This window comes from Vicia villosa, unplaced genomic scaffold (assembly GCF_029867415.1).
Source record: "Vicia villosa cultivar HV-30 ecotype Madison, WI unplaced genomic scaffold, Vvil1.0 ctg.001319F_1_1, whole genome shotgun sequence".
Classification (NCBI taxonomy): domain Eukaryota; kingdom Viridiplantae; phylum Streptophyta; class Magnoliopsida; order Fabales; family Fabaceae; genus Vicia; species Vicia villosa.
This window is the reverse complement of record NW_026705573.1, coordinates 381,380-453,468: the sequence shown is the minus strand read 5'-3', so window position 1 is coordinate 453,468 and position 72,089 is coordinate 381,380. Positions and strand designations below refer to the sequence as shown.

Genomic DNA, 72,089 nt, shown 5'->3' with positions numbered 1-72,089 from the left:
TGCACCATACCTAACATATGCAAAAATATACTAAATCTGTTATAACTGTTTTTTATTTCTGCAAGGGCTTATTTCGGAAGTACATTTCTGAAATTTGTTAGGTGATTTATTTCGGAAATGTACTTCCGAACTAACGTAGTTTTCAGTCTACTAAATCATCAACAATGTAGTGTAATAGGAGATAAAATGAATGATGTTTACCTCAAATTACAGCTTTCTATGCTCCCTTTAGTATGATCAATTGTTTGAAACTTGATTTTGAGACGAAAATTGATTGAGAATGATGGAGGTTTTGGAGAGGGTTTGTGATGAAAATGATGAAATAGTGAAGGAGGGAAAACTGTATATGAACAGATTATTTCGGATATACATCTCCGAAACAATAGCTGATACTTAAATCCAACGTTTTTTTTTAATTTTCGGAGCTTTCGGAAATGCATCTCCAAAAACACCCCCCATTTGATGTTTTTGGAGATGCATTTCCGAATTCTAGGAAAATCTGAAGAAAAAAATTACTTCGAAAATGCATTTCCGAAATAGGGGTATTTTGAGTTTCCCGCAGGAGTTCTCCTCATTGGGGGGTCTACAAAGAAATTCTCTTTTTAAAAATAGTAAAATGATATATTTAATAAAAAAGTTTAAATAAATTAATGACTTTTTAAAAGATGGAGTATTATCTAGTTAAGAAAACTCTGATACGGTGAATTTATAACTTTTACCATAATTTTAAAAATAGAAAAATGATAAAATTAGGGAATAAAATAAATTTGAATATTATATATAGGCAAAATAATTTAATGGTAAAATGAAAGATAGTAATATTGTTTTAATTTTTATATTGGATTCTTTCAATTATCGGAAATTTTTAATACTTTTTTTTATTGAAAAAAAAATACATCAGTTTAAATACTTTTAAAGTTATATATTCTTCAATTAAATAAAAATGAAGATAGAAAAATCAGTTTAAAGGGAGGTATGTTCAACGCATATAATAAATACATCAAAGGAAATTACGGAAAGTGCATTGAACCTACGAGTTGTTGTTTGAAAAGGTTTATGATTGTGTGTTTTGGGATTTTCTTAGGTTCTTGCTTCGGAAAATGGGGTTTGATGAGCGATAGAGGAGATGGATTGAAGCCCCTGTGTTTAATAGTTCCATGTCGATTCTTGTGAATGGTAGTTCAACGGGGGATTTCGAGGTGTCGAGGGGGTTAAGGCAAGGGGATTTGTTATCTCCGTTCCTTTTTTTATTAGTGATGGAAGGGCTTGCGTCTTTGGGGAGTTTAAGGGTTTTCCTTTGGATTCTCATTCTACTTTGGAGATTCTCCAATTTGCGGATGACACCGAGCTTATCGGAGAGGATTTGTGGGATAATCTTTGGGCTTTCAAGGCTATTCTTAGAGGATTTGAACTTGTTTCCGATTTAAAAGTTAATTTATCTAAGAGTAGGCTTTTTGGGGTTAATCTTAACCGGACTTTATCCAAGCGGCTTCGTCCTTTCTTTGTTGTGATATTAGTTCCTCTTTGTTTGTTTTTCTTGATATTTTGGTGGGGATTAATCCGAAGAGGTGTGCGGTTTAGAGACCTATTGTTGATAAATTAAAAAGAAGACTTGGAGGATGGCATCACAAACACCTTTCTATTGGAGAGATAGTTGTTCTTTTGAATTCTATTCTATCTAGTATTCTGATATACATGTTTTCTTTCTATAAGGCTACAGTTACTTAGTACATAATAATAAAGAATAACACTATTTTTAATTTAATAAAATTATTTAATAATTCATCCTCAATACAAATACTAAAATATAAAAACAATTCTAATTATTATGAATTAAAAAACATATTTACAAAAAAAGCTTAAAAAATATTATTTTTTATTAAATTAAAAGTATTTTAAAAAAAATTAAACCACTAATATTTTTTTAATAAGCAATGGAATTGATAAGGAGAATAAGGGATACCCCGACCGAAAAAACAACACAGAAAACTTCTACTTCTCGAAAAAAAAAGAGAGGAAGAATATTCCAAACATGAAAGTTACAAGAGTCCGCTAGATTGTAATAAGAACATAGCCACTTCCAAGAGTTAAACATAATCTCTGAAATACATTCGAAAAAACTAAACGAAGCATTCCTAAAAATGATCGCATTGCGCCTATTCCAAATGCATCGCGCAGTTGATAACCAAATGACCACTAACATAAATTTTTTGGCTAATATCTTCACCTTCTCAATGGAAAAAAAGAACTCCTTGAACTCTTCCAAAGTTAAAACCGCACCGTAGGGGTGTTCATTGGTTCGGGTAAACCGAACCAAACCAGAATCCGAACCAAATCATAGTGTTTGGGTTGGATATTTTTTCAGTTCGGGCAAGAACCGAACCAAACCAATGAAATTCAATGACAATCGGTTCGGGCATCGGATTTTCAACTTTCTACCCGCAAGCCCAACCCAAACCAACCATAATTAATTATCATGAAAATTACTACAAAGCATTCAACTTCAATAAGAAAAAAATAAAATGTTGTGTGTGGACAAGTTATGCTATTTTAATTTATTATTAGAAAATTGATAGTGTAATATGATAAATGAACATAAAGTTATGAAACACATTCATTATTATATTAATTGAAGTGACTAGTTATAGATTCAAAAGTCTTAATCTTAGAGATTAATTTTGTGAGATATTTTTGAATCTATTAGAGAAAATTTTGTAGTATAATATTTAAATTTGAACACTATTAATATTATATTTTTTATAATATTATGAAAAATTAATTTTTGTAAATAAGTTATTTTTTAAAAATATTTTTGCAATTTTTATCTACCCGATCAATCCAACCCAAACCAATCCGTTGTTTCTCGGATCGGTTCGGTTTGGGCTTTATCGCAAAAATTTATAAACCCAATCCAAACCAATCCATTTAATTTTAATTGGTTTGGGTATCGGATTCTCTCAAAACCGAACCAAACCGGCCCGCGAACACCCCTACCGCACCGCAATCAATTTACTCGAACACCTTCTTCCAAAAAAATTTCACGACCACACAACCCCCTAAAAGATGCGATAGACATTCTTCCTCTGACAAATAAAAAACACACTTAAGATCTCCACTAACCTCCGTCACACCCCTCTTATGTAATTAATCTTTGGTTGATAGTCTATTGTGTATAATCCTCCAACCGATAAAAAGAATTTTAGACGGAGCTGTTACCTTCCATAAGTGATTGGAAGCTTTGACAATGCGAGGATTAATATTAGAAATAAGTCATCCTCATTTAATGGATTCTTCTTGATTCATAGGGATTCATGAACATTATAATTATCTTCGAGGTGGATTACTATGAAGTTGTTATGGTAATGCTAAAAACGGTTTACGTAGTTAATTACCGTGAAATTTAGTAAATAACTTGTAGTCTTCTAAATACTAATAATAATTTGGTTGGTTGCAGGATCAACTAGATTAATCCTAAAATATATGTGCCTAAGTTTTTAAAGTTTGTCGTAAATTATGTTTAAAGATGGAGATTTTAATATGAGAACAAATTCTTCAAAGTAATGTAGAAATTATTTGTATTAATGAAGAGGAATGTAAAAAGGAATTTAACAAAACAGTAAAGTGCATTGAATAACTTAATAAAATTTATTTTGCATTGAATAAAAGGAAATAGTGTTTCATACCTACATTTCACTTAGTGATGACTCTTTTCTCAACATACTAGATACTTTGGGTAATATGAGTTTGTAAATAATTGAACACACCGAATCCTGATGCTAGAACCCCTATTTATACTAAATCAAAATAACTGTCTTAAACGGTCTTTTCTTTTTTTTTCAAAAATTGAGTTATTTCCTATTTGCATGGATCATGTCTTCAATTTGCTTCCACGTGTCTTTCGCCAATAGATAACGCCAAAAAATAATTATTACAATGCTTCTTTTGATTTTTCATTATTAGTCTTTTTTTCACGGCATAATAACAAATGTAAGTCCTAACAATGATATTTTCAAATTTATATAATTTGATTCTCCTTTTTCGAATAGCAACTAAAAGCCTCATTTCCAACTACAAACAATCCTTTGTTGAGCAAGTTATGTGCTACTATAGATTTTTCAAAGTCAATTGTCTTACTGATTTTAATTATAGTTGTCTTAATTTGTTTTTTGTTGTTCACTTATTATGGATGGGTAAGGCAATGGTAGTTCCTTGGAAAAAAACGTATTTTCGAAGCATGCCGTCAAATTATGAATATTTCCAAAAAGGGGTGCAAAGTTGTTAAATTTGATCTCACCTGATAGTCTATTTTTTGTCATAATATCTGACGTTTTTATTTTGATGTTCTTATGAATAAATATAGTGTATATAATAGTAATATATCCCTTCTAACTTGTGTTCTTATCACTTCAATAGAAGATACAAATTACTTTATGTAGCATGACAATAACTTGTTGGCCTGCATTTTTGCACAACCAGCATTTTCTTTATAGTTTCCTTCTAAATAGTTTTCATCTAAGATACATCTTACATTGGAATATATCTCATTTAACTACAACATGTATGACCAATATAAGATACATTGATTTTAGAAGCAATGTGATAGATTTGATGTAGATCATACATGCACTTATATGAGATAAATTCACAAAGTAATACATATCTCATTTATATATTTATTGATTTATTGATAGACATAAGCAAATGTCAAAATAATAGATCAAAATTCATGAAAAAATGAGAGTGAATGGTCATCCAAGATACAGTTTAACACCTTAGCACCACCCTCAGAAAAATGTTTCTTACTAGACTATGCTTAAAAACACATTTCTTTGCAAAGGAACTACCATTTGTTTTTGCTTCCACATTTTATGAATAACACCAAAATAAATTAACATTTTTGTACTAGTGAAAACACATGATTTTGAAAATTCAAGATTACAACATAACCTACTCAACAAAAGATTTTCAATGGTTGGCTGGTGCACTTTAACTCAATACATTCAATGGATATTAAAAGCATGTATTTTTTTAAATTTTTCTTAGTCAGGACATTTATTTGTTTCCTTGTAAGATAGAAAAACTCGTTTGATAAGAAATTAGATACAAATATCTTAAAATAAAAATACTTAACGTATTTTTTTTTTTTTTGTGTTAACCGACCGGTATCCGCGGGGGAAAGGGCCCCACGTGACTAATCCGGATCCGGGCTCGAAGGCGACGGCACCGTGGCCCCAGGGCATTTTTGACTCCAACCGGGCTCGAACCCGGGTACTAGCCGGTTCCGTCCCTTTTCGGAGAAAGCTCATTTGCCAAATGAGCCAACCCTTTGAGGTTTAACATATCTTATTTTTATCACCTCAATTCACTACATGAAAGAACGGATTAAATGTTTGACTTATGTATCCCAATACTTTAAAAAAAAATATAAAATTAATATGTAAATAATAATTAAACAATTTAACATCAATAAGTCATATTAGATATGGTTAGACATTTATATAAGATGGAGTAAAAGAAAATTACCAATTTTGTCTTTTAATTTGAAAACATAATTACAATATCTAACACTTGAATAGTTCAAAAGAATATCCCTATAAGTTTTGGTCAAAAGATAATATATATTGTTCAAACTCATTTCAATTTCAATTTATTATTTTCCTTTCTTGGAGATAGTTATCTAGTGGATATTCTAAGTTTAGATCCAATTATTATGAATGATTTAAACTTCCTTTATCCGACTCAATCATTCTCTAGTGTTCTCTGTTTGTAAGGGTTACACCCCTAGTACGAGCTTTATCAATCAATTGCCTATTAAAAAATAAATAAATGCACTGAGACCAAATAAATATTATATATATATATATATTATCAGTCAATATCCCGGTTGTTGTATTCTGCTCCAGATACCTGTTAGAGGGAATCTCCTCTTTAGGTGCAGAAGGATGGTGTCTCACATCTCAAGTTCAGACAGGAGGTCTGGAAATTGTGTCGTGCAGGTTACTGATAAGTGCAAATTGTAGTTATTATAGTATATACATTTTGTGACACTTATCGGTTTATTGTTTGTAATATTGTGTAATAATCCTCGTTTTTGTTGTAAATACCGTTTATTGCGTTTTGTGTACATATTGTACCGGTTGATTTATTTTCCATTCTTTTTGTAGGTGTTTGAGCATGTTTGAAGCATTAGGTAATAAAGCTTCAAGGGTGAGCAATTTTGGATCAATAAAAGAAAAGGCAAATTGAATAAAAGAAGAGAATAGTGCAGACTGGTGTGAGTCGCCCGACAGAGCAATTGGCTCGCCGGGCGAGCGAAAAAAATAAATTGTCAAGTTTCTGCCTTGGGGTCGCCTCATGGTTGTCGGCCGGAAGAATAAGGATTCGTCGGGCTAAGCATTTCGTTCGCCGGGCGAAAGAAGATATTTTGCCCACTTGATGACATGGCGCAGGCTGTGTGGCCAGGAATAAAGGTTTCGCCAGGTGGAGCAATTGGCTCGCTGGGCGAAAGTCGCGTAGCAGATTGTGTATATAGTTTCTTTTCATTTCATTTTTAGGGTTATGGTTTTAGGAGGCCAATTTAGGGTTCTCTCAACTCCATCACATCATTTCTTGGTAGATTAAGAGTGGATAACAACATTGGATCTTGCAATTGGTGGATTGGGAGTGTATTCTTCATCAATTGGTATTGACAAACCAAGACATGTTTGCTTTCTCTTTCTCTCTTCTCTTTGTAATTTCCATTGTTGGGTTGTTTGCATGTATCTCCTTTGAACTCATTTATATTTGTTGATCATTATGTTGTGTAAAGCTTGCTTTCATATCTTTGTGGATTATTATCTTGGATTTTTGCTTTGTTGCTAATGTGTTTGAGTCGCTATGGAGACGTAAGGCTCTAATGCTTATCTAGGATAATTATCTATTAACATAATTGCAGAGATGGATTAGGTTGATAATCACTTAGTGTCAGTGCTTAATGCTTCTGAATGGTCGTGTTTGTCTGAGAGATCGGCATCTACGGGAAGCTCGGATATCTCATGTGTTGTTTAGGTGGTTGAGAGATCGTCACTTAGATAATATTGTGGGTAGTATTGTTGACATGTGATAATATTGATAGGTTACAAGTTGAGTATGTTCGGTCAATAAGTTTAAGTCTGTGAGAACTAGATCATATTCCAGCTTGACAATTCTATTCTATTAAGGAATGAGTAGTTTTCTTGTTGATACATTTACTTTCTTGTACATTTATAAAACCTAACTCAAGAACGAATTAATCGATCGAATGGTACACATCTCTGTGGACTACGATACGATATAACTATATCACCCGGGAATAATATCTCATTACTTTTGTTGCTTGCCGCTTTACCGATTCAATAGTTACTGCCTATTTCTATAGTCTGACCGTGGAGGTTGACTAGCTGTTGTTAAGTACTCTTGTGTTTCTTTCAAAAGAAATGCCTATATCATTATGGATGTTATCTCCAAAACCATTGAAAATGGCCAAATCCATGTGATTTAGACTGATGTATGAGCTGATGTTGGAACATCATTTTAGTTCCTTACTCCCTCGGCTAAGGTAGTCTGTTTTTCTCAGGGTGAAGACAAGTCACTAGCCTAATATGGCATAGGGCGTGTGGTGTGCACATCTATCATGACTATTTGTTATGACGAAGAATCAACTTGTGCTCTACTATGTGTAAGAAGGTAGTTTTATAAGCTGACTGTATCTCTAGAGAATCTATGAAGATTGAAATGTAAAGAAATGGTCCTCTAATAAGGTTATGCATATGACTGATGACATATATCCCGACGGGAGCTGTGTGTTAGTCTGACGAGTTGATGCAAGTCTGCAATCTAAACATTATGGTTCAGAAAGTATTTGAGAGTTTGTTTATCTCTATGATATCTAGGAGTGTGTCAACCTGAAGGAGATGAATTGGGTGTGTTCTATTGGGAGCTTAGTCAAGAAATTCTCTGTAAACGATGAGTCCTTTGGATGGTGGATCAAGAACCAAAGTCATTTGATTCTAAAGCTAATATTGGAATATCATGATTGTTGGTGGTTTTTCTTTGAAGGATGCTCAAGCATCATTGTCAAAAGAGGAATTTCTGACTATATGGATTAGAATGTGGAGATTATAATCTTGTCTACAGTAGTATGATTGACCATTGCATTACTACTTTGTTGAAGATTCCACTAGTATCAGCAACAGCTAGTGGATATAAGGGCAGAGAAATACTGTCATACTACGTGATATGATCAGTATTTTTTTGGAGGTGTTTTTTTTCTTCTTTTGGTGCAAATAACTCTAGAAGTATTTTTGAAGAAGAGGTTTCTTGAGAAGCATGGAAATTAAGGGTTGAGAAGACGCTTGTAAATAAAGTCAAACCAATAGTGGATGACATATAAACCACCCAAAGAGTTATGACAACTTGTGTGGAGTTGTAAGGATGCTTATCATATGTGTCCTTGCGTTAATAAAGAAGCCATGTGTTCTCTAATTGTGTTGTTATCTTTCTCAAATAACCTTCTCATTGACCAAGATCGTTATTCCCTAAGAAAACTACTGGGCTATTTAAAAGAGGTCATTCCTTCAAAAAAAATGAGGTGGTTACTCCTTCTTTCCAATTATGGCCATTGTCCGAGTGTGGGTGAGTACACTTTGGGTATGGTCATTTGAGGATTTTGGTTGTCAATTTTTGGCCAAAAGGGGGGAGAGAATGATTGTTTTGTTCATGTTACAGATGGGATTTATAAATTGGATTTACAAAGATGTCCAAGAAGGTGTTTGGTCTTCCTCCCTTCGTTTTGTGTCTTGTTATCTGAGTTATGAACACAATTGCGTCTTGTGTTCTAAGTTACCTAGAATTGAAGTCTGCACCCCTGAGTTTTTCTCTAGAGACTTCGGGTTGGTGTTTGGCCACCTCTTAAAGATTCTCCTATACCCCCTGTGAGGAAGGTTTCTGGATTAAGGGGAGTTTCTTCCGCCTATGAGGAATGGTTCTGGAATTAATGTCCTAACATCATCCTGAGGTGGAAGAGCATGCTGGTCGTAATGGATTTGTTCGGTTGAAGATGCAATTGAGTTGTGTGAAGAAGATGTCAAATATGATGTCCTAACGTCATTATGTAGAGTACCAATAATTGACAATGTTGATAACCCAGCAACTTTTTTGTTGATGTGTTTGAAAAAGCAAATATACCCAACCTCTATGGTAGAGTCAAGATGTGCTTCTATGAAATTGGTATAGTTGAGTGGATTCCATTGAACTCTATTTTGATTTTAAAAAATGATGTCATTTCACAAGTTAAAGAATCTAAATCTCATTAGTGATCCAAACACATACTTAGGCATTATCACCTCATTCAAGAAAGAAATTTAAAAAAATGTAGAGTATTAATAAAAATGAGGAATTTAAAGAAATGTAGAGTACTAATAATTGACAACGTTGATAGCCCACTCATTAAGCCCCTTACTCAACAAAAACATAACTGTCACATTAGATATGTGAGTATTAGCTCTAGTGCTAGTTAAAAATTGTTGGTGTAAGTCCTGGAGCCTAATGATTTTAAGCCTGGACTTAGAACTTCTATTATGATAACTTATTTATAATAAAAGGTTTTTCTTTACTATGTTTTTTTCAAAGTTATAACATATTAAAAATAGTTAATCTGATTAATGGAACATTTAGGTTAATTTAAATGTGAGACATCAATAAATATAATAATATAATAATGTCATTCTTCAGCAATTTGTAATCAAGTTTTAATGTCACGTAAATATAAATATTAAAAATAATATTTATCCTGAATTTACACATCATGATAATACAATATAGTGCGTATCATAAGTTATTTTTCATAGTGACAGTGATATATGTCACACTTTGACTTGATTTGCCCCAAGATATTTAATGAAATTGTGACATACATAGTTGAATCTGATGAACAAGTAAATAACTATCTTTTCTATGATCTAGTGTGACTTATATCTCTCACTAGTTAAAAATGAAATGTCCAACTCAAACATTGCTTAAAGTCATGTTACACTCATTTCATTATGACCTCAAAGGTATCTCATACAACTAGAGGAAGAAAAAAAAAAGTTTGAAGATTTAACATATATTTTACAGATCTTGAAAATAAGTTATAAATATAACTAATTATATGTAACTTTATGTACAAGAATAAATGAATTCTAGATATTTGTAGGCAAAATGATTAGAATAATTTATATTAAGATTTGAAATTTTATTGCAATGCAACTCCCATGGCCTCTTAAAATTGTTGCACTTGTGCATAGTAACATCTTTTAGAAACAAAAGAGAAAAATAAAATCATGTTCTTTGCTCATTATATCTTCTTTCAGCAGCTATAGCCGCCGCAACTGATGGCGGAAAGTCTCTCAGGTTTGTATTTGTATTAGGATTTTCATCGGTTTCCGGAGCCATTAGAGGTGCTCTAGCCACCAAGGATTCCACATCCTTAAGGGTCCAAACAGGCTGATCTTTATTTTTTGTGTTGCCACTGATGAATGAATGATTCCTTCTGCTTCTGTTCAACTTATATATGCTCTCTTCGACTGTGTCTTTTACCTAACAGATGCAAAAACAAAGAAGTAAGAACAATTTTTAATGAATGAATTGAGACAAAACTTAGATGAGAGGCAAGAAAGTGTAGAGTAACATTAATTCATGCTCTTTTCTTTCATTCATTGAAATAAATCTTGATAAATCCAAAACATCTACAAAAGTATAAAGGAGGCTATTGGAAATTCCACCTTCTTTTGAGTCAGCCCCTAGTCATCTAATAGTGACATTGGGCTTTCCTTCATTGGAGCCTCCAACTCCAACACCTTCATTGTGTTGGATTTGAAGGGGGTGGGTTTAGTCTCACATTACTTAAAGATATGGCTTGTGTAGTGTTTATAAAGTTTGGGCAGCCCTCATCTTACAAATCGGAATTAGACCCAACCCAAATTCTAAGAACCAATTTTGTATGGATGAATTAGACTCGACCCGAAAATTCTTAGATGGTATAAGAGTCTATCCTAGATTTGTCGTTGGGTTTCCCACATCATCCACACTTGAGGCTCATTGAGACTTGAGTGTGAAGTGAGTTGGAAATCCCGCCTTCATTGTGGTGTCCCTAATCGCCTAATTGTGGTATTTAACTTGCTTTCATTGCAACCTCACATTGCTTAAAGATATCGCATGTTTTTATAAAACTTGGACAGCCCTTACCTTCCAAGTCAGTTTTATAGGGATGAATTAAACTCCACCCAAAAAATAGGAGACATTTTGAATAGTTCAAATAAAAACTTATGTAATAAACACACGCATTTTGTGATTTAAATAGACTTAGAAATATAGCTTAGAATATGTCCATAAACTAACTATTTGACCTTTTTTCCGAAGAACCTCATAATAGGTTATAGAATATGTACATAATCTTCTTACATTTCCTAATCAATTGTAGAAACAGTTTATACATGAGCACTTGAATCAAGCAATTTACACTAATACATTTAGTGGTAACCGATAGTTGTTTTTTAGAAAATGGGTTTTCACCCTTAAAAACCGGTTTGTAAGGGAAGAGTCAAGTGTCAAGTTGTCAACCACCACTTATAAATATATTTTCAGGTAATATCTCATTCAATGTGGGACTTTTAACATACTCCCTTCATGCCCCCTCACGCCTAGGATTGAATATCTTAAACTTGATTTGAGTGGTTTGACGGCCCAACTAATCTTGGATGGACTGTGATATCATTTTAAAGTTTTAAACTAACCCTAACTTAACCTTTACAAAACTGACATGTAAGGAGAGGATTGTCATTGCCACCACTTATACAAACGTATTTTCAAGTCATTATCTAATACAATGTGAGACTCTTAGCCGTGTCAATTGTCTCTTAAGAAATATTAGCTAGTCAAAGAAATGAGCAAATCCATAAGCCCTCACAGAAATCATATAGATTGTAATGCAAGAGTTATTGAATATGATTTAAAGAGTAGAGTGGAGTATTAACAATACTAAAAAATTTCATATAAAAGAATAAAGTAAAGCCAAACATATATTTATATGATTTAAGAAAAAAAAATGATGCTACTGAAATCCAAGCAAAAGAACTTGAACGTGAATCCTAGAAAATCATCTACAGTTGATTCAAGTGAAGAGCACATTCAAAGACAACATGGATGATTGAATTCGAGTGGTGCGAGAGAGAAAGAGAGAGATATACTTACTAAGAAATGATGAATGAGGGTCTTATTTTTTTGGCCAATACGATGTACACGACTGATTGCTTGTGCTTCAGCAGCTGGATTGAGTAATGGCTCTACAAGGACAACATGTTGTGCTTCCAAAAGATTGAGACCGTTGGCTCCATGTTTTATTAATAGCAATAACACCTGAATTGATTTTGGTTCAGACCCCACACATCCTTTTGAGTCATTCTGTTTTCCCCTAAATTGACTGATGGCGGGGTGAGCTTTCCTGAACTCACACGTTCATACCAATGTGAGAAAGTTGAAATGTCAGACACATTATGAAAGAAATGAACCAAAAAAGGATTTAATTTAGATCATGATTTTTGTCTTCTGTAGAAATATGGAAAGTTTTATATATATATATATATATATATATATATATATATATATATATATATATATATATATATATATATATGCATATATATATATATATATATATGTATATATATATATATATATATATTGTAAAGAATACATAAGAGGTATTTATAGACTATAAATCTGTCTAAATAAGGGAAGGGTAATTATTCTCCCTATAAATGCTAATCTAGTCATAATGAGCTGTACAGGACAGCAACTCAAAATGAATTGTATAATAATAATACTAATATTACAACATCTTATTCCGTCTCTCTTTTTATGCATCTAAAAGTCTTCTAGTTCAGCAAATCAAGTAAAATATGAAACAGAAATGGCATAAATTATTATACCTGCCTCCGTTCATCCGGATGAAGGAAATGTTATTGGCGGCAAAGGCATGTTCCAATACATTAAGTACACCTTCCCAACTTGAAAATACAAGAACTTTTGATTTATGATTTGTAGCCTTTATCCACAAGATTCTTCTTGTGACTGCTTCAATCTGCAAAACATCATCAACACAGAGATGAAGAATACTACATTTAGACGGCATAGCATACAATAGATCCCAGTGGTAGTGGCGTGTAAACAAAGATGAAATATGCTTATTATTCATCTACAGATTATCAATACACTTAAAGTTGCAATGCGATAAATCACCTTGGTTCCATATGAGCCTTTAACAGGAATAGATGCTTCGTGTTTTTCACAGCTGTCAGTTGTATGCTGCATTGACGAATTGGGAGATTCCTTTTGTGCATCAACAGCATAGGCAATGTTTCCAAAATCAGTATGCTGTCGACATGTAGGGCACATCACCCAATTATGAGTCTTGCTATGTTGAAGCCTCTTCTCAGTCATAGCAAATAAACCTGTCACAAATAGATGCATAGTTATGTTTTATATAATATTTCTTTAGAACTCGATAAATGTTCAACTCTATCTATTGAGCAAAAATGGATGAGTATCGCACATGTAGGCGCTATAGATTGCATACTTCTATGATATGCTTTACTTTCTAACATGTCCTTCATGCAATAACCCTTTACTTTAAGATTAAATAGTGGAGCAAGCGCGTGCCTAGATTTACCATGTGCTAAAATTTAACCTCTTATATTGAAGAATGGGGAGAACAAGGAACAAAATCTTGACCATTTGAGCATAGACTCTTAAATCACGTCAAAATCGAACTCTACTAGAAACTTATGCTATTGAAGATTGATAAATGACTATCACATCTCTAACACAACTAAAGAAAGATAATGATGGGTAGGTGTGTGAATATTTGAATAGAACAGTAACAATAGGAAATGAAATATGATGAAAAAAGCTTGTAATTGTATTTAATGGTGTTGACACAATTACAGAAGAAAGAGGAATGAAAAAAAGGTAACCAACTAATAGTGTGATACTATCAGTCCTCACACACGTAGTGCGTCCAAACCACTAATCAAATGGTCCCACAAAATAACAGAATTCTTAGCTACCTTATTCTCTCACTTGCTAATACTTATATAGTTACTCAACTCATGCATCCCACGCACCAGCTGACACCTCATTCTTCTTTCCCTTTTTCCTAGTATAAACTCTCCATATTTTTGGCTTGGGCCCATAGTCAAGGCCCATTTCCACATTCACATTCCTATCAACACTCCCCTCCATAGCAACAGCCTTGTCCTCAAGGCTAAATTCAGGGAATTGTCCCTTCAAGTAAGCATCATCTTCCCATGTGACATCATCAACGGTTTTATTCTTCCACTGGATAAGACTTTGTGGCACTCTCAATCCTGCTTGCATTGTTACTCTAGAACCCAACACCTTCTCTGGGTACACATCTTCATTAGGTGAAATCTCTAATTCTTTTGGGAGCTCCCCTTGAACTTGATAGTCCCCAATAGCTTTCTTTAACAAAGAAGCATGAAAAACCGGATGTATCTTTGACTGTATTGGTAATGCCAACTTATAAGCTACTGCTCCTAATTTCTCAGTGATCTGAAAGGGTCCATAATAACGAGCAGCCAACTTTTGATTGATTCTTTTCACCACCGAATGTTGTCTGTGTGGTCTCAACTTCAAGAAAACCCATTCCCCTACCTCAAACTGCACATGCCTTCTCTTTTTGTCAGCATACCTCTTCATTTGTTGTTGAGCTCTAAGCAAATGCATTTTGAGTTGATTCAAAGCCTCATCCCTTTCACTGAGCTCTAATGCCACAGCAGCAACCTTTGTTTCATTGCTCAAAAATTTCACGAGGGTAGGAGGTGATCTTCCATAAACTACCTCAAATGGGGACTTGCCAATAGAGACATGATAGGTGGTGTTGTACCAGAATTCTGCCCATGGTATCCAGTAGGACCATGACTTAGGCTGTTCAGATGCAAAGCATCTCAAGTAACTCTCCAGACATCGATTAATAACTTCTGTTTGCCCATCAGTCTCAGGGTGATATGCAGAGCTCATTTTGAGATTTGTACCCTGTAATTTAAATAGTTCCATCCAAAAATGGCTCATGAAAATAGGGTCTCTATCACTTATAATGGAGGAAGGAATACCATGTAACCTAACTATCTCTTTCACAAACAATTCAGCTATAGTCTTAGCACTATAGGGGTGTTTAAGTAATATGAAATGACTGTACTTAGAGAGCCTGTCCACCACTACCAACACTGCCTCAAAACCTTTAGATCTCGGTAACCCAGTGATAAAGTCAATAGAAAGGTCTTCCCATACTGCATTGGGAATAGGTAAAGGCTGTAGGAGGCCCCCAGGGGAAGTAGAAGAATGCTTTTGTCTCTGACACACATCACAAGATCTTACAAAATCTCTTACTGTCTTTTGCATTCCTATCCAATAGATATTGTCCGCAAGCCTTCTATAAGTCCTAAGGAAACCAGAGTGTCCCCCCATAGGTGTACTATGAAATTCCTTAAGTAACAAAGGAATTGAGGGAGAGTCAGAGGCAATTACCAACCGTCCCTTGTAAAATAAGACCCCTTGCCGAACAAAAAATCCTGGTCTTGCCTCAGGATTATTAATCAATTCTGTCACCAACTTCTGAATGTTAGCATCTTGTGACACCTCCTCTAACAGTTGCTTCCCTTCCAACCATTTAGGAGAAGACACCATAACATTAATTTCCCCCTCTGTATGACATCTAGAAAGAGCATCAGCAGCCCTGTTTTCCAAACCAGGCTTGTATTTAACCTCAAACTGATATCCCAAAAGTTTAGCTAGCCAACATTGTTGATCAGGTGAAGAAATTCTCTGCTGCAGAAAATGTTTCAAACTCTTGTGGTCAGTGTACACCACAAACTGCCTGCCCAGTAGGTAATGTCTCCAGTGTTGAATGGACAAAACCAAGGCCATTAACTCCTTCTCATACACGGATTTAGCAAGATTGCCATCAGACAAAGCCTTACTGAAGAAGGCTACAGGTTGTCTATTTTGCATCAGTACTGCCCCTAAGCCTCTCCCAGCTGCATCACATTCAACCTCAAAGGGCACAGAAAAATTAGGCAATATAAGTACAGGTGAAGTGGTCATTACAGTCTTTAACCTCTCAAAAGCATCAACAGCTTCTTGTCCCCAAGAGAAACTATCCTTCTTTGTCAGTTCCGTTAAAGGTTTTGCAATCTTGCCATAATCTTTGATGAATTTTCTATAGTACCCAGTCAATCCCAAAAACCCACGTACTCCCTTTACATTTTTAGGAACAGGCCAATCTTTGATACACTGGATTTTACCTGGATCCACAGACACCCCTTGACCAGAGATAATGTGACCCAAGTAGTCAACTTGATCACACCCAAACTTGCATTTAGCCTTATTAGCCGCAAAACAATTAGATACCAACACATTTAATACTTGTTCTAAATGCTTTTGATGGGCTAGCATGTCTTTACTATAGACTAGGATATCATCAAAAAAGACTAAAACAAATTTTCTCAAAAAAGGTCTGAATATGTCGTTCATGGTTGACTGAAAAGTAGCTGGCGCATTCATCAATCCGAAAGGCATAACAAGGTACTCATAGTGTCCATTATGAGTCCTAAAAGCAGTCTTATGGATGTCCTCCTCATGGACTCTAATTTGATGATAGCCCGATTTCAGATCTATTTTAGAAAATATAGTGGCTCCAAACAATTCATCTAATAGCTCATCTACTATGGGAATGGGATATTTATCCGGAATAGTGGCTTTGTTCAAAGCTCTATAGTCCACACACATTCTCCAACTGTTGTCCTTCTTTTTGACCAGAATCACAGGACTGGAAAAAGCACTCATACTAGGCCTGATGACTCCTGCTTCCAACAACTCATGAACTTGTCTCTCAATTTCCTCCTTTTGATGGTGAGGATACCTGTAAGGCCTAACACTGACTGGCCCATGATCAGGGAACAATTTAATCTGATGCACTTGAGGCCTCTTTGGTGGAAGTCTGATATTATCTTGAAACACCTCTGAGTAATGACTCAAAACCCCCATCAACTCATGATTCAAACTACCATCTCCTACTTCTTTCTCAAATTGAGACAACCACCATTCTCCTCCCAATCCTTCTTGTCGACCTTCTAAGAATGAATTTAAAGAACCATGTTTGTCTTTGTTCCCTCCCTGTCCTTGCAAAATTATAGATCTCCCATCATGCCAAAATTGCATAGTTAGAGCTTTCCAGTCCATCATCACCTTCCCTAAAGTGCATAGCCATGAAACTCCCAAGATGACATCCAACCCACCAAGGTCCAATACCAACGCATCCACCACCGCCTCCATAGGACCTAAATTTATTCTGACTTCTCTGCAAACTCCTTGTGACAAAACCTTATGTCCATCTCCCAATCTGATCCTCTTAGCAGCCATAGGAGTGATAGATAAACCCAGGGCAGAAGTTAGTTTGGAAGAGATGAAGTTGTGGCTAGCTCCACTGTCCACCAATACCACCACATCAATGTTTTCCAATGTACCTCCAATCTTCATCGTGTTATACTCCCCCATACTACCCAATACTCCCATAACCTTGCATTCTGCCTCCACGTCTTCTTCCTCCTCTACCCCTTCTTGAAACTCCAATGACACAATTTCTCCTTCCTCATTCACACTTTCCCCTTCACCCAATATCAACACCCTCAAGGATCTCTCAGGACATTTATGAAGTGTTGGATGAAATTTGCCTCCACACTTGAAGCACAAACCCTTGGCCCTTCTCTCAGCCATTTCATCGTTCTGGATACTCCTCACCCCCTTCCATCGCTCCACCGGCACCGTGCGACGGTCGTTTTCTGTCTTTCTCCCTGTTGAAAACAAAGACGAGCCTGAATTAGGGCTAGATCCCACCGAACCCGTTTTGTAACTTGGGTTCGATCCACTAGGGTTAGTGAATCGGGTTGTGTCTTTTGGACTCGGGTTAGACCCGCTCCGGTTCTTAAACATAAGCCCAGCCCATTCGTTACGACCCACACGCTCACCTCCATTCTTCTTCCCGTAGGATCGGTTTCCATCGTCCTCTTCTTCGTTCAATTCATCCTCAACATTTTTCGCGATTCGCATCATCTGCATCCGTGTCACAGGATTCAGCGTACGAACTCGTCTCCTGATGTGAGGTTTCAACCCACTCATAAAGTAGCCCAGATATTGCTCTTCAGGCAACCTTCCAACCTGTGAAGAGAGCAATTCGAAAGCTTCCACAAACTCCTCAACGCTTCCAGTTTGACGAAGTGTTGCTAATTCTTCAAACGGATTCTCTAGTCGTCGCCCTCCGTAACGTGCGATCAACGCCTTCTTCAACTTCTCCCACGACAATTCATCCTCCGTTTCCATCAAAAGGTTGAACCAGTGTATGGTTGAACCCTCCATGCTCAGTCGAGCCAACTTCACACGCATTCCATCCGTTGTATTTTGCACATCAAAGTAAATCTCAGCTCGTGTGATCCAAGCCACAGGGTCATCACCTTCAAACAGTGGCAACTTCACCTTCTTGCCGGAAAGACGAGATTCCTCTTGAGAGGATTCCCCCACAGAGCCCTCACTTCCCCGAACCGCTCCCTTCTGAGCGATTTGTTTGCTTAACTCACTCATAATCAAACTCTGTTGTTGCATCTGTTGAGCTAACGATTGCAACGTAGCTTGCACGTCACCCATCTGAACTTCCAACGCATCAATTCGGTCTCCCATCTGAGAACGCAGTCGCATCTACCGTCGTCAGGGAAAAGTGGTTATTGATCCGGTAGGTCGGACCAATTGATGGGTAGGTGTGTGAATATTTGAATAGAACAGTAACAATAGGAAATGAAATATGATGAAAAAAGCTTGTAATTGTATTTAATGGTGTTGACACAATTACAGAAGAAAGAGGAATGAAAAAAAGGTAACCAACTAATAGTGTGATACTATCAGTCCTCACACACGTAGTGCGTCCAAACCACTAATCAAATGGTCCCACAAAATAACAGAATTCTTAGCTACCTTATTCTCTCACTTGCTAATACTTATATAGTTACTCAACTCATGCATCCCACGCACCAGCTGACACCTCATTCTTCTTTCCCTTTTTCCTAGTATAAACTCTCCATATTTTTGGCTTGGGCCCATAGTCAAGGCCCATTTCCACATTCACATTCCTATCAGATAATATGAAGTTTTGTCATATAATACTTACATTTACAGCAAGTAACATGCCCACATTGAAACACCATTCTCTGATGACCTAGCTTTTCTTGGCAAATTGGACATGTTTCCTCATTAGTTTTAGATATGAGTTCAACCCTCTCTTCTGTAGAACTTGACATAGCATTTGTGTCTTGAGTGCATGAAGAGTTATCTGGACTTTCTAATGACAGCTTTTGCTTAGATTGAACCAAACCCTGAAAGGTAATTCAGCTTAGATTTAATGCCCAAAGCATAAAAGAAAATATCATATATCAAATAGTTGGATAAGTAAAGTGGAAACCACATTCACATTAATGCGCAACAGCAGTTAGAATTGATTTCATAGCCATCAAAAATTTGCTAAGATCCCCATATTGGATAAGATAAGCCTCACAATATGTTTATAAGTGGGGGCATACTTCATCTTACTAATCAGTTTTGTAAAGTTGAGTTAGAATAAACCTAAATTCAAATATGGTATCAAAGCCTATCTAAGATCCGCTGGACCACCAGCTATCAGGTCAGCGTTATCTAACCACTTGGTTATGCTTCAAATGTCAAGTCCTAGGCGTGAGGGAGAAAGAGAAAAAGGGTCTTATGGTGGGGGGTGGGGGGGCTGGGCTTGGCCTGGGCCTGCCTATCCTGATAAGACCTCATAATGGAACGGGGGCTGTTGAGAAGTTCCATACTGCCGAGCCGAAGGGCAGCACTTTTGTACATGATCGTAGTATGTCATCTCGTCCCCGAGTCATACTTGAGTATCACATCGTAGACCCCCACCCCAACTCTATTTAACTCATTAATTTTGAGTTTAAATTGGGCTATGATGCAATAAAAATAAAGACACTCTTTTTCTTCGTGACCCGTAATCTTCCATTCCGATATTGGGCGTGAGGGTGCTAAGAGTCTCACATTGGATGAGATATTACCTACCAAAATACATTAAGCCGCTTTTATAAGACTTAGTTAGGAACAACTTATGTTTTATTATAAACTATGCTTAACGTAGTCTTTGAAAGACTCGTGTTTGAGACAACTCAAAACTGGGTCTGAGGGGGTGTTCAGAGTCTCACAGTGAATGAGATATATGAACTAACAATATGTTTATAAGTGAAGTCAGTTTTATAAGGTTAAGTTAACCCCAACCCAAGATCAAATAGCATTGATATGAACTATTTTTCCGATTAATCATATCCAACATGCCCAGATGCATAAACTATTATCAACTTAGTCGTTGAAAGCCTCGAGTTTGAGACAAAACTGCTCAAAAATAGTAAATTTTTATTTTATTTGATTTATTCTTAGGCACCTGTTAATTAAGTTATTTTTGTCCAAATTTTATATAGCCATCCCTAAACAAGCAAACATCAAATGTTTGTTTCAACCAACTCTTATAAATCATGTCTATAAATAGAACAGTGACAATCATCAAGTGAATAAAATTTCATACTGTTGAGATAGTATTGGGAGCAATGGAATTTTAAGAAACTCATTGCAATATAAAAAATTGTAATACCCAATCGAGAGTAACTATATCTTTAAGTAGTAGAGATCGTATTTAATTTACTTAATCATTTATTTCATTTGTAATGCAGTTTCTAAATAATTTTTTGTTTATCCTTCAGAATTTCCATGCTCCTGCATAATAGTTCAAGATTTATTGTCAAGAACCAGCTCTGAAATTGCTTTATATCTCTTAAAAGCTCGGCAATAGGTGTATACTTTTTAATCACCATTAATTGCTCAGGGGGTTAATTTAGATTACCTAGAAATTTAGCAAATACCCAGAGCAAATTGTATTTAACACATAAAAAAATATATGTAAGGTTTAGTTTTCCATACCTTTAAGTAGCGTAGCTTTCCCTTTGTTTGTGACAACAAGGCCAATGACATAAACTTCTCCTGGGAAAAGTTTGAGCTAGCCGCATATAATTCATTTTCACCAAGAGCATCAAGAGATTTATCATCTTCGTTTGCCCTTAGGTGTAAACGAGAAACCGCCATCTTTATTTCATCATGGGCTCGCAGATATTGAGCTTGAGCTGATGCCAAAGACCTTGCATAAGCAAACTCCTTTCGCATTCCCTAACAAAGTCATGAACAAGTAATTAGAATCCATTGAATATACTGTATATATATATTAGTATGGATGATCGCAAATTTCAAAAAGACTGAATCAGATATCGGTTATTTATTTATTTATTTATTATTTTAGCATGAGCGGGTAACATTGAAATTAAAACTTCCTAATCACACCTACCAAATTCAACTCTAGATAAGCATAGATTATATTTCAGCAAGCTATACCTCAAAAATATGTAAATGCTTGGTGGCTGCTGAGACACTGTCCTTTCCAAACTGAGTCTTGCAATAGTTCTTTATAACTCCAAGAAGAACCTCCAGCATAGATTCCGATCTCGAAGTCTAAATAGATCACCATAGTTAATAAGGAAGATTAGTAAGCAATTGTCACATATTTCAACAATTCGTAATTTTCATTAATCAAAATGAAGCTATCATCATTTATGATCAAATACAAATATAATTACTTACTATAACTCTCTGTCCAGCATTCCTTTTTCTGGACTCATCATAATCATCATCAGGTACTGTTGAACTGTGATTAGACTTTGATAGATTTGCAAGGAAATGATTGCGTGCAAAAATTTTCTTTTTAAAACCTACTGCCTCCTCCGCAGATGAAATTATCCCACCACGTTCGTCCTTGAGAACAAATAGTCTAGCTTCATAGTCCTGAAGATAAAAATTATACCATGAGACCATATTACATTTGTTAAAGGTAGTGTGAATCAAATTGCAAGATAAGCTCAATTTCCAAACCTGAAACAATTCATCTAGTTCACACAGAACGCATGGGGGGCCATCACAATTAGGTTGACAATTTCGACATTTACCAATGCGTTCAATATCTTCATCATTTGGTTTTTCCATTGTCTGATCAATCTCTAACAAACGATCTAATAGCAATTTCCTGGAGGCTTCTAACTGATCCAAACTGGTTTGAATTTGATACTTCAGAGAGCTTATGCTCCGAAAACTGGATCAGAAGTAACACACATTAGTAACATTGCATGTTATAGCGAATTTACTAATTGTCATTTATCAAAACGTTATAGAAATAAATTTTCAAATCTTAAATTACAAAAGAAACTGTTCATGGCGATGCAACATAAGCAATCAATAAAACTTTGAAATGAGTTTTCACAAAAATCCACTGCTTTACAAATATCTTTGTTGAACAATCCTATACAGTCAAAACATCACTAACCGAGGAGCTACTCGTGACGATTTTGGATTTCCTGACATGGCTTCTTCAATCTTTCTAAGCAACTCGGATGAGAAATCCTTGTTCTGCTCAGCATTATGAAGTGCTTCTAACCACCAAAGTGTATTTTGATTTTTTCTAGTGTCACGATATAAGTTACAAACCTTCAAAATATCCAAATGCCAGTCACAGAAAACAGTAAGTGGAGACTACTAATACAAACCAAGAACAATCCCACTAGATAAGGAATCTATTTAAAAGGAAACATCAAATCTCAAGGTCTTTGGCAATCCATTATATAATATCAACTTCTATTTTAAGATGCTAAACTGGACTTAAAAAATAAAAGAAAAAACCTCAAAGTCCAATACAAACAGATAATTTTTATTTCTTAAGAGCCATTTAGGATATTTACCTGCATGTAAGAACTTTCAAACTCCTGTTGAGCTGCAGTTAGCTTTGAACTGAACACCAGTAAGTATTTTAGTTTTAAATCTTCACACTCAGCTATCAAATATTTAACGGAACTTGCAGACAAATCGTCAAATTCTCTATCATTTAAATCATTTTCTGAAAGGCTAGATGCAACATTTGATGGTTCTGCAGAAGCCACTGTTAAATTTATGTTCTTGCAGTTACTTATTCTGTGCCTCTTCACATGATCATGATCAACCTTTGCAATAGAATGCTTTTTGGTTGTACTAACTGCAGAAGTTCCAGATATTTGCTTTCGCTTGGATGGCAATTTCAAAGAAAAATTCTCAGCCAGCGGTAATATATTAGCAAGATTATGATGAATGTGGATATTTAACAAAGGATCAAGGCGGAAATCTTCAAAATGCTCTTCAGCTAAAGTAAGAGCTTCATTATACAGCAAAGCAGCTTGAGAAAAATCTTTTTGTATTGTAATGATTGCTGCAAGTGCATTCAGAGCCATAACTAACCTCCTGAGAGCTTCCTCGCCTTCTACCTTGGTCTTGCTTATAAGGACCTACAGATTAAGTTCCACGTCAATTGAAAATGCACGTACATTGTTCGTAAAAGCTTATCAAAGATCATTACAAGTAACACACCATTAGTACTTCCTCCATTGTCATAGGAGACTGCTGCAGGGATCGCAACCCAGAACTTCCAAGCTGGGGATGACAACAAGCCTGACGAAGGTTCAGTAAAGCATCAAATAGCTTCCTTGCCTCCGATTCAGTGATATAAGAATCAGACGAACCATTCAAAGATACAGAATCTGGAATCCATGTGAAATATTGCAAGTTCAATCATTATCTTATATGCATTGCTTTCAAATGACTTTTAAGAATAAAATTCACAACACTGAGCAAAAACCTGGGACTTTTCTATTAAGAATATCATTTCTCAAACTTTCGATAAATTCATGGGAATCTCTAACAAAAGCTTCATGTTGCGTCTGGTAAAAGTGCTCTTCGACTGGTGATAGTGTAAGCCAAGAGAGGCACACCTCTTGAGAGGGAAGTTCCAGTTCATCTGCGACATGTTGTTTACAAGAACGCCACATGATTTGTTTGAAAATTCCATGTGTAAATTCAATAGCTCCCATATCTCCCTTCTGCAAAAAATATGGATAAGAATAGAAATGTAAAAAATAAATAAATTAATGAAAGAACTCTATTGAAAGAAATGATTCAGATCAAGGATTTGACAATTCAGATAAATCAAAACTACGACAATCTTGCAGAAAGGTTGCTACATTCTCTAGGCACAAAAGACTTTTAGCATGTACTATGACAATAATATAAATACTTAAATTTCCATGTTAATTTATAACAGAAAAACAGAGTACTAAGGAACGTCAATCTGCAACAATTTAGTATAACATAAATTATAGATAAAATACCACATAAGGATCTCGAATAACTTCACTCCACCATCTGTATATATTGAAAGGACTAGTTTTAGTGAACCTTAAAAGTCCATATAAGTCATCAAACGTTCGCTGAATTGGGGTTCCTGTAACGCACCAACGATGCTTGGAATGGAGTCTTAGAGCCATTTCAGTTGCAGCGGTAACAACAGTACTCTCCACCATTTGAGCCTCATCCAAACAAATCCTCCACCAGTATATTCTGGTAAGAAGAGTTGGGACAACTGGGTATCTACAAGGAAAAAAACAGTCTACTAAAAACCTTGGATCATAAAGGACATACAGAAAACTGAACTTATTCAAATGCATAATATTATGAATATCCACATATTGGTTCCTGTAAATATTTAAAATAATATATCCACCTCAAATCCATACAAAATCAGAATCTGATGATACAAAGGGGAAAATATCATACTCTTCAGAGCTAACCTTTTCTGAAATCTTAAAAGGTGTCGATCACCTATATGTCTATCAGAGTCATGGGCCAAATCATCTTTAAGCACATCATATGTAGTGATTACAATGTCCGCACTCGCAAGATCACCGACATCCATCAAAGATGAATTGGAGAAAGATGTGTTACGCACACCTTCATAAATACAAGTTTTCAAGGCTCCTGGACGTGTATGACTGCAGTGACAAGAGACAAAGAAAAGTTAACGAGTATGAGACAGATATAAGTTCAATTAGTTTAAATCACTAAATAAGAATTACACAATGTGATCACAATTCATATTCATAAACAAAATTAAAGAATGGAAAAATAATCCAACTACGCATGTATAAAAGAAACTAAAACTTGAAAACAGCAAGCAATTATGTTGATATGTATCATGGTTTTAAAAACTTTAAATTCTGTCAACAAAAAAAAAAAACTTTAGATGGAGTCTCATCATTCTAAAGTAAAGCTGGCACAGCTGGCATTTCAAATCTTTGCTGCTTTTACAATCTTAATGCATTACTTATTCTATCCTTAGGCCAAGTCACCATTAACACAAATTGAATTGATGCAAGCTGCAAGCATGTAACTCTATATGGGATAAGATAGACAGTAGGACCTTGCCAGGCATTATAAAAAAGAGTACACGCCGAGCTCTAGGTTGATGCTAACATTGATAATTTCATTAAGAAAAAAAAACTATACCGAATAATTTCATCGTGCCACTGGGGCAAAATAGGAGCTGGGCAAACAATGAGTGTAGCACCAGAGGCAATAGGAGATTCAGTAGCTTGTATTAGTTCAGAGCACATCTGACATACATATTTCCCATTCCTCAAAACTATAGTAGTTTTATGTGTTTTGCTTTCCAATCCTTGTTTTGATTTCACTGACTTTCCTTTAGGCGAATAACCAACACAATCTGCATGTTGCCAAGCATCACAAGTGTCACACTGAACCCATAGTCCTTCATATTGGAGACTTTCGCTGACAGCTCCACATATGCACTCCACGCGGTCTCTTTTGAGTCTTTTTAAAGAGACTTTTTCGTTGCCATTGACTTGGGGAACTGAATCAATTAGTGTGTCACTTCCATTTGCTGATCTCCGGTGAGCAAAGATGCAGGCAAGCAATTCTACAGTTTTTCCTAATCCCATCTCATCTGTTACATTGAAACATTACGTCATGGAGAACAGAAAATGCACAGTTGGTCAATATAGCAATAAAGAACAATTGCCTTCAAATTACAACTACTTAAGCTTCAGAACATGGGCATTATGATTATGTACTTAACACTATCGAACATAAATAAACACAGAATAATTTATAGTAAATATAAGATAATTACAAGTTTCCATAAGGGTTGCCTTTGAAGCACAACAAGAGACTGTGCAAGTAGAACAACACGCTCATACAGTTTGTAATATCTTTCGACATGCTCTGATGGGAGAAGTACCAACATCTTATGCATAGACCAAAAAATTCAGGAAGAGGAATTTTGATCAAAAGAAAGGGGAATATGACCCTGGAAGCCTGTATTGATGTTCAGTATGCAATATCCATTGTTGACATAACATTAATCATTAGATATTGAAGTTTTCTTGGAGGAACCTCGTGACTTGGTGGGAAAATCTAATGCTAAAGAAGAATTTTGTATCATGGCACCAAATATGAAACTCGGATTCTCCAAAATGGGAGAAGTATCTGTGTCGTTATGTATCAGATACCGATAGTCCTAAGATACTTCAGGATACGTGTCAGATACCAATACTCCTAAGATACTTCCGGATAGGTATCTTAGAAATATCCCTAAAATATATTATTGTTTTGTTAAAATTAAGTTACCAGATACGTTTAAGATACTCTATGGATATGGCTTCGCTATGCTGCAATAGAGACAATACACATTGGGAGGGTTGCGTTTTTAAAACTCTTTTTTCACAAATTTTGGCATGTTTTTTAATTGATTAAATACACTTTTAGCTTTTACATCTCATAAGAAAATTCCTTCTCTCCTACATAAACATAGAGAAGTCCCACAAACACTTTTTGTCTAGGGTGATACAACTTCTGTGTTGACAACTACGTTAAAATATAGTTTAATTTATGCAAAAACTCTACAATTTTTGGTTTGATACTTTGATCATAACTATAACTTATAAACTGTAGTCATTATTGTTATACGTTAAGGAGATATTGATGCCTATTTCTTTACAAGTACCCTACACCTACATAAGTGTGTGTATTAAATTTTATTAACATGCCTAAGTCGTGTCTAATTGAATTTCAACAAATAGAGAGCAGGATGCTATCAGAAGAACCATACTGATCTTGCCTTCACAATATTCCATGAATTACTCATCACGCAATAAATTTGACTGAAAATAGTCCATTTGTTAGTAATTCAAAAGCGGCCAGCTAGTAAAATTCTATTTGTTAATAAAAGATTTTTTTTACCATGGTAAAATATCATAATTTATTCAAAATTTAAAATTTAATAAAATCCACATGATTATTAGAGAAAAATAAAAGAAACATGCAACATAACTTGAGACCTACCAGCAAGAATGCCTCCGAATACATAAGGTGAAGAAGTCTCTGGGCACAAGGAAATATTTCCACTGAAGCGATTATAACTCAAATAAGTACAAGGTAAAATGAAATCATAATTGTAGGGGGAGAGAGAAAGTGAAGCCTCTCATATGAGTTAATGTATGTAACAAAAAAGTGATACATGTAAGTTGCATTTTGAGAAATGGTTAAAAAACTTACCTGAAAGGATTGAAAAACATTTTCAAGCTTGTGTCTAGAAAATCAACCGCCACACATAATGGAGAATGAAACTGATTCCTTTCCCTTTCAATCTGACTTTCTTCCATTGCTTTTTCTCGTTTTACCATCCAAAAAACTGCACGCCGTTGATACGGCCGAAGTTCAGGAAGTAACTCAGGTATGTCATCTTCAAGCATTGGCTCTGCTCTGCGCACATATATACAAAAGATAAACGACATGGTACAAGCTAGATAATAAAATCGAGCAATTTTATTAAATTCCGCTACATCAGTGTTATAATGCCGCTATTTGGCAACTCTTAATACTAAATAAAATATCATGAACAAGAGTCATTTCATCAAATTCTGCTACGCTAGAGCACCGATATAGCTTCTATGAGACAACACTGGTTGGAGATTGATTATTGTTAAGACTTAAGCTAGTCTGTTATTTATAATGAATGACGACTGACTATCCTAAAACTAGCGATCAAGACAAAAGAGAAAGCTTAACTTACTTTGAAGGCTTAATGGCTTCATAAAAACCAGCAGGATTAAACATCGAGCATTTCCCGACATACCCATCATTGTCTGCCATTTCTGTCTGCAAATCAACTTCCATTTCCATAGAGCTACTTAACCCATACCTAACCTCTGAAGTCATTATTTCTGGTCGTAACCAAGACATGACATTCATCATGCTCTTTTTCCATAGCTGTCTAGAACTCTCGAGAAGCGACTCACATGCATTGAAGGCACTCTTTAGTACCTCAACCCGCACCCTGAGGGAAGGTATGTCGTCAGAAAGCCTAATCCCAGGAACCACCCTCAATGTAACAAATTTCAAACTCGTCAAATGAACAAGACCAGAAACACCTTCATCAGGTCCATCAAAAATACCCGATAACATCACAATGCATGTTTCATCATTGTCAGCTGTAGCTTTTTTAACAAACTCTAAATGAATATCAGTGTAGGGTAATACAGGCCAATGGCCAAGTTTGATTCGACGAAGAACATTACTGACATTACATAACCTTAATCTTAACGAGAATTGGGGATCCTGAGAATAATCTTCAAACAATTCAAAACCATTAAAACCTTCTCTTAAATTTAAATCCTTGAGAACAACTTCAGAAATATCAAGGTGTTCATCTGACAACCAACCAGAGCGGTCAACTTCAACAAAATAAGGTTTATCAATATCACCAAAATCACTTTTTTCTACTTTTCCTGCTTCTATACCATTATGTTTATCCAATTCTGTTTCCGCAGTAGCATTTGTTTCTACTATTATCCCACCTGATCGACTTGGTTTATTTTTTCGCCTACCCATCAATTATCACCACTGCACAAAACTAGAAGAAAAAAAAAAACATCAAACGAAAAGTCAAGCTATACTTATACTACATATGTCTAATTATAATCACTCTTAAGAAAAACTGGTCCCTGAATATAAGACTCATATCAAGTTACTAAACACATTTCTTTTGTTTATTTCCAAATATAATCCCTATTACTATTAGTACTACTAATCTGTCTAGGGAAATGAAAAGTTAGAGTTTGAAAAAACTATACATAAAAGGGTATTTTTAACTAACTTTCATATATAAGATAAACATATTCAATATGGTAACTATTTTTCTTAACGTATGTTTGGTTCTGTGGTGAAAACAATGATGTTTAGTGAATTGATTCTGGTTAAAAGTGAATTGAATGTAAAGTAATTTATGTTTGGATAAATTTATGCAAAATTGAGTTGAACGATAAATTTCAATGTAAAAATCACGTTTAAAATCAAAAACCTACAAATTATTGCTTCAAGTAAAATCAATTTTGGAAGCATAATCAATTCTACTTTAGAAGAACCAAACATCTCAAAATCATTGCAAAATCAATTCTAAATGTTAAGAATTGCTTTTACCTCTTCCAAAAGTTAAACCAAAGTAGCTTATAAAAAGGGAGTAGAGTAGTAACATACTAAGCAAATGGTTTGTTCTACGGTAAAAAAAATTGATTTTTAATGAATTAATTCTGTAAAATTGATTAAAAGTGAGTTGAATGTAAAACTATTTATGTTTGGTTAGTTTTATTCAAAATGGAGTTGAATAATAAATTTCAATGTAAGAAAACACATTTAAACTCAAAAGCTACAAATTCTAGCTTAAGTAAAATCAATTATGGAGGTGGAATCAATTCTAGTTTAGAAGAACCAAACAACTCAAAATCATTCCAAAATCAATTCTGCATATTTCTAGAACTGCTTTTGACTCTTCCAAAAACTAAACCAAATATATACTAAAATTACCAATGATATTACGTGTATGTTTGGTTCTGCAGCGGGGAGAATTAATTATGAGAAAATTGATTTTGTAGAACTGATTCTGGTTAAAAGTGAATCAGATATAAAGTGGTTTATATTTAGATACATTTATGTAAAAGTGAGTTAAACAATAAATTTCAGTATAAAAATCACGTCTAAACTCAAAAGTTACAAAGTATAGATTCAAGGAGAAACAATTTTGAAGCTAGAATAAATTATATTTTAGAAGAACAAAACATCTCAAAATAATCAATTATACACCTCTAAAATTATTTTTCTCTCTTCCAAAAACTAAACCAAACATACACTACATAAAAATTAACGAAAAGAGCTTATAAGGAGGGAGTAGAGTAGTAACATACTAAAATTACTAATGATATTACATAATTGAAACTAAAGCACAACATGGAGACACAAGAACTTAAAATGATAAAATAACAACAAACTAAAGAATAACTAAACATGAACTCAAAACCTAGCACAGACACCTCAAAACAAATAATTATTTGAAAAAGTAACTTAATTAATCATAATCACAAGTGTCGTGTCAGTTTCCGAAACTGAAAACACTTTTTTTCCGAGATGTTGGTGCTACAGAGCAAAACACACTCATTCAATTCAATGTAGAAACATTCAAAAGCTGGAAAACACAATTAAGCATCAAATTATTAGAAAAAACTAAACTTTAACATAATTGAACAAAAAGATAGCTACAAAAACATTGACTGAAGATAACACCACCATAGACACAGTCTAATAACACAAAAAAATCCCTATAAACTTTACAATTCTACAAATGAGGAGTTTTGGGAATTGGAACCTAACCTGGAGAGAAAGGAAGAGAATCACCGAAGTAAACAAGAGTATGAATCGTTGAACGAATAGACCACTGTTGATAGAAGAGTGTCTGTTATATTTCTTTCTACGATCAAGCTAATGTTACAACGGAAAGCCGCATCATCAGGTTGTTTTGTTTGTAACAAATCCAACGGTTGTGATTTGACTGTCATAATTATAATATGACCATTCTGCCCTCTTTTTTATTTCTTTTGCCCTCCCAAGTAAGAGACTAATTTGTCGATCAAATTTCTTTTGAATAAAAACGTGTGAATTTAAAGTTTCTTGATTCATTTTCATCCTATGGATATTTACCAAAAATGTTTTTACCCAAAATTCAAGGTATAAATTTATAGAATTAATTAACTAATTAATACTCCCTCCGTTTCTTATTATAAGTCGTTTTGGAAAAAATATTTGTATTTAAATATAAGTCGCTTTACAATTTCAATGAATAATTAATGCTACTTTTTCTTTTATATCCTTAAATATTTATTATTCTCTCTCATTTCAATTATATAAATTTATCTTCCATATGTCATTAATGAAGGATAATTTTGTAAAAACCTTCATAATTTCTCATTCTCATACAACAATTATTATTTTTCTTAAACTGTGTGAAAAGTCTAAAACGACTTATAATAAAAAACGGATGGAGTATATTTTGTTTTATTCTTTTTTAAGGAATGCACATGAAGTCGCTTAGTTTGACTTTGGTCACTTGAATTAGTTTTCATTATCCATTCGTCCATGAAAGTGGATAGTGAGTTGGTGACGTGTACAAGTAGTAACTGACATAAAGGATCAATCAAAGAGGAAAAACAGTTTTCCCCATGAATCAATGGAATGCAATCCTTGGTAAAGAGGTTAAGAAAACCACTCTCTAGCCTAGGCTCAAGAAATTTTTATATATGCTTCACTCCCAAACTGGGAGGGGGATCCCTAAAACTCTAAAAATTCAATTAACAATGTATTTCACAACTCTCACGTGAGCAGGCCTTTAGTACACTACAAGCCTTAAAACCAGACAATCTTACACAAACAAGGGTTGTCACCTCATTGAATTTTTTTAGGAAGTACATGTACCCATCATAACTTGCCTTTTTTGGAACGACACAGTAGAATGGTGTTTCTAAAAGAAGGAACCAACCCTTGTTAGACATGATCCGATCAATGATAATTCATGCAGATCTTCCAAACTTTTTATAGGGACATGCTTTTTTAACTACGCTTTCACACTTAAGTGTAATCCAACCACAACATTGGAAAAGACACCATATGAGGTGTGGATTGGCGAGAAACCTAACATGTCTTGCATGAAAATTTGAGGATTTGAAGTATATGTGAAAGAAAAATTTTCTATTAAAATTGAGTCCAAATATGATAAATGTTCTTGTGAATAATCCTAAAGAAACCAAAGGATGCTACTTCTATAACCCTTCTCAAAGAAAAATGTGTGTCGCCTAAACTAAGGTATTTCTTAAAAGGGAATTAATTTTCAAATGAAACAATGGGAAGAAAGTATAACTTGATAAAATTCAAGAATCACATATTGGAAATACACAATTGAAAGAACAATAGCATATTACACGAGATGTTATATATGAACAACCAGCTCAAGTACACAATAATAACGTAAGTCAAACAAGATACATCCCTAACCTGAGAGATATAGACTTCCCATAACTGAGCATCGTGATGTATTACTCATGGATGAAGATAACCATGCTACTTACCAAAGGGACATTATTAGACCTAAATATGAGAAGTGGCTAGATGCCATCAAATATGAAAAGGGATTCCATATACACTAATCAAGTATGAACTTTGGTGGTGCCACCTGAATGGGTTGATTCCACATGGTGCTATTGGGTCTTAAAAAAGAAGACAGACATGGATGGAGTTATGGGTCATCTAAAGGTCCGAATAGCTAAGGCCAAGTTCTCACCAAATCATCTATCTCTACGTGACCCGAGGTATAAAATTAGTTCACAAGCAAAAGCAAGGTACATTCTATGATCTCCACTTTTCACTACACTCGTCTTGAATATTGAATTGACATGGGAGTTAGAGTATTAACCATGTAGGTCCACCCCGCACCGTCGTGACGAAGATAAACACCATTATTTCAAGATCATTGGTTCTCCAACTGCATTTATTTTTGGTTCCCGAACGAAATAATGGCATCGTTTGTTGGTATCAACTTCCAATTCCTATGATTTCCACGAATTTACATTCGCTCTCTAACTCCATCATTTGTAATCTCCTTAGATGACCAAATCAAAAGCGTTCATAATCGAGGATCAAGTTAGTCAACATTTAACCTACGATTCATCGAATTTCTAGACCTTTGATTACATTGAGAACTCTGCAAAGCAATAGAAGAAATGATCCTAGATATAGATCTGGATCTATATTAAGATTACAAGAGGTTGAAGGCAAATTCCCTTGAATATCATTTCGTAGAATCATGGTCTATTTTCTAATCTAGCACCACATGTAATTCTTGTCGCTAACATGGTACTTACCATGGCAACATGGGAGATACTACGAGTTTATAGTTAACATTGAGCGTAGATTTGGTGCTGAGACGCCTCATATGGGTACTAAAGGATCTCCATATGATGAATGTAGGTCTCCTCAAACCTGATCCCTTAGGTCAGGGTGAACCTCACATCTTAACTAAAGTTATGTCAATCGTTGCGATCAAAGCAATATACTAGAGAATATCTTCAAATTTATGATTTGAGATGTTCAGGTGAATGAAGAAGTCTATAATGGACATATCCATTTGGTGGATTTACCAACTCTCACATCCAATGATGTGTGGATGGACTTATCCATTTTGTGGATTTGCCAACTTTCACATCTAACGATGTGCGGAGAAAGATACACCATATGGCGTCTTCCCTTTATGGGAAATTTTATCAAGAATTCTTAATAAAGAAGGTAAAAAATTATTTTAAGGTTGAAATGATCAGAAAAGTATGATAAACCCCTTAAAATAATTATTTTATTTATCTACTCTTTTAAATTAAAATATTTCTAATCCATAAAAGACGAGCATTTTAGTGTCTTACAGCTGAGATGTAAATAAAGCCCAGCGGGAGTGTAGAACACAAGGACCAAAACAAAGGAATGCTAAATTGGGCCAATCTAGTCGATTAGTACTTTGACCTAATCGATTAGATCATTTGAAAATTCAAAAATATGAACTTTAGAGATCCCCTTAACGGATAGTTCGAGGATTAAATGTTGTAATAGACACTTGCAACAGAAAACTCCCATTTTTTACCATTACTAACCGATTAGACAAAATGCTATAAAAGGAGGTAATTTCTCATACTGTTCATTCCATCACTTTTTTTACTTAATATTGCATAAAAACACCAAATTCTCTCACTCATCATCGTCACTTCCAAATGGCCTCTAAGTGAACCTGTTCTTTCCGACCGTTTTCCTCATACACCTCTCAAAATTTCACCTCACAAACCCAAGAAACCAACTACAACCTTTTATACTCTGAAAGAGAAATATTTTCTACCTATTATCTAGATGAAAAGCTCTTCAAAAATTGCTCTTTAATAGAAGCCTTCACTGCTGCAGGGCTAAAAGAAATCATTTTTTAGAAATTCCAAGAAAGATACCCAGAGATGGTAAGAATGTTTTCCGCAAATCTCTCCTACATTGATGGAATTATCAACTCCCAAGTCAAAAAATATCCCATCACCTTATCCCCTTGAAGATTTCGCCATAATTTGCAATCTCTCGCTCATATAGCAAGACTATGATCAAATGGATCTTGAAGGTAACGAATTTAACTTTGACACTCTTGCTCACACTCTCCTCATTGATCATGCCACCATCATACCATCTCATTTCAATGTTGGACTCCTCCTTTCAAACATTAGGTTAATCCACTACACCATGAACAACAATTCATTTCCAAGAAAGGGAAACTATAGCATTGTCCTAAAATCAGACATCTAGTTGTTTGGTCCTTAGAAAACCAAACACCAAAAAATTGGGCAGATATTGTATTCCACCACATGGTAGAATACAAAAGGAAAAACAACACCTTATATTATATGGACTTATCACAAAAATCCTACACTACACCAACTATCCTTTTGTAGAAGAGGAACTCATCTATGTACATACAAAAATAGAACATGCCGCCATAAGTAAAATGGGGTATGTAATTCAAGACGAAGAATTCATCCCTCAACAACCTAGATGGACAAGGGAAAGAAGAAACACTCCACCCTCAAATCCCTACAATGAAATCTATGATGAACAGAGAAAAATAAATGCTAAAATTAACATGCTCATCGAGAAAATTGATAGGAAAAATCTTATCTCTCATGCGGCTTTTAGTGAGGATGATGATGAGATGAATTAAAGTTGTCTTAATTGTACTTTCTTTTTTGTACTTCCAATTTTCTTTTTGCAATTTTTCTTCTTGTAATTTTTCAAATTTTCTTTGTGGTTTCAATTCAGTAAAATTTTCCTTTTAGAATCTTGAATTTCAGTAATAGTATAAATGTGATGTTGTTCCTTTCTTATAATTGTCTAAAATGCACTTGTTTTACATATTTCTCACAATAAATCTTTACCCGCCTTTTTGATTTTGACAAAGGGGGAGAAGTATACTCTCAGGAGGAGGATATATTCTTTATCTAACTTAGGGGAAGTTTTATCACTCCAAAAATATATACTGTTTCTTTACCACCTCCCTTGAGAGATGTGTTATTGTCATCATCAAAAAGGGAGAGAGTGTGAAACCTTATTTTCCAGGTAACAAACCTTTAAACAAGACATCAACTTTAATGATGACAACTAAGGACAACTAATAATGAATCAAGCACAACACTTAAACGGTTAAAAATGAAAACCTAGATGTTATGGTTTTATGAATTTGATCATCCAAAAAAAGCAAAGCAAACCTAAGTTTTATGGTTTGTGAAAATATCCCAAGAAGGCAAGCAAAGTGAAGATTATCCAAAACCTCAAAGTGATCTCAAGCAGTGTTAACAAATATAGTATATAACAAATGACTTATAGGAATGAAGTTAATATCCTAATTTAATAAGTGAGTGAATTTATGTAAACAAATGGCTACTATAAACTCACAACATTTATTTATTAGCCACGAGTTATCAACTACTATAAACTACTGTCATCAACTACCGATTATTAACTTGCAATCATCACCTATAAGTCAAAGAATCGTCATGTCTAAAAGTGAGTGTAATTTTTCCTTTAAAAAAATATTTTAAAACTCTTTATAATTCAATATTTACATATTATATTAATTAAACTAATACTACAATATTTATGGTGGAGACTTATTTTGCAACTGGAAACGAAATTGATGGAGAAGAAGAAAACATCATACCCATAAACCAAAACAATCTCCACGTTGTTACTCATCTTCTCTCTTCTCTCAACTAACCTCCACCGTCCATGGCGGTTTCGGGGTTCAGAACTGGCGCTCTACCGTTAATTCATCACCACCGTCTTCGTTCACCATTGGCATCTCCTTCCTTCGTGAACCTCAATAAGTCCAAGAGATTCACTCTCTTTGCTCGCTACGCTCAATCTCAGGACCTTTTCTCGTCTCGTCGATTCCAAGGTTTCTTCTTTCAATTCCCTCTCACAATGAATTGCTCTTAAATTAATTACTCTGAGGCTGTGGAATGGTTTGGGTTTTTGTGCTGAAATGGATGTAATTTTGTGTGATTTGATATGGCAGATAGTATTGAGAAGCTGCCGAAGCTTGTGGAGGACATTGTTCAGACATCTGTAGAGACGGGTCCTAGGGGTGCTCTTAGGTTGGTTCAAGGTGTTCAAGCCTTCCTTGGGGTTGGTCAAGAGTGGTTAACTGATGCATCAAAGGTAAACTAACATGTTGGTATGGCATGAAGTGTTGTTAAATAGCAGCTATAACTAATGTAGCGGGATTTGAACAAACGGTTATTGTTCCGTGATACGCTATTTAGTGCAAAATGTTGTTAAATAGAAGCTAGTATAATACTATTGTTTAGTGGATTTCAAACAACTTGCTATTTTCCACAATTGACAATGCTTGTGGTAAGGAAGGACTATTTTTAAAATGTATAGGTCTGAGATATCTTACTGGTGTATACATTGCTAACCATTGTTTTTTTGTCGATGAAAATAAAAATTGCATCTGTTCCTGATTCCTTTAGAATAGTAGTTTGTGTCTTCTATTTTTCTCTCAATTTTTGTTTTTTTGTTTTGTTTTTTTCATCAAAAAAGACAGAATTGTTTAGCATTCTTGCATTTTTTTGCAGTCAACAAATTCATCTGCTGGGTTACCAACAGAATTTCAACTTGGTCTACCGTCCCCCTTTTATTTGAGGAGGTTGTTTGAACGCCTCGGGGCAACCTACATCAAATTAGGACAGGTATAAGTGAATACCATTACTTGCTCCTCACTAACCATCATTCAGACTAATACTAGACTTCTAATCGTAATTTATTGAGGAATCAAATTATGAAATATAAAGAAATGTGGAAACTAATCCTAAGAGTTAAAGTTTAATATATAATTGAACTTTGGAGCCTTTGTACCAATGGTTATTTTTGGTTTCTGTCTTGTAGTTTGTAGCGTCTGCACCGACACTGTTTCCAGCTGAGTATGTACAAGAATTCCAGAACTGTTTTGATAGAGCTCCTCCAGTTTCTTTTGAAGTAATTCAATCAATCTTGCGCAAGGAACTAGGAAGACCAATTGAAAGTGTTTACGAATATGTCGACCCAACACCCCTTGCTTCTGCGTCTATAGCACAGGTATATTGTGTACTCATGTCTCTTTCAATAACATTTTTATTAAACTTACAGTGTTAATGTCATTGTTGTATTACATATAGGTTCATGGTGCCAGGCTAAAAGGCTCACAAGAGGATGTGGTTATAAAGGTCTTAAAACCAGGAATAGAGGACATATTAGTGGCGGATCTTAATTTTATTTATGTTGTTGCTCGGATATTGGAGTTCTTGAATCCTGAAATAAGTCGGACATCACTGGTATAAGAAATATGGACACACTTACTTCTACATGAATACTCTTGCTACAAATATAATATGAAAATAATGCTTCTTTTATGGCATTTTTTCACCGCCAGTGAAGTTTTTAACTATGTTACATTCATTTCTTGTAACATGTGTTTCGTTTTTGTAGGTTGGTATTGTAAAGGACATACGGGAGTCTATGCTTGAAGAGGTTGACTTTTACAAGGAGGCTGCAAATATTGAGGCTTTCAGAAGATATTTAGAAGCAACGGGACTCACTGGACAAGCAACAGCTCCAAAAGTGTATAAAAACTGTAGTACAAAGCAAGTTTTAACCATGCAAAGACTATATGGAGTTCCTCTTACCGACCTAGACTCCATTAGTTCATTAGTTACTAGCCCGGAGACAAGTGTTATAACTGCTCTAAATGTGTGGTATGACTCCAAATTTCTCTTTGCAGTTTACCTCTACGTGCCTTTGTCTTTTAACATGATAATGTATCGTGGCATAAAATATTGCTGCAGGTTTGGAAGTTTGCTTGCATGTGAATCTTTTCATGCAGATGTACATGCTGGAAATCTGTGGCTTCTACGTGATGGCCGTATTGGATTTCTTGACTTTGGTATGCTTTTTCTTCCTTGTGCGCGGTTTACAGTTGGTCATACATGTGTTGTATCGTTTTGCCGTACTTTAGTCATCTGTTAACTTTGCTAAGGTTTCAGAATTGTATACATTTTATTTGGAATTTATCATCTATGCAAACTCTAATCATTGTTATTTTCTTTGTTCTTTTACAAATTGTGCCGTTTCTCTTCTAAATCACCACACATTTTACGATTCTCAGATGTTTGTATTGTACATACATATACATGTATAGATATTGTGTACTTTTACAATCTATACCGATACTCTAAACAACAAAATTCAATCTACAGGAATTGTTGGTCGTATATCTCCCAAAACATGGGCTGCTATGGAAGTCTTCTTAGGATCGATTGCCATTGAAGATTATGACTCAATGGCATCTTCCTTAATTCAAATGGGTGCTACAAGCAACGATGTTAATGCTAATGCCTTTTCCAGAGATTTGGAGAAAGTATTCTCATCAATTAAGGCAAGTGTACTGTATCACACATAAACTCACTTCAGTTATACGTGTGACAGTGACCACATAGGTCAACATTTAGGTGTGCTATTTTGGGGAGCATTTTTCAGCTTTGTATATTAACTTGACCTAAACCCGTTTGGAGTTATTGCTTACATTCTGCATTTGTGCTTGCTATTCAAGTGCAGTGATAGATATGGTAAGGTATATGTGAGGAAAAGACAAAAAGGGAAGGAGAGAGAATAGAATCTATAATAGATTGTGCTGCACATGGGTCTGACAGTTGGCAGCCTGTGAGTGGAGAATAAATCCTAGGATTCAGTATTTAATGATTGGTTCAGCAATCATTAGGGTACGCAGAAATTGAGTAGTGGAATATCCACTTGGGAGAGTAATAGGCCTCTCTAAGAGCCTCTGTCATTTCTATCTTTTTTTCTGCAATTTCTAAGCTTTCTACTTTTAGCTTGTACTACTAGATCCCATTTGAACTCTAGTAGCTTAATAAAAATCAGAACTTTCTTACACAATCTTGTCCTTGTTTATTTACTGTTTTTAGATATTAAATTGAATCCTATCAATTTGGTATCTAGAGCGTTGGTTTCTTCTCCTCTGTGAATGGTCTTTACACGAAAGGTCATGGAAAACAGAGTCGACACAATCGAACAGAGGATGGATAACTTTGAGGGAACGATGGCACAAATTCGTGAGCTAGTGTTGGAGCAACAAGCACGACCACAAGTGACGGTGGAACAGATTAGACAACTGATTCAAGAGAGACCTACTCGGAATCGTAGACGCAATGGAAGAGGGTACGAGGAGGAAGAAGACGATGGAGGTAGCGACCGGAGTACGTTGTCACGGGAGTCGCGACCTCGTTACCATCGTAGGGGAGGCGAAGGTGGATCCCGGTTCTTCGGAGGGAGGAGACGACTGGAGATTCCGATCTTCAAGGGTGAAGATGCGTACGGCTGGCTGGTACGCATTGAAAGATACTTTCATCTGAATGGAGTCAGGGTGCAGGAGAAGTTGGAAGCAGTAGTGTTGGCTATGGAGGATAAGGCCCTGGACTGGTATCAATGGTGGGAAGAACAAGCTCCTTTAAGAACTTGGGAGGAATTTAAGTTAGCAGTGATGAGGAGGTTTCAACCGGGTCTCTTGCACAACCCGTTGGGACCTCTGTTGAGCTTAAGGCAGAAGGGGACGGTGGTAGAATATATGGAAAAATTTGAAATGATGGTGGCTCCATTGCGAAGAGAGGAGAGAGGTATGTTGGACTCCATTTTTATGAATGGATTAAGGGAAGAGATTCAGGCAGAGTTGAAGCTTCATGAGAGTCAGAGCTTAGCTGAACTCATGGACAGAGCTTTGTTAATTGAAGAAAAGAATGAAGCCCTAACAAAGAAAGGAGGAACATGGAAGGATAGAGGAGGATCTCTGAGGATTAAGGATCCTGGAGATTTTGGAGGGTTTAAAAAGGAGAATGAGAAGACTAGCAGTGGAGGGAATGAGAAGTTTAAAGGGAGGAGATTGAACCCTGCTGAATTGGAGGAAAGAAGTAAGAAGGGGCTCTGTTTTAAGTGTGGGGATAAGTGGAACAGAGACCATGTATGCAAATTCAAACACATGAGTTTGAAACTATGTGTGGATAGTAGTGAGGAAGAAGAAATAGAAGAACAAACGGAGGTGCAACAAGGGAAAGTGATGGAACCAGTGGAGGAACTTCATACTTTGCAGCTGTCTATGCAAAGTAAGGAAGGATTTACTTCAAACAAATCCTTTAAGGTTTGGGTGAAGGTGAAAGATAGGGAGTTACTAACCTTAATTGATTCAGGAGCCACTAGTAATTTTGTTGACTCAAGGCTAGTGGAGGAGTTAGGGTTGAAGGTGGTGGAAACCCCTACCTATGTGATTGAGGTAGGAAATGGTGAGAGAGTCAAAAATCAAGGAGTATGTGAAGGATTGACATTCTACATACAGGGAATAGAGTGCAATCAGAATTTCTTCTTGATGGGACTAGGAGGATCTGATATGGTGCTAGGGATGGACTGGTTGGCTAGCCTAGGAAGTATTGAGGCTAATTTTGGAGAATTGAGTTTGAAGTGGAAAGAGAAGGGCAAGGCATATCAGATTCAAGGAGATCCTGCCTTATGCACCAGGCAGGCCTCTTGGAAATCTATAGTGAAGGCCTTGAATGATGAAGGTGTAGGGTTCTATCTGCAGAGTTTACAAGCTGACACAGTGGTAGGACTGTCAGAAGTGGAAGAATGGAAAAAGCTGTTAGATTCATTTGAAGAGGTTTTCCATCTGCCTGCAGGTTTACCCCCCATAAGGGAGAGCATGATCATGCCATTCGACTGAAAGCTGAAGCAACTATCCCTAATATCAGGCCTTATAGATATCCATTTTTTCAGAAGAATGAGATTGAAAAGATTGTGAAGGATATGCTTCAAGCTGGCATTATAAGGCACAACACCAGCCCTTTTTCAAGCCCAGTTTTACTAGTGAAGAAGAAGGATGGAGGCTGGAGGTTCTGCACAGATTATAGGGCTTTGAATAAGGTAACCATCCCTAATAAATTCCCTATACCTGTGATTGAGGAGCTGCTGGATGAATTGGGAGGTGCTAACATCTTCTCTAAACTAGATTTAAAATCTGGCTACCACCAGATCAGAATGAAGGAAGAAGACATAGAGAAGACTGCTTTTAGAACACATGAAGGTCACTATGAATACCTAGTGATGCCCTTTGGGTTAACCAATGCTCCCTCAACATTTCAAGCCCTAATGAATGAAGTGTTGAGGCCTTTTCTTAGAAAATTCTGTTTGGTTTTCTTTGATGACATCTTGGTTTATAGCAAGAGTAAGGAAGAGCATGAGGAGCATCTCACCAAGGTTCTCAAAGTCTTACATGAACAGAAACTATATGCCAACAGAAAGAAATGCTCCTTTGGCCAAGCAGAAGTGGAATATTTAGGCCACATCATCTCTGGAAAGGGAGTCTCAGCAGATCCCAAGAAGATTGAAGATATGATCAAATGGCCTATACCTAAGGATTTAAAAGGGTTGAGGGGATTCTTAGGTTTAACTGGATATTACAGAAAGTTTGTGAAGGATTATGGAAGAATTGCCTGGCCTTTAACACAACTACTCAAAAGAGATAACTTCAAATGGAGTGATGAGGCTCAAGTAGCTTTTGAGAAATTAAAGGTAGCTATGACTACACTGCCTGTGCTAGTGATGCCAGATTTTGAGAAGGAGTTTGTACTGGAAACAGATGCTTCAGGCAGAGGAATTGGAGCTGTACTCATGCAAGAAGGGAGGCCAATATGTTATATGAGCCAAACACTATCTGGGAGGGCTCAACAAAAGTCAGTTTATGAAAGGGAGTTGATGGTTGTGGTGATTGCAGTCCAAAAATGGAGGCCCTATTTATTAGGCAGACATTTTAAAGTCCACACTGATCAAAAGAGCCTCAAATTCATCACTGAACAGAGAATTATGGGGGAGGAACAGCAAAAATGGTTATCTAAACTATTAGGCTTTGACTTTGAGGTTAAGTACAAACCGGGTAGGGAAAATAGTGCTGCAGACTCTTTGTCTAGACAGATGCAGTATGCTCATATTTCCACCATTCAGTGTGAATTCTGGGAGGGATTGGAAGAAGAGATCCAAAAGGATGATAAGCTAAAGGCTGTGGTGCAAGCTTTGGTGCTGGATCCTCAGGGCCAGAAGGGGTTTCAATTGAAAGGAGGGAGATTGTATCATGAGAATAGAGTAGTAATTCTAAAGGATTCACCTAGGGTGGCTTGGATTATGAATGAATTCCATGATACAGCTGTAGGTGGGCATTCAGGGTATCTCAGAACCTACAAAAGAATTGCTAGTGTGGTTTATTGGGAAGGGATGAGAAAGCAAATTCAAGCTTATGTGCAGGCTTGTGAAGTATGCCAAAGAAACAAGTATCAAACCTTGTCACCAGGGGGGCTGCTTCAACCTTTACCAATTCCTTCACAGACATGGAGTGATATATCCATGGATTTCATTGGAGGATTGCCTAGGGCTCAAGGTATGGATACTGTGATGGTAGTAGTGGACAGGTTAACTAAATATGCTCACTTCATTCCTATTAGCCACCCCTATACAGCCAAAAGCATTGCTGAAGTTTTCATTAAAGAAGTTGTAAAGCTCCATGGATTCCCTAGTTCTATTGTGTCTGATAGAGACAAGGTTTTCTTGAGCAATTTTTGGGCTGAATTGTTCAAACAGGCTGGTACTAAGCTGAAGTATAGTAGTGCTTACCACCCTCAATCTGATGGCCAAACTGAGGTGGTGAATAGATGCTTAGAGACCTATCTAAGGTGTGTTACTGGGCTGAAACCTAAGCATTGGCCTAAATGGCTAGCCTGGGCAGAATATTGGTACAATACCAATTACCATGCCTCTCTCAAGACCACTCCTTTTGAAGCCTTGTATGGGAGGGTTCCTCCAATTCTAATCAGAGGTGACACTCCTCCATCAGTGGTAGATGAGGTCAACATACTTACTGCTGAGAGAAACTTAATGATTAAGGAATTAAAGGATCAATTATGTAGAGCCCAAGAATTGATGAGAGGACAAGCAAATAAACGTAGAAGAGAAGTGGAGTATGAGGTGGGAGATATGGTGTTCCTGAAAATTCAGCCTTACAAGATGAAGAAGTTGGCCAAGAGATTAAACCAGTTGAGTCCTAGATATTATGGACCTTATGAGGTGATTCAGAAGATTGGGGCTGTTGCTTATAAACTAAACTGCCTGAGGATACTAAGGTGCACCCTGTTTTTCATGCATCCTTACTTAAGAAGGCAGTAATCCCTTCTGTGACTCCACAACCACTGCCAGAATGCATGAATGAAGAATGGCAGCTGGAGCCTGAGCCTGAGAAGGTGATTAGTGAAAGAAGGAATGAGCAAGGAGAGAAGGAAATTCTAGTGAAATGGAAGAACCTCCCAGAATTTGAGAATTCATGGGAATTGAGAGAATGCAGGCTGAATTTCCACACTTTATCCTTGAGGTCAAGGATAGTTTTGAAGGGGGAAGAGTTGATAGATATGGTAAGGTATATGTGAGGAAAAGACAAAAAGGGAAGGAGAGAGAATAGAATCTATAATAGATTGTGCTGCACATGGGTCTGACAGTTGGCAGCCTGTGAGTGGAGAATAAATCCTAGGATTCAGTATTTAATGATTGGTTCAGCAATCATTAGGGTACGCAGAAATTGAGTAGTGGAATATCCACTTGGGAGAGTAATAGGCCTCTCTAAGAGCCTCTGTCATTTCTATCTTTTTTTCTGCAATTTCTAAGCTTTCTGCTTTTAGCTTGTACTACTAGATCCCATTTGAACTCTAGTAGCTTAATAAAAATCAGAACTTTCTTACACAATCTTGTCCTTGTTTATTTACTGTTTTTAGATATTAAATTGAATCCTATCATGCAGGAGTTGGACACTGAAGTAGTTGTAGCAGCTAGAAGTGGAACGGCCAGAAATCCAGCTGCCATATCTGCTAATGTAGTTGTTGATGAGAGGCAGATGAATGCACTATTTCTTGATGTGGTAAGATATTTTAGATTGTGCTAACTGGAATGTTAATTGTTCGATAAAGGCTAATTATCATGTAGTACTTATGCCGTTTTTGTACTACACAGGTTCGGGTTAGTGAATCTTATGGATTGAAGTTTCCTCGAGAATTTGCACTTCTCCTGAAGCAGCTCTTGTATTTTGATCGTTACACGCGGTTGTTGGCTCCCAATTTGAACATGCTTCAGGATCAGAGGATTTCTATTGCCTCCAACAGAAGAAGCAACTATAGAGAAATTTAATAATAAATCAGTATATAAGAATATAAGAAATATAGATGTACCTTATTTTAGCTCAAAAGATTGTATCTGTATTGTTGTTACTTTTGTATATATAAATGAAATAAGCCATTGTTGTAGTAAGCTTGAATCATTTGGGATACAATAAATTTTCAATTAACAAATTTTTAAATAATAAACACAAATAGTTACATCCATATACACCAGAATCACATTTATACAAGTATTATATTTTTGATATATGTTTCAAAAAAAGTAAGAAAGTTGAATAACAAAACACTCTATCATGAGCAAGAAGTCACTCCTATTACCCTTGTTCAAAACACCATATACTTAAAAAAAATAAAATACATCATCGTAGCGATGCTTCATCACTATATCTCAAATTTGAATAAAGAATTCCTTTCTTGCATTCCCAGCTTCAAGTTAGATTCAACAAATTCAATTTTCAGCTCTGTTGGAGATTAATATTCTCCACTGAGCATGGCCTTTTTTCCTTCAGCAGAGGACGAAGCACCTCTTATCACTAGACTTGGAGAGGAATAACCCATGAGTTGATGAAGTGCTGAAGCTTTTGGCTGTGACTGTGATTCCTCTATTTCTGATGACTTACTGGATGTAGTCTTACTTGTGCTAGGTCCTCTTGAAGCGATGATTTTCTTCTCATTCTCAGTTATAGCTTCAACGGTAGTGGGAGAGACTCTTGGATTACCGCGTGCACCACTGTGCGAGTGATGAAACGGTGCAACAGAAACAGGATCTCCTTCTGAAGAGTAGCTTTTACTTACAGAACGGCCATAATCATCAGAATATGATACAGGGTCAATAGTGTTTGGAGCATAAGAAACTATATGAGTTCTATTCTGTATAGAAAATTTAAGCACCTCTTGACATGCACCACATTTGAGCTTATGACATACTCTTTTGAAGAGAAGAAAATCTGCAGGAAGTTGCAGAAGATTTAAACATTTAAGACAAGTGATAAACGGTGCTCCACCTGCTACTGGCCGGTAATGTCTCTTTGCAACGTTTGGTTTTTCCCTTGTATAGTTCATCTCGGGAGCCCTGTATCTCTGGTCACAAGATTTTGTTTCACGGCCGTGTACATGTTTGGTCATTAACCGTTGTGGACTTGAAGGATAAGAATGCTGAGATAAGACACGGCTATGCGCCGGATGGGGCCTATAAAGATCTTCACGCTGGTAAGGAAAATGCGGAGGAAAATTTCCGAAGCGTTGCTGTTCTTGAGGATAGCAATTGAAACTAGGATGATCAACATAGTGTGCATTGCCTGGCGGTATTCCTAAAAAGTTATGCCGCCTTTGGTGCATGTTGATCCCATGATTGTAGCTTGAATTTGCATCCTCACTAGGGTAATCTAAACCATGATAAAATCTTCCTTCATGAAAATCGTGGCTTTGGAGAGAAGAATTACGACTTACCACAGATGGTCTTTCATATGTTTCCCTGGTTCTGTTGAGCTGATCCTGCAGTTTATAAACCATTCTCAACAGTTTCATCTTCTCCTGATCAGGGTCCTCAACAGAGTCAGGTGAAACATAGCTTGAACTGAGGTAGAGCTCGTCGTATATTTGATTCGATGGACTACCACTTTCGTAGCCAGATTGGGAAAAATTTCCATGGAGAGGCATTTTGAACGGAAACTCGTCTTTTCTTGTTCTCATCCGATGTGCATGATCATGTCTTATCGTCTCCAGCACCTCATTTTGATATTGCGTTTGAACGTCTTCATATACCATGCTATTAACAACAACACTTTTTCCCTTTCTGGAACCTCCCTCAAAAGAATATAAATTTTGACCGAGGGACCGCTCGTTCGTCCCGTCATTAGAAGAAACACTACCATCATAAGCATGAGAACTTCTTGTGGTTGGAGATTTAGTCAAATCTCCCGGTGAACCACTAATCTTCAAACCGAGATTATTGACTTCTGTATCGTCAAACGTATCTGCAGACATTACATGGTCAAAGCTATGGCGGATATTTTCAGGAGAAGATGCATGATTATCAGATGTACCTACTTTAAGTTCTCGAGGAGAAACACATAAAATACTTCTTTTTTCAGACTCAATGCACTCAGTACTCAACTTTTTGGCTGTAAATGCATTTCCACCAGTGTCCACTTCTGTTCTTTGTAATTCTTTCGAGTCTTCCTTATCGGTCTCGTCAACATCTTTTGCTAGGCTTTCACCAACTAGAGCAAATTTCTCATTATCGACACATTGTTCATCTGATCCAAAAATTAACTTCTGGTCTGCTCCTTGTGACGAATTTCCATTATTGAACTCTCCCGCCACTTCTAAATCACTTTCACTGATGTCTGCTTCAGACTTCACCTCTACTAGATCTGATATTTCATCGCTTGCATCTTCTCTTTCCAATGCACTAACTAACCGATTTCCTGCTCCTTCTAATGGCATGCTTCCATTACTTTGCTCTTCTAGTTTTAAGTTAGTCTCATTTACCTTTTCTACTGAATTGTCTGCCATCGATTCAGCTGGGGCCTCAATATCACATTGTGGAAGCTCATTCGAACAACCTTCGTTGGACACTGCACGCCTTCTGATATCTGATAACTTATTGATATCCATCGCGTTTTCTGGTTCTTCATCTGATAAATTCAACGGTCCAAGCTGCTCTTCATCACATTCACCGTTTTCAATTTGACCCCTTTCACTATTTCCATCTCTTTCTCTATTTCCATCCGATGAACATTCACCTGAGGAAGGGCTAGTTTCTTTTTCCCTCAAACCATTCTCCTGAGAGATATCTGGTTGCTCTTCATTGTAATCGCCATTTTCAATTTGACCCCTTTCAGTATTTCCCTCCGAAGAACATTCTCCCGATGAAGAAAAAGTTGTTTCCCTTAAACCATTCTCTCGAATAGTAACCGGCTTCTCTCCATTGCACTCACTGCTTTGAATTTGATTCCTTCCTTCATTACCCTCTGAAGAACAGTTTGCAGATGAAGAACTGGTTGATTTTTCCCTCAAAACATTCTCTTGAGCACTAAGATCCGATGCATTTCTAGGCGCTGCATCAATCTCATTTGAGCTGGATTCTGAGTTCGCAGCTTTATTTTTTCTTTTCTTAGCTGCATCGAACACAAAGAAGTTATTCCAGTAACAAATATTAAGAACTATAAGAGGTTTATGTGTAGAACCAGTATCCTCATTTATAAGTAAAAGATTTCATAGAACGAAACTTTAAAACAGTGTAGTCAAATGCGGATGGTAGAAAAGAGCGGTATGTACAAATTCCGCTTAGCCACTATTTGACAATAGTTTGAACCAAACTGCGTATCGTGGAGCAATGTCCGGTTGTTAAAATTCAACTACGCTATAGCACTATAACTGCTATTTGACAACACTGCTTTAAAACTAAGAATATAAACAATAATGAGATTTTTAACCTTGAAGAGTAGTGCCACATCCACCGCACTTGTACAAATCCAAATTCGGAGCCTCTTGAAGCAGCTGCCAGCATTTAGGACATAAAACGAATCGAGGCTTGGAAACAGACTCAGACTCAGTAGACATTCTTACTCCAGTTTTGTAACTAATGAAAGTTCAAAGACTGGATTTCGCACAAAAGATCTCAACTGAAATTCCTATTTCATCCATAAAATCTTCTATCTGGAAAAGAAAAAGAAACAAAATCTCTCCCAAGCTTCCCTGCCTGCATAAAATAAGACCCAAGTTTTAACTTAAAATCATGAAAACAATTAATTTTTTTTTTTTGATATGTAGACGAGGTGGTAATAACTACTAAAAACTCCCACACAATCGTACGAGCCAGAGTTCTAACAATATCGACATTTTGACAGTTGATCTAGGATTTGCGGACTGAAAACAATTATCTTCATTCAAGAAAATGAAACTGCAAGATGCATGAAATCAATACAACTACATATGAATGATACAACCTTAATTTAGTAAAATTCAGGTGCCACTGCTATGAAAAGATATAAAAACTAATGAAGTAAACTTGCTAAAACAGTAAATACTCTTCAAAAGGAACATCTTCCAATTTTAGAAACAAATCTATAATTCTCAAAACTCATCAACCACATGTTCTACTATGGTAGTTCCATTTAAGAACTATATAAAAACATTAGGTCCCCAACAAAATAAATTCATACCCATCAAGTGAAAACACCTTCAAAAGAAAAAACATGCAAAACCCACAAAGAAAAATGAAAAAAAATTCTTCATTTACAAAAAAAAAAGATTTTTTTTACAAGAAAAGAAGAAGACATTCACATGAACAACTACCTTAATTCACATGTAAGATCTGATAAGAAGGAGAGAGAAAGAAAGAGAAGAGAATTAAAGAACCTGGTGAGAGAAAGTGGAGTTGAAAACAAAATGATAAATCTTTTCTTTTCTTGGCCGCAAACAAAGGTTAAGAAGAGAGGGACAGACACATCTTCATAGTACTTTCTTGTTTGTTTTTATGTAGGAAGTGGTTTTGGTCAACTCTGACAAACAATAAGAAAATAGATCTTGTGTTTCTTTCTTCAACATCAATTCTATCTATCTCATTCTCATGTTCCACTGTCCTCTTCTCTATCTTAATCGAGTATATCTTTGTGTTGTTTCTTCTATTGTTGTTGAATGGTTGTCTTTGTTTGGTTTTAGGAGGTAATGGGAGAAAAGGGTAATAAAGTGGTGGAATTGAAGGAGGAAAGAAACAAACAAGTGTACAAACAAAGGTTTCAGAGTCGGTACTTTTCTCCATTAAAAGCGCAACCTACTCAATGTTGACGTGGTTTTCGTAGTTCCTTACCATTTGACTTTTATTACTTTACTTGTTCAAACATTATTGTTATTTTGTTTTCTTAAATTATTAATAAGAAAACAAGTTAAACCTACTCTTTTCATATAGATTAGTATTAATTTTTTAAAATAATGAATTTTTTTAAAAGATTTTGTTTGAAAATATAGATAAACTTTTAGTATTTTTTAAAACCGTGCTTTTGTATAGAACGACAAATAAATATTTATCATAATTATATTTTAATTTTTTAATATTATAACAATATGAAGTATATTTAAAAAATTTATGTAACTCTTTTAAAATTCTCTTATAGTATAAATTTTAAATTTTTTCAAATCAGGGGAATTTTGTATTATGAACAAAAAAAAATCCTCCAAAAACTTTCCAACCAAAAATCCTTCAATTCTTTTCATTAAATCTTTCTGTTTATTTTCTCGAAGTTCTTCCCTCCGTTTTCTTTTAAACTCCTAAATAAAGTTATGATAATCAGATCAAGCGGTCAAAGATGCACAAAGTGATCGATCATCCAATGTAAAAACATCCCTTTTGGGACATCTCAAGATTTCCGACTCTTTGAGGAGGCCATGATGATACATACGGCAAGATAAAGAGAGCTCACATAAGAAAGATGTTAGAAGAGATGAAATTTTGAGATGCAAAAAGAGTGAGAGGGGCATACCTATTTATAATGCGCCTCTTGACGATTTGATCGTGTATTTACGGGAAAAAAATCAATGGAAATTGTGTTGATTGAAAATCAGATTCAAATCATTCCAAATTAAGTGTATCAATCGATTGGCCACTGGCTTTAATGTATTAGATAATCAGATCTTTTAGGATACTAAGCCTTTATCATTAATGCTATGATTTGATTGCCTTGGAGATTACGTTTAGCTTGGATTTAATCTCAAAATATGCACGCCAAACTCTTCCAATCGATTGCCATAAGGTGTCAATCGATTGGACTTACGTCAGTCAGCCTCCCTAGTGCATTTTGGGCATTGTGTTGGATTTTATTGCTTTTATGCATCCCTATTCAGCTTTATTTGCACCTCCTTTCTATGAAATACTTAGAAACTCATCTTTTTGGTTAGTAAACATAATTTATCGATATGAGCAAAATTAAATTCATTATTTTAAAGAATTAATCAGAGTTTTCTGATCATTTCAACCTTACAATAGTGTACTAACTATATCATCAAAAGGCATTGATAAAATTTCCCTTAAAGTGAATACCAAAACACATGGATTGTCTTTCTCTATGTATAATTTGATGCAAGAGTTGGTTCAAAATGACGAGATGGGTAAGTTCATCACATACACATCCATTCAATCTATAATGAGGTTTAACTGATCATTACGGAACATAAATATTGAGATACCCTCAAAAGCACTTGATTTGGTCATTGTCGTTGATATTCATCATCATCATCATCATCGTACATTCTAGGATTAAGGTTTAAAATATTGTATACTGATGAGTATATAATTTTTTTTATACAACTTTATTTTATATTAGCCAAGATATCGAGCTACAAAGCATACCTGTAAAACACATTAAGGTTTCACCTTTGGTACCAAGATTTTCTTGGGTCTAGAAAGGCTATAAATGGTCAAATCTCTCGTAGTGCGTGTATTTATAAACTGAACAATTATTTTTCATACAATCTAAAATTTTACTAGGTTTTCTATTTGTTTTTAATCCTAATCCATTTTTATTAAGGATTGTCTTTTGAGTAGATAGGATCAAATAAAGGTTTTCTTTCCCTTTGATAAATTTACCCAGGATTTCATGAAAGTTATTTACTTCCTTTTTCAAAGAGACATAATTCTCACGTGTTTCTCTTGTGTTTCTAATATTATTTATTTTTAATTAAAGCAATTTATTGCTTTCTTCAAGAAACCCTAAATACTACTTAAGGTATAAGTTGCACTTTTTATGTTTATCATTTTCTTCGACCAACTTAGCACTAATTTTAAATAATTGCTTATAGGATGGTTTGGTTACCTCATAATCATCTTTCTCGTAGAATGCCTTTAAGTAGACTTCATCTTCTTTGTTTGGAGATGATTCTTTTCTAGTTCTCCCTAGGGATGATTCATCTTTAAGTGCTTCGTCTTATCTTCTTCTTTTGAATATTCCATTGGACTATACTTCTTATGCACAACCTCTTACAAATGAGGTCCCTTCATTCAAAGTTGAATCTTTCGAAGATCGTTCAACTATTGAGTATGTTATTTCAAAGCAAGCCATGAGAGTTGTTTGATGAAGTGATGATTCTTCAATGTTTGAGCTTGTACCTTCATCTTTAAGTAATTGAACTACTTTGTTCGATTTCTCTATGATTTCCTGCTTCTTTGATTTTTTCTGAGATTTACAAAAATTCCTATATTTTTATTTAAGAACTGGATTATGTCTCCAATTCTTAATTCTTATATATTGTTTAACGAAAAAGGTTTCTATATAGTTTCTAGAAACTCTAAGTTTTGAAAAACATTAATGAATAACATCTTCATCTTCTTCGCTTCGTATGTTTATCTCCTCTTGTTAGATACTTGGAGAGACTCCATATATCATTTCAAGAGCATACTAGAACCTACCATTTAGTTATGTGTGAAGCCAAAATCTACCATTTCGTTATGTGAGAAGCCAGAACCAACCTTTTCATTATGCAAGAATCCATAACCCGTCATTTTGTTATGTGAGAATCCATAACCTACCTTTTATTCAGTGAGAATCCGGAACCCATCATCTTGTTCTGTGAAAAGCCATAACCCACCATTTTGTTCTATGAGAAGCCAGAACCTACCTTTTCATTCTGTGAGAAACCAAAACTTATCATTTTGTTACAAGGATTGCCAAATTCACTTAGTTCATTTGTGAGAATCTATAACTCACTAGGTGGTTATGAGGATTTTCGTAATGCACCATTTTGTTATGAGAGAATCTAGAATTCACCATTTTGTTACAAATATTGCCAAATGTCACTTTAGTTTAGTGAGAATACATAACTCACCCTTTTCTAAAAAAAAGCATCCCCAAGGAATATTCTCCCAGTAAATTGTCTCGGAAAATCCTCCCCAATGGACGTTATTCACAAATTACCTATGTTATCCACAATGAATCTACATTGCATATTCCATACCCCACATAAGGCATTCACCCAAACTCATTGCATTTACATTCTAAAGAAAAAATTCGGGTCCTTTGTATTTAATTATCTTTCACCATGATTATATAAAGACTATCGTCATTCATACTCCCTGGGTAAAGGGGCAGCTGTCGCACCCTAATTTTTTTCAGGACATTTCATTTTTACATCAAGGCATTTGCATCATTGCTCAATCACTTAAGCATTGCATTGTTTTTTATCTTTGTGAAAAGAGTCAACTTAAAAGTCAATATTCCATATGCAAGTCATGGCACAAAAACTCAACAAAAAATAAATATGGAATTTGTAACACCCTATTCAAATATTTTGTCATTGTGAGTTTGTTTGTGAATCATATTGGCATAATTATGGGTGTGTAGTAAGGGTGGGTGTGGGAACTTAGTCTTAATGGGTTAATTTTAATTAAAAAGCTTAGAATAATAGTATATTATTATTATTATTAATATTATTATTATTATAATTAAGGAAAAAGAAAATATATTAGGGAGAAGTCAGAAGGGATTAAGGAAAATAGAGAACACGTGAAAAGAGAAACAGGGAGAAGGAAGATGAGCTAGGGCAAGAGGGGGACTAAGGAAATCTATAGTTCTTGAAGGTTCAAAGCTCAAAATTAAGGTAATGGGGGAGAATAGGTTCTCTTAACAGTGATTGAACATGAGAGGATGGTGAGGGTTCCTTCCCTTCTTAGGATTTTGGAATTATATTTGAATTCTGAAATTGCATGTATATTTGTGTAATCGATTGATAAAATTCTGAATTGGATTGCATGAGTATGATGAGTGTGTTGTTGTACTGCAAATTCATGTTATACCTTTTTGGTGTATTTTGAATTGATGTGTATATGATGTGAGGAATGATTAAATTGATGTGTAAATGTGTGTTAGATTATTGTATGTTGATAGGGAACAGACCGTAACTCAAATTCCTGTTTTAATTTGGAAAAATTTGAGTTTTTGGGTGAAAGGGAACTGGTTTTGTAATTTAAAATTATGCAGAAAATTGCCTCTGTGAAGGAGAAATCGGTTTCCAATTTTGAGGAAACCCGTTTCCTGAGTGAAAATTGGGGTTTTTGGGCTACTAGAAGTGCGGAAACATGTTTCCAGTTTTGAGGAAACGGGTTTCCACTGAGTCAGCCATAAATATTTTTAAACTTAAAAAATTCATAACTTTAAAAATTCATAACTTAAGTTGTGAATGTTCAAACCGTTGGAAAGTTGATTTAACGTACTTTTATTTAAAATTATTTTCATGTTAGAATTCCAACTCTTCGACACATTTACGTGTATTTCCATAACTATCGAACTACGACGAGTATGTGGATGGAATATGAAATTGCCTCGTATGAATGTGTGATGAACTTGTGATATATAATTGATGAAATCTGCAATTATTCTGTGGTGAGTTGTGATAACTTGAATTATATAATATTCTTGTGTGATGGAGTAATTTGTAGGGAGTATTACAATAAGTATGTGACTCACGGGTGATCAATGAGGATCGTGGTATGCATAATGTCATACTGTTTGTGTTTGTGGTGTAGCGTGCATTCATATCATAGTATGTGGAGATGAGCTCAGGTGGGAATCCATGATGGATGCCTAGTCTCATCCGGACTCTTAGGGTAGAGTCGAGTTGAGATAAGTTGCAGTTCGGAGGAACGCCTAAGACTTATCCAAATTCCGACGGGAATCAAGTTCATATAATTGAACTGTATTGGTTGTGTTGGTACCACATGTATAACATCGTGATGAGTAAATCACTTTACATACATAATTAAAATATGAATTATGCATAGTGAATGTGCGGGATGTTGTTATACTAATTGTTTGTATATGTGATTGTTGTGTGGTTTTTTGAATACTACTCCTTAGCATGTGATTTTCACTAATAATTATTTGAATAAAATTCTAACCCGTTTTTTGTTGTTGTGTTTGTGCTTCTTCGGAAGTACATATGATTCATTTACTTGAGTAAAGCATGAAGCTTGTGTTGCCCGATCGAGTCTTAGGAGTCGCTCTGATATGTAACACGAGAAATATGAGACTTTTAGTTGTGTTATTTTATTTGCTTCATTTGGTTACATATTTTTTCTTTGGATTATGTTAAACCACGAGTTGGTGGAGTTTATTTTTGTTAAGGCCTTGGAGCCATTGAATTAAATTATTTTGAACTTCCTATTTAATTTTATTGCTGAGCAATAATTATGAAGTGACTTGATACTTCATGAGAGTTTTTATGAAATGTGACATTCCTACTTGCGTGTACTCTGATATTTTTGTAAATTATTTTATAATTATTTAATGAGGAAAGGAGGATGTTATAGAATTGACCAAAGTATTTCATGCATCATTATTCATTTTGCATCATATGCATATTAGACCAAAATATTTAATTCATTGAGAATAAAAATCCAAGTCAATTCTTATTTGATCATCATCATGCATCATAAAGCAAAAGGCAAAAAAAAGTCAAGATGTTGACATTAAATGACAAAATATGACCACACTTGCTATGCATTATCATACATCATCTAACCTCTAACAAAATTGCACAATGTATCACCAAAATTCAGATTGCAAATAATATATTTTCATCTCAACTTCAAATTTATTTCAAATTTTACCAAATTTCATTCACATTTGAGTCATACTTGGTGCTATCTTACATAATCCCTACAATAACCTTTAACATAATTTCTAAGCCTATAAATCAAACCATTCGCAACAGCAAACGGCAACAACAATCACCTCTAAGCTCAGCCAAAACTTTGCATCAAATTCATCTCCTAAATTCAAGTTTCTTCACCTTGAAGAAACTTTGAAAATTTCACAAACAAGCCCCAAACCTTGAGCAATTGCCATCATTCTATTTTAATCATTGATTAGCATCATTACCATCATAATCCCTACCAAAAACCACTCATAAAACTCAAATTCGTGCATATTCTTTTTGAACTCGATTTTGAAAAAGTTTTCGAAATTGTAAAATTATGATGGAATGAATTAGAGGAGATAAATAGGAGTCTAAATATGAAAAGAACAACAAGTTATGACCGAATCGAGCTACTAAAAGTCAAATTCGGGTTCAATTTAAATCCCAATGTTTTCCCTTTTTTGTTGTTAATCAATGCATCTTGATCATGGATTCATGTTCGTGACAATTTGTAGATGAATTTTTATTATTTGTTTGTCCAATTCCATGCATATTTGGTAATTTTCAAAGAATAAAGTAGCCATTATTGTTGTTGTGTGTAAACCACCTAGCTTAGAGAGAAGAAGAAAGTGAAAAATGCATATTGCATCGTTGCCACACATTTGGGATGACTGCTTGACCTTTCCTTTGGTGGATCTGCCGCCACGTGGTACATCTCTCTCTCTCTCTCTCTCTCTCTCTCTCTCTCTCTCTCTCTCTCTCTCTCTCTCTCTCTCTCTCTCTCTCTCTCTCTCTCTCTCTCTCTCTCTCTTGTGCGTTCAATCCTGGGCTTCCCTGTACGGGGAGCCCTACTGTGCACCTGCGCTCCTTGACCACATGATGCAATCCAATGACCTATGGGAAGTCAACTCCATCCCTTCTGTTGACTAGCGTCGGGCCCCCTCTCATTTAGGTCCTAGGTTTTTCTAAGCTACACCACTCTAATTACTTTCGCACCCCTTCTATTATGTTTGCTTTTTTGCTATCTTCTTGCATAGTGGGCGTTAAAACCATTTAGGGTTTTCACTCTCACTCCACCATTGTATTGATAGTGCACCCCTTCCTTTTATCTTATGCTTTTATTTTATTGGTAATTTGTTTAGTTGATAATCGTTAATAAAAAATTAATCACCATTAAAATTAATCTTTTTTAACAAAAAATCAAAATATCTTAATCAACATCAAGTTTCCTTTTTTTCTTCAAAATAAAATCAAACTTTTTCAATCAAATCACTTGATCAACATCAAGTCTTTTTGAATTTAGTCAAAATACGTCAAAAATATTTTCTTAAATAAATCAGATGAAAAAGGATGAATTGGGCATATGCCTATTTTTTCCTTGAGTATTTGGATACAAGCTGCAGAGTTTATCGTTCGAATACTCGTCTTCCATATTAATATACAATAGTCAAGCAAATTTAGTACATTCTTTTGTGGATGAAAAATGACTAATTGGGCGTAGGCCTATTTTTCTCCTAGTATAATTTGGATACAACCTGTAGAGCTTGCCGTTCTAATTCTCGTCTTCGGTTAAGGAACCATGACTCAATTTGCCTTACATATTTTACAATAAATCCGAATGAAAAACGATTAACTGGGCGTAGGCCTCTTTCTTTCCAGAGTATTTGGATACTAGATGTAGAGCTTGCCTTTCGAATACTTGCCATCCACCTAAAAACAATCCAACTCATCAAAACATATTTTTTCCGCCTTAGCGCGACGAAAACTATTTCATAAACGAATGGTGCTTTATCTATTTCGGTGCGAAAATCAAATTAATGTTTCATTCCTCCCATGTGCGAGTAGCCAACAATATTGTCCGCGCGAATGCGATTAAAACACGATCCGCGAGAATTTGGATCTTGTTTTATCCATTCTAATGCGATGGACTCACAAGGTTCCTTACTCCCATGACTGGAAATCAAGCAACATTGTCTGCTCAAATGCGATTAAAACAAATTAAGCGAGAATCCGAATCGTGTTTTATCCACTCTAATGCAATGGATACACAACGTTCCTTACTCACATGACTAGGTAGCAAGCAATATTTATGCTCGAATGCGACCTAAGCATCCTTTGATAAAATTGACCAACAAATAAACATTTGCTACCCAGAACTACGAAGCTTTGAATTTCTCATTTCACCAGAGGATATGTAGAAGCGTTATTCAACGTTTCGTCAAACACCCTAAATGAAAAAACCTAAAACATTCCTCTTTCTTTCTTGATGTTAATATTATGCAATAATTAAAGAAGTCAAATAATAACGTAAGCTTACACTCGTATTTGCAAAATTAACTAAATGGTTCCTGTTAATTACAACGGATGCGAGGGTGTTAATACCTTCCCCCTCACATTATCGACTCTCGAATTAGAATTTGGTTGCGATGACCATATTTTCGTTCTTTTTGGTTTTTATTGACTTTTACCCTTCAAAAATAAACATCTATAGCGAATCTATTGTATTTTGAGTGTTTTGTATGTTCGGGTATTTTTTACGCCCGACAATATGCATGAAAAGTTTTTAGTTTACTTGTGTACACATTAAAGTTACAAGTCGATATAACCAAATTGTCCACTAGAAACACAAAATGCATTTTTTTAGGTTACAAACAAGATGTCAAATGCACAATTATTTTTTATCTCAATAAAAAATAAACCTTTATTTATATAAATGTATCTCATCATGAACTTATCCTACCTTATTAATCAACTTCACAAATCCTTACCTACCATTATCATCCATATTTTCCTATTGGCAAAACATCAAATACATCATATGTACAAGTAGAACCTTCATACAGTTTAAATGAGCAGACACAACATCTTTATATACACCCTTTTCTATCACATCTTATTATTCATTGCCAAGTTTATCTCATACACATGATCCTTATATCACATATATATTACACAAAACACTAAATCTAAAACTTATACTGAAGTACGCCAGCATAAACATCAGTTAAATGCTATGACTTCGAAATTAGACACACTTGCTAAAAATGGAACATGAAATTTTGTTGATTTTCCATCTCATGTCAAGCCTATTGATAGTAAGTGAATCTATAAGATCAAACATAAGGGTGATGGTACAATTGAAATATACAAAGCTAGATTGGTTGCCAAAAGATACAACCAAATGAATGAATTAGACTTCTTTGACACTTTCTCACATGTAGCTAAGTTGTCATCTATTAGGATCTCAAAAAAAATTATTTCCATCACTTTTGGAACTATAAAATTGGTTAAAATCATGATTATTCAATAGCTATTTTATTGCCTAACTAATTGTATTGTAACATTGATTTTTTCAACACATACCTTATTAAGTAATTACTCTACTTAACCCCCTTCATGCAAGAGAGTGGCTATAGACTCGCAAATAACTTGAACAAATGCATATTGTGGATACATAGTTCTTGAAATCATTCATTTAGAATGCCAAAGCAAAAACAAAATGCTAATAATTTCAACATGAGCTAAAATAAAAACAAAAACATTAAATTATTGATCACATATCAAATTCCTTGTTGATGAAAACACTAGTCAAAACCTTCTTTGTTTGTAGTGAAGCTCTAAGCAACTTGATACCCTAGTAAAATAAATACAAAAAACATATAATTATATTATCATAAAATTTAAATTTAAATTTAAATCAAAAATATATAAAAGACATCAAAAGAGAATGTAACCTCGTTTATCCCGAATTCAACATCTATTGTTCGCACTTGTTTGGGATGGATTTTGTACTTCAAAACAATGTCAATTATTGAAGTAATAGGTTGAATAACTAAATCATCCATCACCAAAAACCAACAAACATCTTTCACAATCCCATTATTCGTAGTGTTCGCGTTCTCCTCCTCGTGATTCTTATCTACTTTGTCATCTTTTATGTCCAATTCGCCGTCGTTCTTATACTCTTCGTCACTCTTATCTACTTCGTCATTCTGGACGTCCACTTTGTCGTCATTCTCATCCTCTTCGTCATTCTCCGTGTCTACAAGAATAAAATTAGAGATTTCAGACGAAGAGGTCGAAGATACTTCGTTCTCGTCTCTCATTGGAAGAAGATTATAGAATTCATCAAAAGAGATAGATGCAATTGGATTTAAGAGAGAATCCTTAGATTGTTCATGAAGCATATATACTTGGAGATCTTTAACACTATGATACACGTTTCCTATGCTACCAACCATGCCATTGTTAGCTAGGAGTTTTATTACACTAGCCATAGGTAAACATAGGATGTAGAAAAGAAAATCTACAACAGGTTTTGATGCTTCAGCAAAGAGAAGTTTGTCATTTTGAATAACAAGACGCAAGATTAATTTGGAGTTGGAGGAAACCATTTTAGATTTTGAAATATTCTTAGGTGAAAAACAATAGGATAGGCGCTGTTTCTTATATATTTGTGTTAAAAATGGTTTTTAGCACAAATATCTCATCTAAGAACACATAAAATTTTGACCATATCCACTAAATATTTTATAAAAATTTATTTATTTAATCTTTATCATCAAATTAATTTCTAAACTAATTCTAACATAATTTGTTCTAATAAATTTAATTTAATTTTTTTTGAATATGAGTTGTAGATTTATGTTCTTGAATATCCTCTTTGATCAAAGATTAATACCACTTCTCAGATCTTTGTCAAGATCCCTCAGGCCTCAAGAACAATCGACGAAACTTAGACCTACAGCATTACATGGTTTCCAACTGTTGCAAGCCAACATCGACGTGAAAGGTGCTAAAGAACTACTGAACAATGCCTACAACATGGTTCAGGAAGCAGTTGAAGAGATTACTTCACTTCTAAAAAAGCTTGCATCACGCCAACTCGAAGAGAAACACACTACAAGAGGTCGTTTCTAGAAGGATTCATATTGTAATCCATGTACCATCAACATCTCATCAAAAAGCAGTTCTGATATCTCCAAGCCACCGAAGAAGTTAAATGTATATATGGAGTTGCAGATGGGGTTTTTAGTGTAGCTGATAGATATAGTTTACTTTGGTGGAGAACCATTTTTTAGCTAGACGTAGGCGACTGATATTCCACAGAAGAATAGTTAGTCCATTGTTCAAAATTGCAAGGTGGCGCAGCATAGGCATTGTTTTCGCAATAGCAAATGCAACATCATCGGACTTACTGTCTAGCGTCTCAATATAAGGGCTAAATTTCAGCGATTTCAAAACTGGACAACTTTGGCTTATATAGTCAAAAAATTCTGTTTCTTCGAAAAAATTGTGGAAAATGTCAAGCTCTTCTAAGCATGGCTGATTCTTCACAACTTCATAGAATGTTGCAGTCGAAATGTCATAGCATTTTTCTTCTAAGCTTTGTATCTTTATTGATTACTTTAGGCTGAATTAACAGTTATCAATTGAATCAATTTGACTACTTAATTTCATTTTTTAATTTATGAACAAGAATCTTAAACGACATCTTTATAAAATGAAGATAGTAAACTCGCAGACTAGAGATGATTACATTATAAAAGAAAATTATAATGATAAAAAAAATTCAATTAAAATGCCTAAATAAGAGAAGATTTTTTTTCTTTAATCTCATGTCATTTTAATATTCGCGATAACGGTAGATATATGATTAATTTTTTGATAACTTTTTTATTAACTTGTTTTAATTTCATCATAAAACGCCTGTTTAGAATGGAAAATCATACATTCATATCAATCGACATATTCCTTTTAATAAGGGTAGTTTTGCCAAATGAAAATTAGTGCTCTATTGTCACCGCCAATTCTTCGTAGCTTATTTTGTTGAACTCATATTGAAATCATGCCTTATCCATCAAGCAACAAAAGTACAGTCGGCTACTTGAATAGCAAGTCATGACATCAAGTTACCATGAGTAGTTGGTATTGTTGTTAACTTGCTATGATAGGTTGATGACAGTTTGTTATTAGTTAGTTACAAGCTCCTATAACTATATATACTGTAATGTAACTAACTTCTCCATTAATGCAAATCTACTTTCTCTCATAATTGTATTATCTTTTTCTTGAATATGCATTTCTTATAAGAAAAGAGCTATTGGTATCCTTGTAGGTAAGGAATAAGTGGTTGACACCACCAAGATTCGGAGTATTGACTATCCAATCAGAATAATACGCATAGATTATGAAATTGGTTGACTCAGAGCAAGAAAGCGTAAGTCACAATTTCGAGTAAATTCGGGACCAGTCGAATCAGAATGGCATGTGGGAAGAAGTAAAATGTAAAAAGGTTAGAAGTAAATCAAGGTAGAACATTTTGGTAGTTATGAAGAGTGGCTTTCTAGAACAGGCGGGAAAAAAAAGATAATGCAATTGCACGTACATTATGTGTAGAACATAAATCAGCAAATTGAAAAGTACATGGCCAGAGTGAACAATAAGCTTTGCAACCCAATTAAGAAAAATCAAAATCAGAAACATCGCTTTCTGGAATCTCATTTATCCAAGAAAGATCAATATTACCAATATCATTAATATTACACATCATAAAACCGTGATAAATATAGTCTGTGTAATCGTAACGATCAAACTTGTGATCTATAGATTCGGCCGGAAAACGTAACACTTTGATCTGCTCATTGCATCTTTTCCCCAAACTTCCATCCAAATCAACATAAACACATCCTCGAATGTCAAGAGATTCAAGAAGAGGGCATCCATCTAGAATAGCTAATAATCCGTTGTTGGTGAGTTCATTATTCAAAATCGTAAGGTTCCTGAGCTTAGGCATTGTTTTTGCAATGGCGAATGCAACATCATCACACTTATTGTCACCTGCTACCTCATTAGGAGGACTATATTTCAGAGACTTCAAAAGTGGACAACATCTGCCAATATGTTCAAACAAATCTTTGCTTAGGAAAGAACAATGACAAATGTCAAGCTCTTCTAAGAATGGCTGCCTCTTCGCAATTTCCTCGAATACTTCATTTGAAATGGCAGAACATCCGTCAAGCCAAATACATCTCAGTTGACTTGCACTGAAAATTTGAAAACAAATCATGTCAAGATAGGCTTAAACTAACATAAATATGATTAACTGATACGGCATGAGGAGGAACATCAACATTTGTCAGGAGCATCGCAGTGAAAGAGACACTACATATTCGCCCAAAAGTTTAATGCATTATGTATACGAGTCCTCATGTCCTATCAGTTAGTACTTACTAGTTACAACAAATAAAAAATAAATAATACTACTTATTACCTGTTAGCTATGTGAAGAAGGAGATCATCATTCCCAAATTTTTTGATGTAAATGTTTTCGAGATGACCACAACTTCTATCGACAGCATAGCGACAAATCTTCACTAATCGATAAAAAGATTCAAAGTTATTAGAGTGTGACAGAGAGATACCAGTAACCATGTCAATGGTGCGCCACATGATAGGGTCCTTGCAAATTTTCCACCAGAGAGGGCACACAACAGATGCATTTGTCACTATTTCAAGTGTACCAAGTCTCTGCAGTATGTTTATTGTGATGTTTCTAGGGAGTTCAAGCCAGTTTGGTTTTGCTGTGATTTCAAGAGTCTCAATTCCCATCACATGACTCAAACAATTGGAAGCCATAATGCTGCAGGAAAAATCCAAAAGATAAGGATTATAAGCTGAGGAGTTGAAGAATGAAAATACATACACATATATAAGCAGTGATGCTTACTGGTTTTCAAAGTGAAAATACCGGGAATAACAATGGTCACGTGATCAACTTCATTAACTTGGTGTAAAACCATTTTGGATAACTTTGGAAATTACTACTTCAGGTCATGAATGCTTCGAATCTTCTAGCCTAGATTGGTGTGACTTAATAAATTTGTATTGAGATATGTGTTTAAATTGACATATTACTAGTAAAACGCAATTTCAATCTCATATTGTTCTTTGAAAACGATTTAATTAATGATAATCCTATATCTTTTTTGGTACAAGATAAATCTTAAATATGTAGTACTATAATACCTTTTTACAATTAGTATTATTTTTTATTTTTATAAGTATCCAAATCATAATAAATTTGTTTAGGTTAAATTACAATTTTCACATTTAATTTTAACATTTGGTGAAATTTATTTCATTTTAAATTTAAATAATTTTGATATTTCTTGTACTTAAAATTAACAATGTCATATAATTTTTAAATGTGTCATTTGTAAAATGTAACTGATTATTTATAGGGAAATGTTAACCGGTGTTTTTGGGGTACTCTTTAAATGATTAAAGTGGTAAGTTTTTTTAAAAAAATGCGTGTATTTAATGCATTGAAAATACATTAGAAATTGAAATATTAACTTTTATAAAAAAATATTTTCTTTATTTAGTATGCTTAAAGAGTGCCTTGAGGGCACTCGTTAACAAGATCCTAAGATCCTTATTTATATAGGAACCTTTGTAAAGCATAAATTATAAATATAAATGAGAAGTTATTTTAAAAAATAGAGTATAATGTTTACAAGGACGACATGCCTCAAAAACCCTTGGGGCTTTAAAGCCCATTTCAAGAAGTATCTGATTGTGTGCGGCAGCTCACCCTCGCATGTTTATTTATCCCCCAATGCTCTTTCATGGATTACCCCATTGTCTGTCCAACCATCTCAAAGATTTGATAAACTTTCTTCCAATAAATGTTATATCATCTTATTGGCTTTCACTTTGATCATATTCTTCAATATTTAATTAAAAAACAATGCTCTTGTTTTTCTTTTCAAATTTATCACGTATAGCAATCTCGAAGGTTAGCAAAGAACCAATTGAAGAAACGAAAAACACAAGAAATTAAAGGGGGTTTGAATTGGGGTTTTCAAAAAGTAAAACAAATGACTTGTTTGGTTATCTTGGTTCGTTTGAACTCAAACTACTTCAGTCCATCCTACTAAGGTGATTTTGCCTCTATCTTACGAGATCTTAATCCACTAATCAAAACTTTGATTACAATGACACGAATAGAACCGTCAACGTCTTCTCGAGATTAAACTACAATCTGGTTTTCTCAAGGAATAACAATTATAAAATAATTTTTTTGTGTGTTTACAAAAAATGCTTATCGTAAGCAGTATCACAATTGTGATGTATACACGAAATTATCGCAAAACAATAATAAGAGATAAAAATGTATGAATATTTTATGAGCGTTCTTTTTGTGTTCACGTGCGTAAGTGTTGTAACCGGATTCTTCATCATTGTCTTCTTTATATAGAGTGAGCTTGAGGATCCATTGAGAGACACAATAACTCGATTTGGAAGGTTAATAAAATGAGATTTAAATGTTCTTTCCAAACATAGAGATTTTGTCTGCAGTAATAATGTTCCAGCCGTTACTTTGTTTGATCCTATATTAATGATTGTAACGTCAAGAGAATCTTCTGATTATCAAAGCATTGAATCCATTTGAGAGAACAGTTAGAAACTTCTTATCAAAGTATAGAATGTAGCTTCGTCTTTTGGTGCTTGTGAAGCGTCTTAGTATCAGAACTTCTTGTTCTTGTAAACTTTTCTCAATCTTTAGAACTTCTTTTTCTTGTAAATTCTCTCAATCTTTAGAACTTCTTGTTCTTATAAACTTCTCTCAATCTTTAGAACTCCTTGTTCTTATAAAATTCTCTGAATCTTTAGAACTTCTTGTTCTTGTAAACTTCTCTCAATGTGGCCTTCTACTTCTGAGAGGTCACTTTCATAGTTCAGTTTTCTTCTTAGAGTGCTTCAGAACTTCTGTAAATTAATACATACGATTAGAGTGCATATCTGTTCCTAATAAAATTATGTATTTGTTATCATCAAAATTATTACAAGGATGTAGAACCAAACTATGTTCTAACACCAATGAGTTCATCAACTTTCATGCTCCTTAAATCTTGAGCTTCTTCAATAGCTGTTACCTTCATGTCAAACTTCTTTGGCAAAGATCTGAGGATTTTTTGACCAGTTTCTCTTCTAACATCGTCTCCTGTAATAGAAAAGAATTGTTGGCAATGTCATGAAGTCTGATAATAAAATCAGATATGGATTCATCTTCCATCATTCTCAAATTATCAAACTTAGTTGTGAAATCTACAGCCTTGACATATGCATTTTGGATGTGTCTTCACGAGCATTCTTAAGAATCTCTCAAGCCTTTTTAGCTTCTGTACAAGTTTTCATTAGTTTGAACATGTTTTTGTTAACATCATTGACTATAACATTTAAAGCTTTTACATTTGCAGGAGCTACATCATCTTCATCTTTGGACCAACCAGCTTCAGGCTTCAAACTTGTTCTACCATCTTAAGAAGTAGTCACACGATGTTTTCAACCTTTAATCACAACCTTCAAAATTTTGATGTCTATGGATTTAAGAAAGGCAACCATCTTAGTTTTCTAATAATTATAACTGGTGTCGTCCAAAATAGGTGGTCTATTGACAGACCCTCCATCCTTAGTGTTTCCCATTAAATAAAAAATATCCTCCCTGAAGCTCGCCCAAACAGAAAAAGGTGTCTGCTTTGATACCAATTAAAATTCTGTTCCCCAAGGGACAAATGTTAGACCGAATGTCTGGGACAACATGTCCAGCTTGTTAAACTATATTTAAAATAATATGACAACAACAATAAATTAAGGTAGAAGCATTAAAGAACACAACATAATTGGTAATCTAGTTCATTGCAAACCACACCTACATCTGAGAGGCATCCAACCCAAGAATGGAAATCCACTCTTATATAGAATTAATACCAAAACAAGTCTGTTGTTCATCGCCCCTCTTCTTAATTCTACCCTTGTGTAATTATATTTAGGACTCCCCTTAAATATGAGAAGCTCGTTCTCACTTTCTCTCAATCACTAATCTCAAGTGATCAACATCGAGAAACACAATGACGAATGTTGAATTACAACTCAACTAATCAAACTAACTACTATGCCTTATGAATGAAGCAATATCATGGTGTAAAATTAACACAAATAAGGACTCAACCTAAAACACAAATTACACTCAAGCTCGTGGTCTTCAAGGTATGGACAGGGCCTCTATATATAACAATTCATAGTTAGGCTTTTCTCCTTAGATATAGGCAGTGATATCGTCCAGATATTGTGGAGATTCGGTTATGATTTGTTTCTCTAAAACAACTCCATTATAAAAGATTCTATTTTATTTGAATTCAAATATAAATCTCCTTAATTTAAATTTAACCTAATTAAATACTCAATGAAATCAGATTGCTAAAAGATAGCAACAATCCTTGTTGCACTAGTAATAGAAACATGTGCTATAGACAATTGGAAATATGCGCATAAAACAATAGCCTTGTCCTACAGACAAGGGACAAATGTTGCACACATGATGGGACATTTGTTACCATGTGTGTCCTTCTTCAGAAAAACATCTTGAACAAACATTGTTGGTTTGCATAATGAATCCAATCCAAAATGGACAACGTTGTTAAGGTATGTTGTTAATAAAAGTTGTATGGTGTTGTTGACAAAAGATGTATTTTATTGTTAGTAAATGTTGTATGTTTTATGTTGTTTAAGGTATGTTATTGATGGTTTAATGATTGTTAATAAAAGTTGTAGGTTGTATGTTATATGTTGTTTAAGGTTTGTCGTTGATGCATGTTGTTGTTAAGGTTTTTTAATGATATACCTTCTAAATTGTAGCTTCATTACGTTCGATCAACATGTCATAGAACATGTGTTTATTATTTCGTCTGTGGTTTGAGTGTTTTTTCAACCCTTACCGAATATATAATCTTTCAAATTGAATTAGAAAATTATAGAATTGGATATTAAGTTATATTAGAAAAAAATTTAAACTTATCAATGTTATACAAGATTTCTTCAGTCCATTATCCGCATTTCTCTCTTTAACGGCTAAAATTTGGTTTAATACTTCTAGTTCTTCAACCGCCCCTTTCTTCACCTCTAATTTTGTTTGCAATGTAAATAAAATTTTGAAAAATGAACTAGAGGTGAAGGAAGGGGTGGTTAAAGAACTAGAAGTATTAAAACAACATCTAACTGTTAAAGAGCGAAATGCGGATTATGGGCTGCGGAAAGTTTGTACAACAATGATTAGTGTAACTTGTTCTTCTAATATAACTTCATATCTCATATTATATTTTTATAAATCAAATTGAAAGGTTATGTGTTTAGTGAGCGGTTGGTGAAATAAGCATTCCATATATGTTATAATAAACTCTAGTAAACATATCACCACAATTGTAATTAAGAACTGTGGTGATAAGTTGTGGGATAAATCTTTCAAGATGGATAGATTCTAAAACTGTAGTGGTATGTTATGTGCTACAACCTTTTTACCATGGTTGGTCGCTCATGGTTGTTAAGAGAGCACATACATCCATAAGCTACCTTACCACAAACCACCATCTATAGTAGAATCTATCTCCCAACTGTGATAATATATGTATTCCATAGTAGTGACAAATGATGATGAGAGAAACAAATGAGAGGAAGAAGAAGGAGATATTTTTAGGCTATGTTTAAAGATCATAAAATGAACAAAGGTTAATGGATTATAATGAAGATTTCATTCCATCGTTTGGATATTTTAAGATGTAAGAAGACATATGATAGTAAGTGATGAAAGGGCGTGGAATCCAAACTACCATACTTCGCTTCAAAAATAGAATTGTTAGTGCGTGAGACACTTTTAGTGAGGAGAGAAAGAGAGAATAATAAAGGAAATAAGGATTATATTATTCATTTGAATTGTACAAATAAGGATACAACCTATGACTATTTATATACAATCCTAATTGGGCTTGAGCTTACACAACTTGGATTATATTTGATATTATTTGATTAGATAATATTTGATATTATATTAATAATATCAATCCCACTAATATCTCAACAAACCTAATAATATCTCAACACACCCCCTATAATCCAATTAGTCGAACAGAACTATTCCTAATTTCTTTCTCAAATTCAAGAATCTATCGATCTTCAATCCTTTGGTGAAAATGTCGGCCAGCTGTGCTTCACTTGAGCAATGCCTAACTTCAAGTTCACCTCGATTCACCTTCTCCCTTAAGAAGTGAAATATAGCTTCTATATGCTTACTCCTTCCATGCAGAACTGGATTCTTCGCCAGATTTATGATGGACTTGTTGTCGATTTCCAACACAAACGGTTTCTTCACTTCGACTTCCATTTCTTCAAGTAAAGTTCTTATCCAAATTGCTTGACATGCACTATAGGATACTGCTATATATTCAGCTTCACATGAAGACAATTCCACCATAGGTTGCTTCTTCGAACACCATGAGATTGGCACCAAATACTTGAAAGAAATATCCAGTTGTGCTTCTTCGATCTTCCTTATCTCCACACCAATCGGCATCTGAAAAACAATTTACTATTGCTTCTTTTCCTTCAGTTTATTGATTCTTGTCGAAATAGTATTCCACAGTTTATTGATCCTTTCAAATATCCCAGGATTCTTCTTGCAACCTTCATATGTGACAGCCTTGGTTCACTCATATATCTGCTTACTAATCCGACAGCAAAACCTATATCAGGTCGACTGTTGCACACATACCTCAGAGATCCAATAATTTGTTTGAACAAAGTTGCATCAACTTTGTCTTCCTCTCCATTCTTCTCCAACTTCACATTTCGTTCGACGGGTGAAGAGGCAGGATTCGAATATTCCATTCTGAATCTCTTGAGAATCTATTTGATATTCTTCCTTTGATGTAGAACCATACCTTGCTTTGACACTTGAAATTCCATACCTAGGAAATAAGACAATTTTCCCAGATCCAACATTTCAAATTCTTTCATCATCAGCTCTTTGAACTTCGACAAGTTCTTCAAGCTATTTCTAGTTACTAACAAGTCATCAACATACAAGTAGATGATTGTTATATCTTGTGCTACCACCTGAACATATACACCATACTCAGATTTGAATTTTACAAATCCCAATTCGACTAAGTATAAGTCAATCTTCTTGTTCCATGCCCTAGGTGCCTGCTTGAGGCCATAAAGCGCTTTGTGCAACTTATATACTTTACTCGCTTCCTTCTGAATCACAAACCCTAGAGGTTGTATGACATAGATCTCTTCGTCTAAGGGACCATTCAGAAATGCTGATTTCACATCTAAATGAAATATCGACCAGCCTTGGTTGCATGCCAATGCTACCACTGGTCGAATAGTCTCCAGTCTAGCTACTGGAGCAAATACTTTAGAATAGTCGAGTCCTTCTCTTTGAAGAAACCCTCGAGCTACTAGCCTTGCTTTATATCTTGCTATCGACCCATCAACATTGTGTTTCAATTTGAACACCCACTTCACATCGATAGCCTTTGTATGTGCTGACAATTCGACTAACTCCCATGTGTTGTTTCTTTCGATTTCTTATAACTCTTAAATCATAGCTAACTTCCACTGATTAATCTTCAAAGCTTCGCTATAGTTGATTAGCTAAGCACCTACAAGTAAAGTAAAATGAATTAATTCTCCATCTGGTGTGACTTCATCATCACCCATTAATTCATAATCATGAAGTTTTGTTGGACGAACTCTAGTCCTTTGAGGTCTTTGGCTTGTGCCAGCTACATCCTCTTCGACTTCGATTGTGTCGAGAATGTTAGCAACTACTTCTACTTTGACTGGTTCTTCGAAGATTACATCCACTTTGACTTTAATTGTGTCAAGAATGTTAACAACTGATTCGACTTCGACTGGTTCTTCAGAGATTTGATCAACTTCAACTTCATCAGTTATACCAAACCAGATCTTAGATTCGACATGGTTATCTGTGATTGCAACCATAACCATCATACCTTCAGAATCATCTGAATCTTGGCGTGCAAAGTTTGCTCCTTCGTCGTTGCCTTTTATCAATCCATTGTCTTTTTTGTACCAACCATTTTTAGACAAGTGGCCCCACTTCTCACAGTGATAGCACTGCACACCTTTACCTTTTATATCTTCTTTGTCCTTTCGATAGTTTCCTCCTTCCCCTTTCGAGGATTCAGAAGTTCTATCTTTGACCTGCTGCTTGTGAGGGTTCGACCAAGGCTTCTTGCTCTAATTCTTATCGAATTTGCCTTTGAATTTTTTGGAACCACCATTCTTTTTCCATGACTGATCTTGTAGTGCTTGTATCGAATCATGAACTCCTTCCTTTCAACAATCCTAATCTCATGCGCCTCCAACGAACCAACCAGATCCTCCAATTTCATGTCTTCTACTTTGTTGGATTCTTGAATAGCTACGATAACGTGATCATAATGAGAGGTCAACGTACGCATTACCTTCTCAAATATCATTTTATCGGTTAGCGTTTCACCATAACCCTTCATGAGATGGACGAGTTTCTGCACCTTCGACACATACTCTGCAACCTTTTCGTCTTTTTTCATCGACAATAATTCATATTGTCGATGCAAGGTCTGCAACTTGACAACCTTGACTTTCTCACCTCCTTCATAATACTTCACCAGAATATTCCATGCCTCCTTCGCCGATTCAGCATGAGAAATCTTGTCGAAGTTCGCTGAATCTACCGTCGTCTGAATGCAATACGCAGCCTTGCAATATTTCTTCTTTACTTCGTTGGGCTGTTTTCTGTGCTTCGGTTGCATCTGCGGCTAACACAGGTACGCCGAATGTAACTACTTCTAGGGTTTCATGGAAGCCAAACAAGGATTGCATCTGTTTCTTCCATCGGATCCAATTCTTGCCGTCAAGAGTTGTAAGAGAATTCAGAATGCCATTAGTACCATTCATCTTTGCAGCAATTGATTCATGTTCCCTGGAACAATAACCGGAAGCTCTAATACCAATTTGTTAGTGCGTGAGGCACTTTTAGTGAGGAGAGAAAGAGAGAATAATAAAGGAAATAAGGATTATATCATTCACTTGAATTGTACAAATAAGGATATGACTATTTATATACAACGCTAATTGGGCTTGAGCTTACACAACTTGGATTATATTTGATATTATTAGATTAGATTATATTTGATATTATATTAATAATATCAATCCCACTAATATCTCAACAAACCTAATAATATCTCAACAACAATATCAATTCATTCCATCCCATACCACTCTATCTCACCTCATTCTCTCAATCCAAACAAAACCCTTGCTTTCTATTTTGAATAAAATGGAAAAGTGCAGAGAAGAAACGCAAATGAGAGAATATTAGCCACAAAGTTAATTTTTCACTAGAAATTGATACACTTAAATACAAATAAAAGTAATAACTGAATGAAAACTAGTGCTACGTAATTTTAACAACAACTATTCACTAAGTAAAAACAAATAGGATACTAATCTATTATCTATTATCTATTATAATATATAAAAAGTAAAGTACCTGATAATTACAATTCAAGCCCTCTGACTAAACAACTAAAACCGTTCATATTCCATGGGTAAATTGGTCATTTTGTTGAATAACTCAACAATATTCATTTGGCAATTAATGTTGTATGATGTGTCACATTTTAATTGGTAAAATATATTTGTATATTTTTGATTTAATTTATTGCAATTTGTTACTTTTTATTTTATTTTCCTTATTCAATTTATTTATTAATT

General features: G+C 34.9%; 4 protein-coding genes and 1 long non-coding RNA gene across 6 annotated transcripts in view; 2 read left to right on the top strand and 3 right to left on the bottom strand.

Moving 5' to 3' along the window:
- Positions 1–4,259, top strand: part of LOC131634601 (uncharacterized) — an 11,908-nt gene extending 7,649 nt beyond the window's left edge. Inside the window, exon 3 of the long non-coding RNA XR_009293588.1 lies at positions 1–4,259. This exon is cut by the window's left edge and continues 3,176 nt beyond it. This is a non-coding gene — a long non-coding RNA (uncharacterized LOC131634601).
- A 31,910-nt stretch (positions 4,260–36,169) lies between these two features.
- On the top strand, positions 36,170–44,981 carry LOC131634606 (uncharacterized aarF domain-containing protein kinase At5g05200, chloroplastic-like). Its single transcript, XM_058905270.1, has 10 exons — positions 36,170–36,472; positions 36,593–36,735; positions 37,155–37,268; positions 37,465–37,653; positions 37,734–37,889; positions 38,044–38,309; positions 38,400–38,497; positions 38,811–38,989; positions 44,453–44,569; positions 44,662–44,981. The coding sequence occupies exons 1-10, from the start codon at positions 36,304–36,306 to the stop codon at positions 44,833–44,835; spliced, it is 1,605 nt and encodes a 534-aa protein (XP_058761253.1). The 5' UTR covers positions 36,170–36,303; the 3' UTR covers positions 44,836–44,981.
- Positions 44,982–45,002: 21 nt separating this feature from the next.
- Positions 45,003–49,571, bottom strand: LOC131634605 (protein ENHANCED DISEASE RESISTANCE 4-like). 2 transcript variants are annotated; one of them, XM_058905269.1, is made up of 3 exons: positions 49,128–49,571; positions 48,266–48,531; positions 45,003–47,947 (listed from the first exon to the last, which is right to left on the bottom strand). In XM_058905269.1, exons 2-3 carry the CDS (start codon positions 48,390–48,392, stop codon positions 45,297–45,299), a joined length of 2,778 nt encoding a protein of 925 aa, XP_058761252.1. In that variant the 5' UTR covers positions 48,393–48,531; positions 49,128–49,571; the 3' UTR covers positions 45,003–45,296. The 2 variants fall into 2 exon arrangements, with proteins under 2 accessions (XP_058761252.1, XP_058761251.1); XM_058905268.1 differs by having other exon boundaries at positions 49,191–49,571.
- Positions 49,572–59,010: 9,439 nt separating this feature from the next.
- LOC131634597 (uncharacterized) lies at positions 59,011–59,851 on the bottom strand. Its single transcript, XM_058905262.1, has 2 exons — positions 59,192–59,851; positions 59,011–59,091 (listed from the first exon to the last, which is right to left on the bottom strand). Exons 1-2 carry the CDS (start codon positions 59,849–59,851, stop codon positions 59,011–59,013), a joined length of 741 nt encoding a protein of 246 aa, XP_058761245.1.
- A 2,066-nt stretch (positions 59,852–61,917) lies between these two features.
- On the bottom strand, positions 61,918–63,095 carry LOC131634596 (putative F-box/LRR-repeat protein 23). Its single transcript, XM_058905261.1, has 2 exons — positions 62,731–63,095; positions 61,918–62,503 (listed from the first exon to the last, which is right to left on the bottom strand). The coding sequence occupies exons 1-2, from the start codon at positions 63,093–63,095 to the stop codon at positions 61,918–61,920; spliced, it is 951 nt and encodes a 316-aa protein (XP_058761244.1).
- Between the last annotated feature and the right edge of the window lie 8,994 nt (positions 63,096–72,089).

Coding starts and splice junctions, on each gene's coding strand:
- LOC131634596 (XM_058905261.1), bottom strand. CDS start 63,095: ATGGCTTCCAATTGTTTGAGTCATGTGATGGGAATTGAGACTCTTGAA. Junction 62,504..62,730: donor CTTCTTCACATAGCTAACAG/GTAATAAGTAGT, acceptor TCAAATTTTCAG/TGCAAGTCAACTGAGATGTA.
- LOC131634605 (XM_058905269.1), bottom strand. CDS start 48,392: ATGTCTACTGAGTCTGAGTCTGTTTCCAAGCCTCGATTCGTTTTATGT. Junction 47,948..48,265: donor ATGTGGCACTACTCTTCAAG/GTTAAAAATCTC, acceptor TGTTCGATGCAG/CTAAGAAAAGAAAAAATAAA.
- LOC131634597 (XM_058905262.1), bottom strand. CDS start 59,851: ATGGTTTCCTCCAACTCCAAATTAATCTTGCGTCTTGTTATTCAAAAT. Junction 59,092..59,191: donor TTGAATTCGGGATAAACGAG/GTTACATTCTCT, acceptor TTATTTTACTAG/GGTATCAAGTTGCTTAGAGC.
- LOC131634606 (XM_058905270.1), top strand. CDS start 36,304: ATGGCGGTTTCGGGGTTCAGAACTGGCGCTCTACCGTTAATTCATCAC. Junction 38,990..44,452: donor AAGTATTCTCATCAATTAAG/GCAAGTGTACTG, acceptor CCTATCATGCAG/GAGTTGGACACTGAAGTAGT. Junction 44,570..44,661: donor ATGCACTATTTCTTGATGTG/GTAAGATATTTT, acceptor TGTACTACACAG/GTTCGGGTTAGTGAATCTTA.